Source organism: Solanum verrucosum, unplaced genomic scaffold, assembly GCF_900185275.1.
Source record: "Solanum verrucosum unplaced genomic scaffold, falcon-dt-bn FXZP01000223.1, whole genome shotgun sequence".
Classification (NCBI taxonomy): domain Eukaryota; kingdom Viridiplantae; phylum Streptophyta; class Magnoliopsida; order Solanales; family Solanaceae; genus Solanum; species Solanum verrucosum.
In genome coordinates this window covers 72,329-144,417 of record NW_026020290.1, presented here as the reverse complement: position 1 = coordinate 144,417, position 72,089 = coordinate 72,329, and the positions used below count along the sequence as shown (strand labels likewise).

At 37.5% G+C, this 72,089-nt stretch overlaps 1 protein-coding gene and 1 pseudogene across 3 annotated transcripts; both read left to right on the top strand.

Annotated features, from left to right (window-relative positions):
• Nucleotides 1–19,967: 19,967 nt before the first annotated feature.
• LOC125834476 (uncharacterized) lies at nucleotides 19,968–47,018 on the top strand. 3 transcript variants are annotated; one of them, XM_049513623.1, is made up of 5 exons: nucleotides 19,968–20,335; nucleotides 20,414–20,607; nucleotides 24,713–25,031; nucleotides 30,865–30,960; nucleotides 46,794–47,018. In XM_049513623.1, exons 1-5 carry the CDS (start codon nucleotides 20,240–20,242, stop codon nucleotides 46,827–46,829), a joined length of 741 nt encoding a protein of 246 aa, XP_049369580.1. In that variant the 5' UTR covers nucleotides 19,968–20,239; the 3' UTR covers nucleotides 46,830–47,018. The 3 variants fall into 3 exon arrangements, with proteins under 3 accessions (XP_049369580.1, XP_049369581.1, XP_049369582.1); XM_049513624.1 differs by lacking the exon at nucleotides 46,794–47,018 and adding an exon at nucleotides 43,405–43,593 and having other exon boundaries at nucleotides 19,979–20,335; XM_049513625.1 differs by lacking the exon at nucleotides 30,865–30,960 and having other exon boundaries at nucleotides 19,979–20,335.
• On the top strand, nucleotides 25,436–25,570 carry LOC125834478 (U6atac minor spliceosomal RNA; annotated as a pseudogene).
• Nucleotides 47,019–72,089: the final 25,071 nt, after the last annotated feature.

Here is a 72,089-nt window from a genome sequence, read left to right as displayed (position 1 = left end):
TGGGATTCGACCCCAACTCATTTAGTTGGGTTATATACTGACTAACGGTCATTGCCTCTTAGAACTGGATTAAGTGTCTTTGATAGCGTTATTCGATCATAATGGCGCGCCACTGCCAGGGAGTGGTGTTGGATAGGATTATTTAGTTAAGTTGAATTTTTGTTCTTGTTAGTTATAGTTGAAACTACTTACTTTCAGTTTTGGTTTTGTGTTGCTTGTTTAGAATAAAAGAAAGAAGCATGTCATGTAGCAATGGTAACCAAATGGACCACTCTCCTTGTAAAATAATGATTGTTAGAGATAACATCCTAAGTTTCAAGCAATTGGAGAGTTAGTCAATCCATGAGTTGTGGCTGAGATTTTAGTCACTATAGCTGCAATGCCCAGCTCATGGAATCTCAGATAAAATGCTACTGGACGGCTTCTATAAAGGTCTTTGTCAGGAAAACAGAGGAGTGGTTGACCAAATTTCTCTGGGTGGTCTTACATGACTACCCTGTGCAATAGCAGCCCAGCTCCTTGATTATATAGCCAAGACTAACAAAGAGACTGAGAAGGACCAGATTTTGGCAACACTGCTGACTCAGCTGGATCTCGTGGCCAAAACGTTTATGGAATTAGAAGTACCGGACAAAAAGAAAGATCGGTACATTCCCCCTCACGAGCGTATAAAGCCCAAGGAGTATGAAAGTGGACAAGTGGAAGAGATTCTCTCACTCATTCTCCACAGAGTTGAAGAACACGACAAAGTGTTGAATGAGATAAAAGAAAATCTCTTACTACTGAATTTGCTTCCCATTCCATATCGTTTCAGCTACTCGAGACCCAAATGGGTCATGTTTTGTCTTGTCTCTACCGCACAAATCCAAATTGAGTGAGGAATTGTGTCATGCCACAACGTTAACTAGGGCGCTTCTTGAGAGGCAACCCAAGTGTTTATCGCTTCATTTTCATTTTAGAAATAATCGTGTATTGATTTTTGCAGGTTGAAATTTAGAATGAGTTTGAAAAGTGGAGATTGGCGAGCTGAAAGTCCAGTCGGTGACTCGCCGAAGAGGTCGGCGAGCCTAACTTGGACCGTTGTTGGACTCAAGAAATTCTAGGGGTTGAGTCTGTAAAACTCGGCGAGCCCAGGAGCTAATCGACGTGTCGCCGAATCAATTGGCGATCACGACTTAATCTGCCATTTGGATCCCCACATTAACTGGAGGTCTTGTAAAACTTGGCGAGGTAAGTGCCCACTCGGTGTGTCCCCGAGTGGGTCAGTGAGCAAGACTAATGTCGCCGAATGGGCGAGAACTGGACGGTTTTAAAGGCCAAAAGTTCAAAAGTTCAAAATCTCTCGCATTCCCTCACTTTTCAACTTTCCAAACTCACAACCGCACTTTATTTTCTGTATTTTTTGCATTTCTATCGCTTTTTGGTCATCGATTGTGTGTTCGGAGTTGGATTTCTTTGCCGCCTAGCTTTTCAACTGATTTATTCGGCATTAAAGGTTGGTTTTTCGAACCTCAAACTTGTAATTAGTAATTTTTACTCATTTGCAATTGCTTTTATCTTAGTGTTGTGTACTCGGCCTCTATAATTATGTGTTTGTGCGCCTGTTTTAATGTTAAAAACATTCCTTTATTTCCTTTGTTGTTGATTTCCCAAAACTTTTGTGCTTAAAATTGATCAAAATTGTTGGGTGTTGCTTTGTTGTTGTTGGGTCTAGTTGGGTGAAGTCTAACTAACCTGCATTTGTGCCAAATAATGTGCTTTGCCTGATGATGGAGTGTTTGACATCATTCTTAAGAGCGAAACTCATCAAATGGCCAAATTTGGCAAAATCGGGAGAAGTCTGAGTATCCCGGGGGCATGGGTGTAATGGGTCTAAGCCTAATGGGTGCATGTTTTGATTTTGTTTTCGGGGGCTTCGAGATTGAATTTTGGAAGTTGGGTTGAAAGTAGGCACGTTGGGTCATTTGGTGAGCTTGCCGAACCACTCGGCGGTTCACCGAATCACCCTAGATCGCCTTTAATTTCATGCTAACTTAGAACTTGGGTTCTGTAACTTTCGGCGAGAAGCCTCAGTTCGCCGAGTGAACTCGGGGACTCACCGAAAGTCCTTCTTAATCGCCCTTTCTGCGCCCCTAACCCCTAAAATGCATTGTAACTTTCGACGGGCTAGTCCTTGCTCGCCGAATGCTATCGGTGATTCACCAAAGGGTCCTTCTCATCGCCTACATGGCAATTTTTCTGGAAAATTTTGGGTCAATCCTTTCGGCAAGCCTGATTTGGCTCGCCAAAGTGATTCTGTGACTCATTGACCGGTTTGGTGAGTCTGTCTGCAATCATCTTTCTATAAATTTGCTTGAACTATTCCTAATTCTTTTTTATGTTTTTGCAGATATGGCTAGAACCAACCTAGACATGCCACCCCGTAAAAGAGTACGAAGAATTGTTATAAATGAAAAAGGACCCAACCCTCCTAAAAAGGGAAGAACAGAGCCTCCAAAGGGAGGCAATGGCAAAGGCAAGAGGCCAGCATCTGAGGTTCCATAGCACAACTCCGGCAGCGAGGGAGAGGCCTTTAACTCCCGACATGTATTGCCTGAGCTGGAGGATGACCAACCATTACAATCCCGGAGAGCGGAGTTTCATGCTAGATCTCGTCCAGACCCAGCTAGAGCCCCAACAGCCTCCTCTCCTGCAGATACAGTGCCAGCTCCGGCACCTCCTATGGCTCTAATGCCACCAGTGGTCCCTCCTCCCAAGCTACTCAACAGATTAAAAGTTGATGAGTTGCAGACTATTCTTGAGGAGAAGGTACTATCCACGGATGGCCTTGAGGGCAGATACTCCGCACTGAGGGACACCCTCCATTTTCACCGGTTCGAGCAGTACACCAGGCCCCTACATTCCTACATGGGTCCGAGAGTTTTATACAACATACGAAGAGCTGGTGCCCAAGGGGAAGAAGAAGGCATATGCCTTCACACCGGTGAAGTCGGTTATGGTCCAAGGAATGGAAGTAGGGTGCAGCAGTGAGTACATTTACATTGTACTCAACAGGTCTCTAGGTGCTACATTTGCATATGAGGGCTTGAACCTTTGATTTATGATACGACCCTGAGGTGGATCGAGGCAGGAGCTCCCATTGAGAAGAAGGACCTGAATATAGCCGCTCAGTTTTGGTTCAGATTCATCAGCAGCACCATTTTGCCTTCCCAGAACGAGTCCATCCTCCGGCATCCCAAGGCAGCCGCCTTGGTTCAATCATATCCAGGAAGAGCATTGACCAGGGACTCCTCATAGAGCAGGAGATAGCCATGAGGGCCAAACAGAGCTAGACCTTCCTATAATTCCTGATGCTGATTAAAGAGTTATGCCGGCGTGCTGGAGTTTCTCGTGATGAGACGAGAGATTTTGAGGTCACCCCTAAATCCTCCACTGATATTCGGCGTATAGAGGATGAGTACACTCGAGAGGAGATAGACAGGAGGAGAGCAGCTCTGGTGGACACATCCCCAAAGATTGACATAGAGACGATCCCTGCAGAGGCATCTTTGCCTACTCCGGCCTCCGGGCCTTCAGGTACATCTACTCCCACTTCTTCCTCACAGGCTCCTAGTACGTCTACTTCTTCCCAGCCCATCAAGATTACTCAGGCTATGATCCTGTGGGGCACCTGGCCTATTCGGCTAATGTGAGGGCTACCCGACTAGAGGCATCAGTCTCATGGATTATGAGAGTGGCATCCTTACTGCACTAACCCCCTTCCGGACTTTTATTTATGATTTGACTACGAGGGTCGTGACTTGTGAGCATCGACAGGGGGAGTCTTCTGAGGTGACAGCTTTGAAAGCCGAGGTTGCAGATTTGAGGAAAGACGTGGACTACTTAAACTCCACTGACTTCACTTCATTATTGGAGGCAGCAAATGATGTGGATGCCCAGCCCAGTTCTGATATTCCTCCGTCCACCACCAGAGATGTACATTGGAATGACACAACAACTGATGAGTCGGAGGCAAAGACCGATGAGGAGCAAATAGAGGTGCGGGATGCTGAATTTTATGATTTTCTGCTGACCTTCAGCATATGATGTTTGAGACTGCGCGCCAGACTTCTTTGAGAGATACTACCATGGGTGGGTCCAGTAGAGCCGATTTTCTAAGGTGACTCCGGGCACTAATGCCGAAGACAAGAGCGATGCACCGGGCTTTGATGCCCCGATAGATGGAGCGACTGTGTAGACAGGATTCTTCTTTACCTCCCTCTCTGCCTTCAAATTTATTTTTTGATATTTTTATTGAATTTGAGGACAAAATGCTTTTTGTTTGTGGTGGGGTGAGGTATTCTATACCTACCTCTTTTAATTATGATTTTTCTGTATATATTGGGTCTTGTGCTTTGACACTATTTTTATGGATGTTTGAGCTTCTGGCTCCTTATTTTGAATATAAATGATTTTTGGACCCTTCTGAAAAAATTGTGCCACCTTTTGATTGTGTTTTGAATGTGGCTGTTCTTTTGCAAATTTGAGTATCGGTCTTGATCAATACCGATGACTTGAATAGTGCTCATAATCGAACAAACATGAATGTGCGGCTACGATGAGGCCAAATAAAGTTGCATAGGCAATATGTGAACTCGTTGCATCTCGTTGTGACTAGCCGATTATCAAATTAAGTCTCTTGTGATGAACATTGCACACTAGCAAAAGTGTGGAGTCTTGTTTTACATTGGTGTCAATGCCTTGTGTGATGAGCTTACTGTGAACCATGTGTGATGACACCTAGAATTGCCCCATTGGTCCGTTGACCAAGTGATGTGAGCTATTGAAATGATCTTAGCCAACAATTTTTAAAGAGTGAAACAATTTGACATTATACCTCTTTTGTGGCCTACCTTGTGAGTGTGTGATCTTTGCTTGAACACCCTTTGAGCCTTATCCTTTTCTTGGAAGAAACTTGATGAAATTGTGGCCTTTCTTTATCCCTTCACCTCAAATCCTCATGAGATGTGGTTTGTTTGAATAGCCAACTTAGGCCAAAAGCCTAAGTTGGGGGTGTGGTGAAAAGAGAAGGTAAATCAAGAAATGTGAAGAAATTCCTCTCTACCCATGGTTTTGAAAAAAAAAGAGGGAACCCCTCCATACAAAAAAAAAAAGAGAAGAAGAAGAAAAGAAAAGAAAAAGAATGAAAAAGTTGTGAAATAAAGTTGCAAAAAGAAATGGGGTGTCCAAAGTTTCATAGAAAAGGGATAATGGGGTAATTTTTGAGCATTAATGAAAATGTTGAAGAAAAGGGAAGAAAGTGTTGCTCATACTGCATTTCATGAGAATAGCAGCCACTGAGCCTAAATGACCATACATTTACACTCAGCCCCGTTACACACCTTGAAAAGACCTTTTTGATCTTGAGTGAGTTGAAACAATTGTTGATTGGAAAATAAGGGCAAACATCTGGGTGAAGTCATGCATGTGTTCATCTTTGTCAGTGTTAGAGTTGTATGTGATTCCGAAACTATAAAGTATTGAACCATTGTGTGTGAATATGGAATCAATCTTTGTGTGAGGGCATTTGAGTACCTTTGTTGAGCTTGAACTTGCATCTGAAGCTAGTATTGTGACCTTGATAATCTTTGATAATGGTGAGTCACAACTGCAATCTTTAAGTGCACAATTGAGCCTTGCATAAGTAAGTTGAGTCTTTTTATGTGCATTCATGATTGAGTCTTGTGTAGCACTGTTTGAGGCATCCTTTTTGAACTGCTAAACTTGAATTTTACTTGAGCACAAGCAAAAGTTTAAGTTATGGGTGTTGATGAGTCCTAGATTTAGACTCATTTAGGGCTTTATTTGGATAGATTTAGTGTCCTCAAATGCTTATTTTCTGCCAATAATTAATGTAAAATCCTTGATTTCCAGACATTTGGATTAAGGAACAAAGCAAGGACACTAATTTGCAAAAAGGAACGAAGTAAGCTAAAAAAAGGAAGAAAAGAGAGCCTGGTGATCACCAAGTCCATTTGGCGACTCGCCGAGTGGCCTCTTGACCGCCTAAAGTTGCAGTGTGCCAAGCCCTAAAGGAGAAAATCAAGTTAGCGAGAGAAAGGAGCAGTCGGCAGATCGCCGAGTGGTTTCGCGATCCTGTTAAATCGCCTAAACTTACAGACCTTGAGAATGTTGAAGGCCAAAGTAAGAAGGCGGTGGAATGGGTCAAAGGGCGAATCACCGAGCTGATCAAAGAGGCCGACTTACTGCGCCGAATAGTTCTTCGCAACATATTTTTGGCGACTATAAATACGTTTTCAAACATTAGTTTAGAGCTTTTATCATTATCAAGTATCTTATTTTTGAATTTTGAGAGTTTTGAACTAAGAGACAAGTTTTTTCTTTTCTTTGAAGATTTCCATTTTTGAGAAATTGGAAGTGGGTCTTTGAGATTCTTCAATTTGGACCTTTGTAAAGACGAAATTAATCGCACCTAGTTGATGGAAACTCAATTTGGTAACGATATTTATCTTTTTATGATGTCTAGCTAAAACCCCAATTCTTGGGGTGTGATTATGTGATTATGGGCTAATTTAGCTTGTGGGTATTGCTAATTGTTAGTTTAAATGCTGTTTAGAAATGATTTCAATCAGTAATTGTGGTTCAATTTAAAGAATTGTAGTTGGAAATGCAGTTCTATCTTCATGTTTTTGGCTTGCTCGAGAAAGAGGTTTTAAAACCAAGATTACTGAATTAATGGTCTGTGGGTATTGGGTTGTCATGGGTTCAGCTCGAGAGAGTGAATCCTAAACCCTTTTACATACATTCAGTTCGAGAGAGTGAATGGACTAAAGCGTAGGTTGTTTTTATTTGCATGCTTGTTGGTGTTCGAGAGAAACTGACTTGATTCGGGGTAAATTGTTCAAGAGAAAGTTTATCCCCACTAAAGTCTAGCTTATTCACTGATTTACAGCTATTTTCTAATAGTTGAAATTACCCATTTGTCTACCTTAGCCTATAATCCAATCACATCCCAAGAACCTGTCTCGTTATTGTCATTTTCGTATTATTTGTTGTTGTTGTAGCTGATAGTTAAATCCAAAAACCCCCTTGTTATTTGACATTCATGTTAACCCCCTGATTTACATTATATTGTTAATCGTAAATGTCTATTCCTATAATTTACTTGAGCATATTCATACTTTTCTATTAAATCTTAAACACGTACCACTCATTGTGGGATTCAACCCCAACTCATTTTGTTGGGTTATACACTGACTAACATCGTTGACTCTTAAAACTGGATTAAGTGTCTTTGATAACGTTATTCAATCATCGACCCATGCCCCGTAGGTGGGGGTCGTGGGTCATAGCCTGACTTCCCCCAAGGTTTCAAGCCCCAGCCCTAGACCCACGATTGACCAGTACGGTCCATGGGTCCATCCACGCCCCGTAGGTAAGGATCGTGGATGGGGCTTGTGTTGCTGCCTAGTCTCAGCCAAGGTGGGGGTAGTTTAGGTAATTCCTAATTAAGTTAGTTTAATGTAGGGACATTTTATATTGATTATCTAGACCGATATAAGGGTTTTTAATCTATTAATTAACCCTTACACTTCATAAATCACAACTACCCAAATCATAACCACCTTTACCCCCAAAGTTTTCTCCCAGAAACTCCATTGAAGAAGGTCAAGTTAGAGCTTGAAGAAAGGGGCTTTCTCTCACGATTTTGGTTGGATTTCTTCATCTAAGGTATGGTAGTCTTGATTCATGGAATGCTTTCATCCATGATGCCCTCAAACTTTCAATTTCAAAGAAACAAATTCTCCAAAAACTAGGGTTTTCATTCCAAGTCATGGATTCTTCCTAGAAACGTTTTCAGTGATTTAATTATCATATATTATGAATGAATTGTTGTTTTATGGTGGTTTTAAGATAAAATCTCCCATGAATCCATGAATTCCCCATAACCCTAATTTATGATTATGTGATGTGGGTGAATTGTAGTAAGATGAATACTATGCAATTGTTATTGTAGTAGTTTAATTACTTGAATTATGTTCTTATTCATGCCTAAATTGTATTAATTCTAGGTGTGTTGGTGAATTATGTTTCATGGTCCTTGAAGGGAAAATTATGAAGATTATTGTATAATCATGATGCTTATGTACATGCTTTGTGATTTCAATGAAAGTAATGTGATTATGACTATAGTGCAATTGTGATATTGTTGAAAGGTTATCATCAATTATACACTTGTGAATGATGATGACATGTTGTGAAAGGTTTCTTCAATGTAATGATACACTTTGAATTGGTAGGCTCAGAGCATCCTCTTCTTGTGTAACTAAAGTATCTTGAATTAATGAACTTTGAATCGGTAGGCCAAGTGCCATCCCTTTTATAAATGACTAATGGAGTATTCTTGGCTTTGTCTTGAATCGGTAGACCTAATGGTAGCCCTTTCATGATAAGTCTATGAACTGCTATAATGATGAACCTCGAATCGGTAGACCTAATGGTAGCCCTTCATGAGGATTCAATGAGTTATCCTAATAATGTACCTTGAATCGGTAGACCTAATGATAGCCCTTTCATGTGTGTAATAATGTACCTTGGGTCGGTAGGCTAATGGCATCCCTCTCATGTACAAGAATGTTAAAAAGAGAATGAACTACTCTATGGGAATTTAATCCTTAGCACCGAGTGGATATTGTAGGGTGGAAGCTCTCCCCATGTTAGGCCGGGTATCTATGAACACCTTCCTTATCCCATAACTATGTGCCCACATAGGTTATAGCTAGTGGATCCACCTAAGCTAACTTACCAGTTCTACCTTAGGCAAGTAAACCAACCATTTACGGAGTGGGACAAACACCGGATTCCATGATTTGCTCACATGGTCTATGTCGGTTAGGTCTTATTCCCATCATGTGAGTTATTTTCTATGGTTACTCAAGAGGTGCTATGAAGTGTGGGTGGTAGTATGGGATGCCATCCATGCATTGCATGAGTAGGCTTTGAGAGTGGCTATGGTGTGTTTCTCAAATGTCATAATGTCTAATGAAATGAATGTGCTCATAATGATGCTAATGAGAATGTTGACTTAAAGGCTTATTGTAAAAGTGAATGCTTAACTTGGATTGTTATTATGAGTTGCTTTACTTGTCATGACTTATTAAACATGAATGTTCCTTATCTATGACCATTAATTAAAAATGAGAATGAAGAATGGTAAGTATGTTATGGTGGCCTCAAAGAGGTACTTACTATGTGTGGTATTATGGCATGTCATTCCTACATTGCACAAGTATAACTTAGAGTTACTTAAGATGATGGTCCTACTATGTTATAATGATATACATGATGAATATGATTATGTCTTATGTGTTTATACTAAAAGTGCATGATGATTCTAAAATTTCTTAATTTTAAACCAAAACGTCCTTTTTAGCATGATTTTTGCATGGCTATCATACTTAGTACATATTTGTGCTAACCCATATTTCTTCTACATTTTTAAAAAGTGTAGATTCCGGATCTTAAGGTGATTTCTTTGGATTCAAGCTTGGATTGACTATTCTCCTAGCTTGTGGTGAGTCTTCAAGATTCGAGGACATATGAGAGTATTTAGTAGTTTCTTTCATGTCATTTTATGTTTCGGACTATGTTGAAGGGTTGTGACCCTATTGTTTATTCAAAGTTGTATTAGATGGCCATGTGAGACAAAGTTAGACTTCCGTTGTTTTTAAATAAAGACTTCGATTGTATGAATAAAAGTTTTTAAACTCCGCACCATTTTCTTATGTCTTATGTTATGAATGTTATGAGGCTTGTATGAGGCTCTTTGGAGTCTTGTACGTTGTGTTACGTCCGCGGTGTAGGCTCGGGTCGTAACAAAATGACATTGCCAAAGGTTGTAGGAACTCCTTTAGCTCAAAAGCATGGGTTACATGAAGCTATGAGAAGTCTTGTAGATGCCTCCTTATAGAGAATGATAGTAGGGATTCTTCAGTACTTGACACTCACAAAAATTGATATCACTCATATTGGGAATTTAGCAAGCCAATTTATGCAAATTCCAAACATTTAACATCTTCAAGGAGTAAAAAGGGTTCTCAGATACTTCAAACGTACTCTACACTTTCGACTCAGAATTATTTCACAATCATCATGGAGGTTGTATGGACTTTCATATGCTGATTGGGGAGGTTGTACCACTACTAGGAGATCAACTACATTCTATAATATCTACGTAAGTGCAAATTCTATTTCTTGGACTTCCAAGAAACAAACCACAGTAGCTCGATCGAGTTCTAAACTTGAGAATAAAGCACTAGCCTCCACTGCAGAAGATATAACATGGATCATGTATCTACTTCATGATCTTGGAGTGTTCCTTCGATATGTTCCTACATTGTATTGTGATAACTTGAGTGCCTTGTACATGATGGTTAATCCAGTTATGCATGCTAGAACCAAACATGTTGACATGGACTATCATTTTGTTAGTGAGAAGGTGGTCAGAGGAAAAATTCTTACTCACTTTGTGGGTATAAGGATCAACTAGATGACATTCATACCAAGGCATTGACAAAACAAGTGTTTTCTACATTTTGCAGCAAGCTAGGAGTTATAGTTCCTCCACTCACTAGCTTTAGGGGAGTGTTGAAGATGAAGGAAGTTAATGATTGGAACATGTCCAAGGAAGCTGACTGACATGTTTACTTCTGTAGAGTTAGAGTTACACTAGTACTAGACTACTACATCCTAACTTATGTATGACTAAGATAATGTATCGTGTATGGGGCTGAAGTCGACTAGGATAAGAATTTTTAGTTATAGTAGTAATACTATTCATGTAAATAATATATTTGTATTGTAGTAGGACTCCTAGTGTAGCTAGTATAAGACTCTTCTCCTATATAAGGATCATCTATTTAGCAATTTTTAATCATCAATACAATCCTTGATTTATCTATACTTTACGTGAGATTTATACACACTCTACAATTCGTCCTATTCTTGTGTAGGTCAACTTATTGGGAGTTGACATTTTCCAATTTTTCAAGATCATTTCTACGACACGTTTTATAGTCCGTAGACCTCCTTACGGGCCATAGACTGATCTATATATACTAGCATCAGGTCTGTTTCCTGCAACTTTTCAACCCAAATTTAACATCCAATATTCGAGGTGTTACAGTATCCCCTCAAATCCTAAATCATCTTCCAATTCATCATCACTTGGATTATGATCTATTATAGGATCATATTATGGTACATAGGAAGGAGGAGGTACTGTAGATGGATGAGGCACAATAGAAGGAGGATCATCAAAATGAGTGTTACGGTTGGAAGGAAATGTATAAGAAGGAGGTTGATTATTAGGATTGCAAGCCTAAGCCTCATTCAATTATTCCTCACCTACCTCACTGTCCCTCACATTGGAGACAAACTCCAATTTAAGTGGGGCCTGATAAGATTTTCACCCCATGAGAAACATACACCTCAACTTCATCCCCATTTTTTATCATGTTGAAAATGTCAAATATAACCTTATCACAATTCATAAGGACCAATAACTCATCCCACTTAATAAAAAGGTCACATTCTGGTGTATATCCTAACTCTTTTATGTAGTCCCTCAACTCAAAGTAAGATATTCTATCAACATCTACTTCTAGTAATTTTGTCACCTCTCACAATTCATAAGGACCAATAACCCATCCCACTTAATGAAAAAGTCACATTCGGGTGTAAATCCTAGCTCTTTTATGTAGTCCCTCAACTCAAAGTAAGACATTCTATCAACATCTATTTCTAGGATTTGTGTCACCTACCCCCAATGTATTCAGGTGGGGGACCAGATACAATTTGTCCCCCATGATACCATCTTAAAGTGTCACAACCCAGGGGTACACCGTATACGTAACATGACATACAAGACCCCGAGAGACCTCATATAAGCCACTCAACTTTCATAGTCAAGATAATAGAAAATCGGTAAAAATTTAAAACATTTTCAACAACATCAAAGTTTCATAAAACGAAGCGGAAGTCTTATACAATTGTCTCAAAACCATCTAATACAAATATTATTGGGACACCGCCCATACAACAATATTCAAAACTTAAAATCAAAAGATCATAAGGAAATGGTGGCCAAGTCCTTGTATGCTATGAGAACTCACCAATCTTCAATCTTGCCTCTACTATGATCCTAGCCACAAGGATGAGAGTTGGGAACGCCGGACCCTATATTTTTATAAGACATGTAGGCAAGAGTATGTGTTGGTACACGAATGTACTAAATATGATAGTTTGCATAAAAATCAACATAAACTTAAGAGTTAGACAACATAAGTCATAAGCATAATCAATGCACATAATAGATCATTTCAACATAAAAGGAATACTTATGGAAGTAACCTCAACGCATACTTAGCCAAGACATGGGTAATCCTCCACTAGACTTACTCATCATAGAAGGCAACCATGAGCAATCATCCAAGCTCATCACCTATCATACCATACTTAGCTTATATTTTATAGACATGGGGAATCTCCTTTTGCCTCCTATAAAGGATCATGAGTATTCGCATCTTGCCTTACATAAATGGATCACGGGTATTCTCCTCCATGTCCAACTTATGGGGTCATGGGTACTTTCCTCCATGCCCAACATCATATGACACGGGTACTCGCATCTATGTTGTTACATAAGGATCATGGGTAATTGCCTCCATGTCCAATCATCATTATAAGAACGTGGGGAGTCGCCTCTTGTTCAACATCAAGGAATAAGGGTAGTCGCCTCTTATTCAATTCTAAGGAATATGGGGAATCACCTCATATCCTTCTCATTTAGAGGTCATGGGTGATCGCCTCTAGCATCATCCATTTCTTAGTCTTTTAGCTTAGATTCATTTTAGGTGAGAAATCCTTTCAACCTAGAATCATTCAATATGAGAAAGCCTTACACATTCATACATAAACAATTCATGTGGGAACTATCCCTTCCACAACAATTAAATCAATAATCATCAATTCATAACAAAAGCTTTATACTCAAAGCACTACATCTCATAATCATCATATATGCTTCACTCTCAAAGCAATTAATATGTATCTCATCAATCCTATAAGAATACATCTCAACCCATAAATTCTCTTTTCATGGCATAAAACCCATTTACATCAATTTCATCTTTCTAGACATGGGTTAGGCATGGGTACATGTAAATTCATCCTAAAAACATGTATTCCTATCAATTCATGCATAAACAACCATAACCCAATCATTTGGATCAACATTCATCAATACCCACAACATTAGAAGAAACCTCTAACTCAAATTAGGGAATTTCTACTTTTCAATTAGAGAATCTTATGGGCTTTATGGATGCAAGGATTCCATGGATAAAAGGTCATAATACCATACTAACAAAGCCCATAAATACTTGAGTATTGGAGACTTGACTTTGATCCTAGCTTCAACTCTTTCTTCTTCATCAAGTTCTAGAGAGAAAAATATTTGGAGAGGAAACCCCAATTTCTTTTGGTGAGTTTGAGAGAATGACTTTGAATGGGTGAGTTTTGGGGTTAAAATCACTTATATAAGGGTCCTAGGCTTGGGTAAAACGTCAAAGTATTAATTCACTTAAAACCTGAAAAGACCCAAAAACCCTTGAATTAAAACTGTCGACTCACCTTCACGATGGGCACCACGGCCTGTCAAGGACTTCACGTCCCGTAGTGGTGCCCGTGATCCTTGACCAGTGGCTTGGCTTGCCACCACTTAACCTCTTAACCAGGACCCCTCTCACGGCCCGCAGTGGCCTTCACAAGCCGTCTAGTGGCTCCTGTAGAGGGTATCATTTTTGGACAGTTTCGACTAGCTACTGCCTAGCTCATTACCACGACCCATGGTCCCCACCACGAGCTGTCTTGGTGGTCGTTAGAGGTGAGCACAGCTATGTTAGCTACTGTGAGCTACTATGGGTAGCACCACGACTCGTGGTTCCCTTCACGGGTATTGGTCCTCGTGAAGGTTGCCCAAGCTCACTTCTTTGGCTCATGATATCTCACTTAGCCCCTAGCTGAGACTACTAAATTCCAAGGTGTTACATTTTCTCCCCCTTGGGAACATTCGTCCCTGAATGGAATTCCAGACACCTCTTGAAAGAAAATACGCAATACTAGCAGCCCATCATGCATGCAATCTCATCTAAATGCACAAATTAAGGAGGAAACATCGACTCTAAGCTAAACATACTCAATGCATAACAAGGAAGGTAGGAACTAGACCTAGCAACCAATATGCATGAAATTTCAAAATTTCTCATATTCAAGAAGAAACTACCATCTCCAAGCTAAAAGCATGCTCAACATAATCTCATGGAGCCTATATGCAATTCATACTCAGAAACATAGCTAAAGCATGTTCGACAATTCATCTGATGAAGTTTATAGGCAACTCATCCTCAATGCACAGCAACATCAGGAAAATCAATCATGTAAACTCATTTCTTTCAAAACACAAGTTATTCATGAACACGTATAAAATAAGGAAATCATGGGAATATCTAAAACACATGACACCAAAATAAAGAGTAAACCCTGAGGAACTCATTACCTCAAGCTAGAGTAGGAGTAGGAGGAAAAAGATGGAGGTATCAGGACATCATATCGGCCTCGGCCTCCCAAGTAGCATCCTTAACTAAATGATTCCTCCATAACACTTTCATGGAAGCAACTTCCTTGTTTTTCAATTTCTTAAGTTGCCGGTCTAAAATCTCAACCGGAACTTCCTCATAAGAAAGATTCTCATCAACTGCCAAACCTTCTAAAGGGACTATGATGTCAGATATCTAACACACTTCTTTAACATAGAGACATGGAAAATTGGATGCACCGATGCCAAATCATTAGGCAATTCAAGCTCATAAGCAACATTACCAACACGTCTCAAAATCTTATATGGGCCTACATAACGGGGACTAAGCTTCCCTTTCTTAACAAACCTCATTATACCCTTCAGGGTTGAGATTTTCAAGTTAACCCAATCATGAACATTAAACTCAATATCTCTTCTTCTAACATCGACATATGACTTTTGTCGACTTTGGGTTGTTCTCAACCTCTCTCTAATAAGTCGGACTTTCTCCATAGCCTCATGAACTAACTCGAGTCCTATTAAGGCAACTTCAGCCACCTCAAACCAACCTATAAGAGATCTACACCTCCTACCATAAAGAGCCTCAAATGGAGCCATACCAATACTAGAGTGATATCTATTATTATAAGCAAATTCAATCAATGGCAAGTGATCATCCCAATTTCCCTTGAATTCGATGACACACACTCTCAACATATCTTCCAAAGTTTAGATAGTTCACTCTGCTTACCCATCAATTTGTGGATGAAAAGTCGTGCTAAGATTAACTTTAGTGCCAAGACCTATTTGGAAGGATTTCCAAAACTGAGAAGTAAACTGAGTACCCCAATCGAAGATAATGGACAAGAGCATGGGTACATGTAAATTCATCCTAAAACATGTATTCCTATCAATTCACATAAACAACCATAACCCAATCATTTGGATCAACATTCATCAATACCCACAACATTAGAAGAAAACCCTTACTCAAATTGGGAAATTTCTACTTTTCAATTGGGGAATCTTAGGGGATCCATGTATGCAAGGATTCCATGGATGAAATGTCATCATACCTTACTAACATAGACCACAAATGCTTGACGATTGGAGACTTGACCTTGATCCCAGCTTCAACTCTTTCTTCTTCTTCTTCAAGTTCTAGAGAGAGATATATTTGGAGAGGAAAACCCAATTTCTTTTGGTGAGTTTGAGAGAATGACTTTGAATGGGTGAGTTTTGGGGTTACAATCACTTATATAGGGTCTTAGGCTTGGGTAAAACGACATAGTATTAATTCACTTAAAATCGGAAAAGACCCAAAAACCCCTGAACTAAAACTACCGACTCACCTTCACGATGGGCACCACGGCCTGTCAAGGACTTCATGGCCCGTAGTGGTGCCCGTGGTACTTGACCAGTGGCTTGGCTTGCCACCACTTAACCTATTAATCTCAACTCTTGACCACGACCCCTCCCACATCCCGTAGTGGCCTTCACGAGCCGTCAAGTGGCTTGTGTGAAGGGTCTCATTTTTGGGCAGTTTTGACTAGCTACTGCCTAGCCAACCACGCTCATCACCATGACCCATAGTCCCCACCACGAGCCAACTTGGTGGTTGTTGGAGGTGAGCACAACTTGTTTAGCTACTGTGAGCTACCATGGGCAGCACCACGACTCGTGGCGCCCTTCACCACCCATATGGGTCCTCGTGAAGGTTGCCTAAGCTCACTTCTTTGGCTCATGATATCATATCTCACTTAGCCCCAACTTAGACTACTAGATTTCGAGGTGTTGCATAAAGTTATCAGAATAAAAATCATAGGAAGATTCTTAAAAAAAACATGTAAACAAGAGAAACACAATTCAACCACACATTCAGGAACAAACTCTAACAAATTAATATATTCTAATCGAATAAAGTCCTAACATATGTACACTAAAGATTAATATTACACTACAAATGTACAAATACAAAGCCTACAAATGTATAATAATACTCTACAACAAAATCAATAAAAGTAGTACTAAGTCGATAACACGAAACCTAACAATACCATTACTCTATAACACAACAATTAAGTATATAACCATACAAAATCCTTACACTACCAATTATAATAAGTCGATTCTAACACTTTTTACGCTAAAATAATCCCTAAACGTGTGTTTATTCCAACAAGTCACAAATACATAAAGAAAAATATTCAATCCTTTGTTCAGGTAGTCCTCCAAGATTTTTTTTTTAATGTCTAGCAGATTTCAAATTGAAAAGAAGAGAGAATCTGAAAAATGAAAAAGAAAGAAATCTTCAGTGTTTTTCTTAAGATTCGGGTCGGATTGTCCTAACTTTATTAATATTTAATTTTAATTAAAAATGTGTGACTTCATTGATGAGAAAATGGGTCAAAATGGTCTATTTACAAAGGTATATAATACTTTTGTGGGGGTAATAGGACGCCCACAAAGATAAGGTGTCTTTTGAAAAATTTGGGACAACTTTAGTGGCGACTTTATGTTTTTTCTCTAACTTTAATCCTATTTGAAAACCAAACATGGTATAAATTTAAGAGAAAAGACGTAAAGTCACCACTGAAGTTGTCCCAAATTTTCAAAACGACACCTTAATTATGCGGATGTCCTATTACCTCACAAAAGTAATAAATATTGTTGTAAAGAGACCTTTTTGACCCATTTTCTCACCAACCCAAGAATTCTAATAGGAGAGTGATGCACACCCTCTTTTAATGAATTAATTTAAATATTAATAAAATGCAGACCCAAAACTAAAATATTGGCACATCTTTGCCAGTAAAGGACGTTTTCGCTGCTTTCAATTTATGGGTTTCTTCATAACCTTTTTCAATTGATGATTTCAATTTCTTGGGAGGCGATTTGCCTCCGGATGCTAAAATCAAGCTTTCGCTTTTCGGAATCGTCCATTTTTTCCGCTATTGTTATGAAGAGTTGAGCTTCTTTAAGTTTTGGGGGTTGGGATTTTGCTATTTGTGGCATTTTTTTATAATGAAATAATGCTCCAGACTCACCCATCTCATGGAACGAAATTCTAAAAAAAAAATAGAAGCTTTTAAAAATGAGAAAAGACATATTTTTTCTTTTCTTTGACCACTAAATTTGCACTAAAAGTAAGTTTTCATGTTCGCATCGCATCACACACAACGTCAAATCATTCTCGTCATTACAAATATGATTCAAGATTTGTATTTGACATTATAAGAGTATTTTTCCTCAAAATCTAATCACAAAAGATAACTTGATTTCTCAATTTTTAAAGATATTAAATCTTGACGACTGGAAATTAACAAGAAGATAGAAAGTTAGTATCTTTTTGGGTTGATTTCATTCAAGAGAGAAGATGATTTTTTTTTTAGTTTAAGCCTTCAACCATGGATCTTTTTGAAAGAATTGGGGAAGATGAAGTATTTAAAAAAGAAGTAATTAAATAATAGAGAATGAAATGACACGTGGAGCCTTTTCATTCATTTTTGAAAAAAAAAATTCACATCCACGCGCATCATCTGCGTGAATGTAAACATAGGGAGAAAATGGGTTAAAATGGTCTCTTTACAACGATATTTAATACTTTTATAGTAATAGGATGCCTGCATAGTTAATGTGTCCTTTTGACAATTCGGGACAACTTCAGGTGTCACTCTATGTCTTTCCTCTAAAATTAATACATGAATAACCAAAGTTATTCGGGGTCGTTTGATAGCAGGTTAGAGTTATGATGATATTAATAATATAGGTATTAGTTATGAGTAAGTCTATGTATTATTTTATGCAGATATTAGTTATTCATGTATCAATTACTCCTCCTTCTATCTTGCACAAATTAATAAATAGTGAGTTTCTAAATTGTCAGTCAAACACCGTATTAATTTTCTACATGAATAACTTGGATCCTATTTAGCTACCAAACGATCTCTTTAGTTTTGGACTAATTATAAAAAATAAAAATAAAAAGGAGTTTCGGACTAATCTCATAACCATACTGCACTTTATTGATAATTTTCTTATTTATTTGGCTATTTTGGGGTTCTACTCAAAAAGAAGAAAAAAAGAAATGCTATTGCCAAGTGAGTACATCGTATCATTAAGGGCCCGTTTGGCCATGCGATATGATATCATGATATGAAATCATGATATGGTATCATGATATGGAATCATGAGATGAAATTGAAGGTTTGTTTGGACATGCGATATGAAATTTTTGTGTTGTATATTTTCTCATAAACATAAAAATCCCATAAGTTGTAAAACTATTAAAATAACCCCAATTGTTTATTCAATCTTATCAAATAAACAAAAATTATGAAATCGCATAATAAATGATTACAAAGTTATTTATTCTTCAGTTAAATAATTGTTTCATCTAACTTTAATTTAATTTAAAAAAATTGAACATAAATTGTACTTGATATGTTCATATCTCTCAACTACTCTTACAAATAACCTATAAAGTAGAAAAAAAAACATACATTAGTGAGTAAATATTAACTTAGAAGTTAAATGCACTAAGATAAAAATTAACAAACATCACTAACTTTTAACTATTTACAAGAAAAATCAATAGTTAAATATTATTGAATAACGAAATTTTAAAAAGTTACCACAAGTTTGAGTCAAAAACACTTCTAATAAAATTTAATCAAAAAAATTATAACTAGTCCACTTGACTAAATATTAATAACTAATTGATCAAATTTTCCTAAGTCCTCAATCAATTGGACTTGATATCCTTCAATCATGTGAACGAACATTTTGCAAATACTAAGATTAAGAAAGTGCGGCATCGCCAATGAAAATTGTCTTTTATCAATATTATGCTTAGTCATAAGATTAAGACGTTTTTTTTTATTATGAAAAATAAAAAAAAGTATTACTCCCTTTGTTCTCATTTATATTCACCAAATGAATTTCTACTTTATCATTTATATTTACCAAATTTAAAGTGATAATAAATTTTATATTGGTGAGAATAATAAATTTTAAAAAGTAATGATGTCATTATAAATTTTATTTATATATGAAACAAATGGTTAGTAGATATAAATGTGGGGTTGTTTTAACAAAATATAAACTCATGGATCAATTATTGTATTAAAATATCTCAAATCATGATATGAAATCACATGGTGATTCCATATCATGGTTTTTGGAGAATATGATATCACCTCTCATGATATGAAATCGTGAGATGAAATCAGCATAAAATCGCATGTCCAAACGCTGATTTCATCTCACGACATCATATCGTGATATGATATCGCATGGCCAAACGCCTGCTAAATCAATAGCGCAAAACTAGAGAATTTATTGAAGAAGGAAAGGAAAGGAACACATCCCAGAAATCGGCTTTCCTTGCCCAGGGCTGCCTTAAATGCAGTAGCAAAGGCAAGATTGTTCAAAAAGAGGAAGTGTCGTCGTCGCTTTGTTCCGTTGTTGAGAAGCGAAATCGAACGGTTTTTCGGGCCTTTCAATGTAGAACCCCTCGCGGGCGACGATCATCCTTTCCCCATCTTCTCCTACTGGTTTTTCTTCTCAGTTATAAGTGTCCAGTGGAATTTCTTCTTGTATATGATGCTTTGTTCTGCATTTACGACTCACATACAAACGTGGCTACGTGATTATGACAGGATTCAATCCTTTGCAGTTATTCTCATCTATGTTCAGGTATTTTCTGACTTGTTGTTTTTGGGTAAATAAATTGGTGATTAATTTTATGCCATCTTTCTATTTTGATTCCTCAAGATTGGTTGTGCACTGATTGGATCTCTTGGGGCATTATACAACGGCGTTTCCTTAATCAATTTGGGTATTGGGTTATTCGCATTGGTGGCTATTGAGAGTAGCAGTCAGAGTCTTGGTAGAACATACGCCGTACTTCTCTTCTGTGCAATCTTAGTGGACATTTCTTGGTTCATCCTTTTTGCATCCGAAATCTGGTAAGTTTCATTTCATACTCTTCTCATTTACTCAATTTTTCAGAATGGTAATCTAGAGATCACTGGGAAAGTTTCACTGGGAATATCAAATAGAATAATGAATCTTGAACTGAATGCAGAATTGTATGGAATTTCACTTGAATTTCTTTTGTGGTTAAACATAATTCACTAACAATTATGTGACCATCTGCTTCTGCTTGTTAAATATCTCTAGAAGTTTGATATAAACATTTTTGAAGACCAGAGAAGTGAAACCTTTAAGAATGCAAGGAATGTTTTAGGGGTCCATAGTGTCTTGATAATCATATGATCCATTATTTTGAGATTTTTTTTTTTTTTTTAAAAGAACAACATCTAATTCGACTTTTGAGAATCCATTCTTTAATAAGTTTTATTTCAATAAATTATGTAGTACCTCCTAGTTGATATATGTATTTCCTATCTCATCAAAATAATGTCATCTATCCAAACTTTATTTTGCCTTACGAATTAAGTATTTTCTGAAGATGCAAATTGTTAGAGTTGACTATTTGTGTGGACAGTTGGTCGTTGAATAAGATATTGGACAAGAATGTGCATTAGAAATGGAGTGAGTGGCATATGGTTCAGGTCAAATTGATATGTAAATTGTTATCTCTAGCTTTAATTTATAGTTCCCTTTAAACATAAATTTTTTAGGAATTTATTTGGCATTGAAACCACCATGTTTGAGTAACAAAAAAGACCGTACATTTTTATGTTCTTAGTTATAGTTGTAGATTCACTACAAAGCTTCAGTTCATGCATATGCCAACATGAAATTTAAAATTCATGAGGATCTACAATGAAAAAGTATGATACTAACTAATGTGGAGGAATGGTGAAGTTTTTAAGAGTTCCCACAAGTAAATGCATTGGTGTTTAAGTGAAAGATTGGAGCTATGTAAGAGACAAATAATTGATACCGAAATTAACGATGGACAGAGATGTAAGGCTCTACAGAGATGCTCCAACTGTTACTTGTTCTTTCATTTCTCACACCAGGGTTGAACTTGTGCTTTGGTACCGAAATTAATGGTGGACAATTTTAATTTGGACTGACCTGAAATTTTTGTCTGAAAAAAAGAATATGAAACAGAGCTTTGGTTTAAAGACTATTCAATTCAAGCGCCAAAGAATGATTTAACGGACAAGGAACTGATAGTGGGTGTCGACTAGTGAAAAGAAATGGAAAAGAGTTATAGAGTTCCGAGATTTGTCTAGCTCCCTGAGGATTTATATTGAAGATTATAATTGCCTTACACCATTCAAGGTGGAACATTATTTCAGTAAATTTCTCTCTTGATCGAATGAACTGTAGCTTAGAATGGTTATTCACTATTCAAAAAGGCGATATCTTCTGATCCTAGATAAGAATTTTATCATAAAGAGTGCTTTTGTGCTCAATTTAAAAAAGTCAGTTCCAATTTCAAAAAGAGTGTTTGTGAATACAAAAGGATTACAAAGCACAAACGTTGAATCCCGTGGCTTGGTATTCCTTTTTATGCCAGTAATCTAGAAATTTTATAGATATATTAAAAATTAGACACCAGGAAGGTGATTGGAATGTACAAGGTTGGGCAGTCCCCTATGCAAAACTAATAATGAAGGGGAAACCTCTATACAAAAGATCCTATTCCTGAAGGAGTTAATGAAATCTAATCATTTTCTGTATTTCGTAAACATCCTGGAGTTTACACCAAAAAGTTAGCATTCACAGACACCTATATTTCATTTCATGTACAGTGTTTGCTTTGCCCTCAAAGCACCTAGACTTCTTGTCTCTCCACAGTACCCAAAACACACCAACCGGATATTTCTCCAGATATCTTTTATCTGGTTGTTTCTTCCTTCAATACCCAAATGTAGTAGTAAATCCTTCATTGAGCTTGGCATGACCCATTTTAAACCAAAGAAATTAAGGAACAAATCCCAAAGCTGTCTGGCAACTCAGTAGTGAAAGAATGAGTGGATTCCATTCTCTTCCTGTTTCTTGCAGAGGTAACATCAGTTACATAAAGGCAAAACCCAAAGAGGGATCTACTAACTTGAGCTTCTCAGGGCCAAATAGTCGATTGACAAAGTGGTCAAACATAGTTCTGTGGTGGCACATAGTTCTAGAACTTGGGCTATCTAGAACCCTCATTCGCTTGGTGCTAAATACTACTCCCAAAATATACTATCCATATAACTCGTAAAAATATCTGTTAAGCTTATCTAGAAGCTTATCATGAGTCTTGCTCAAAATCTCTTTCTAAAACATATCTCGCTATGACACTATGCTCAAATCTTGTTTTCTAAAATCATATACTGAAATCTCTTCTAAAACATATATTTCAAATCATGTTCACAACCTAAATCATGAGAAAATTTCTAGAACATGCATATCTTGTAATTTCTCAAAATAGCTTTCATAATAACATAAAGACTCTAAAATCATGTTTTGAAATACAAGGTTCATGAATCATAAACAATAACATGCCAAGAACTAACAAGGATGACAATGGAAAACCTTTTTAAGTATATAAAAGAAGTGCATTTGTCAATAATCCATTATCATGAATAAAAAGTTCAAGAAATCACGCAGTTCTGGTCATGAATATGATGAATTTGAATGTGGATTTGACAACCCTAACTATGGAATCAAGTTCATAAAAACATAGGAGTTTTGGACATGAGGATGAAAAAAATTCCTCATTGAAGTCCTACATGTAATTCAGGTCATAAATATAATGAATTTGAATGTGGGCTTGATAACCCTAATTATGGAATCAAGTTCATAAAAGCTTATGAGTTTTGGACATGAGGATGAAACAAATTCCTCATTGTAGTCCTAATACCTTAGTGACGAAGCTTGATGGAGAATCTTGGAAGATGGACCCTAGCCTTGGTGTTTCTTGAAGTTGTTGAGCGTAGAGATTTAAGAGTGAATAAGAGAGTTTAATAATGAAAAAAAACTAAAAGTCCACACGTTTAAGGCTATTTAGATAATTCCCCAAAGGTTTTAAGATGAAAACACCCTAATAAAGAAAAACAAAAATCGATGAATTTTGGCCCAGCTCTGAGTTGGCTCTGTGTCATGGAGCTGGAAGATGAAATTTTGTTCAAGTGGATAGTGAGGTCCACTTCCCATTCGTGACACGGACTTGGTCGCGAAGTTGGGCTCGATCCATTAGCTAGGTTGGAGAGTCTCTGGTAAATCATGCATAACTTTTTACTTCGAACTTCGATTGACGAATGGTGGGGGGCGTTGGAAAGAAGACTCACAATCCTTTAATTTGATAGATCATGGGTCACCTAACTCTTCATAACCTTAGAGATATGGTTGTTTGAAGTTGACCCTTATCTAAATTCATGCTCTAATTTAGCTAATAGAAATGCTTTGAACTTGGCTTAGTGTTTGAGGTACCTTACGACCCTAAACCACATCCGATACACTTACTACACTTAGTAAAGGACCTTAACATATATGTACAACTTAGAAATCATAGGGTTCGAGTCTATACGCATATGGACGATGGTTTGAACCTTTGCTTAGAAGTTGCGGGTATTACACGAGCTTTTTTTAAATCTAGACGGTCTACTATGCTTTGTAAAGGAGGTTTCTGGTGATGCCTCCTCTTTTACGTTTTAAGGACCAATGTGATCTCCAAATTCATTTCTTTCTTATTTATTATATAACACTATCAAATGCTATTGAAGTAGTATGAGCTCTTGTTTCCCCACATTATTACTTTTCAAGTAATAGGCTAATAAATTGGTGTGCGAGCTAATTATCAATGAACTAATTAACTTTTAGCTTTAGTTCTTTTTACTCCTTTGACCACAAGTAATTCTCAATCCTAAAAATTTGGTTTAGCTCAACTTATTTGTTTACTGTAAGCTGTTCTATTGGTCACTTCATGGATATTTTTAGTTTGACTTAGTAGCATCACCGGCTGCTGCATCACTGTCTAAGATTGCAGGTAGAGCCAGCCTTCACTCATGCATTGTGTTCTCAAACATCCTTGTACAGTAAATTTACCACAGCTCTTGAAATGTTAGAAAAAGTAAAATCTTTCTTCCTGAACTTCAGTTATTCATGCAGGAATATTTCTTCTGGGAATTATGGAACCTTTGTTATCTTCTCGGTGAAACTCACTCTCTCCATGCAAATTATTGGATTTTGTGTGAGATTATCATCTTCACTATTGTGGATTCAAATGTATAAGCTCGGTGTTTCGTATATAGACTGTTCAGTTCCCCGAGAGGCAGATAGTGATATGAGAAACAGTTTTCTCAATCCTGCAACTCCTCTAACTAGACAGCCATCCAATTCTGATGATGCTCTAGGTGGTTCTGTATACGATCCTGCATATTATTCCTCCTTGTTTGAAGATGGTAAAGACGAAACGTATTTTTGCAGGGTATGCAGCTCCACTTTAGCACTTTCCTTCCTCTTTTTCTGTTATCCTTTTATATATAATTGAATTTGTCATGTTTTAGTTCCTTTGGATTGTTTGAGCAAGTGATGTGGACATTGAATATGATCTGTTTTAGAAGTATTTGAACACTCCATGGCATTTCCTTCAACTCATTTGGCTGAAAAAATTTAAAAAGTGTATTGAACATAATGGATGTGGAATCTTATTAAAAGCATGATATAATTGGGATGCTGACATGGGGTGAGTAGACGGGAGGAATCACTGACCTAGATATGCTTGACTAAAGGAAAATAAAGATGAAGTGAAGAAAAATGTTTGCTCATATGCATAATGAGTTCATAGCTAAAGATATATGTTTTGATTTTTTTTTTTTTTTTTTTTTTTTTGTGTTCGTAGAAAGGAGAGATGGTTGGCATCTCCCCCGACAGGGACGGGAACAGCCTTCGGGCTTTACCTGTTATCAGATATATGTTTTGATTTTTATCCTCTTACCTTTTTCATCAAAAAATATATGGTTTTGTTTTGGGGCTATTTAATAATGGGTACATAATGCTAATAATAATCTTCATTTCCTGAATCGTCATTGAATATTTTAGTTTGATTTGACATAATTAGCTCGATGACGATAATTGCATGTATGGCTTTTATATAGAATGGAGGAAGAGGTCAACTTTACTTTTTGTTTTTCTCGAAGTATTACTATAACATACTGCGCAAATATTTGGAATTGAATGTTGCTAAATGATTGGATAATTGTTGTTATCAAACTTATAAAGGTTATTTGAATATAAGTTAAATGTGTTCGATGAGCAAAACTTTTCAACCTCGGAAAATGGGTATAATTTTGGGGCATTATACAAAAATAACAACATTTTATTAAAAGAAATCATTCTAAATGTTTGCAAGAGGAGGTTATGAATTGCCGAACTGGGATATACACTTCATTGTCAAACATTTAGGACCTATCTTGGCATGCCTTTGGGAGCTAAGAGTAAATCCTTGAGCATTTGGAACTCTGTGGTTGAAATATGTTAAAATAAGTTGGTATTGGAGAAGTGAATACTTATCCTTGGGTTGTAGAGTCACATTGATCAATAGTGTTCTTGAGGCCATGCCAACCTATATGATGCCCCTCTTTCCTATGCCTAGGAAAATCATTAAAAAGCTAGATCCTATGAGAAGAAATTTTCTATGGCAAGGTAATGGAGAAAGGGAAAAGAAATTTCATTTGGTTAAGTGGGATGCTATTATAACCAAACAAAAAACAAGGAGGTTTGACAATTAAGAATTTGAAAGCCCACAAGAAGAGCCCTCTATTAAAGTGGCTTTGGAGACTAGCAACAGATGATCAGGAAGGATATCAAGTGCTTGATCAGAATATCTATGCCAATATAATTCATGACACCAATCTTAATTCAAACTCTTCAAATTTTAGAGATATCTGGATATTGATATTTAGTTCTCCAATTCTTTTCTTAAATAGAACTTCATATGTTGCTTCCATTCTTGTCAATTGTTTGAGAAGAGTTTCATATATTGCTTTTATTCCCAAGAAAACAGGGTCTCTGAACTCAAGAGATTTCAGATCTATAAATTATAAAATCATTGCTAAGCTCCTAGAAGAGAGGCTGAAGAGGGAGGTGAGCGAGTTGCTAAACAAGCATCTATTATTCTTCATTGAACGGAGACAAATCATGGATACTGCACTTAATAGCCAATGACATTTTGGACTCTAGGCTCAAAGGTGAAGATCCAGGTACTAAGCATTAAGTAGATGTTGAGAAGACTTATGACCACTTCAACTAGGAGTTCCTTTTCAATATTCTTAAACAAATGGGTTTTATTGAGAGGTGGTTGAAGTAGGTTGTATTTTGCATCAAGACTGTTAGGTTCTCGAGCCATGAGAATGGAGAATCCTTAGTAAAGAACGCTTCCCCCAAAATAGCCCTACGTGACACAAATCTGTTTTAATAGTGTCAAGAAGGTATTAGCCACCAACAACCTTATTTTCCGTAAACATACCATTGGGCAATGGTTCCTCTCCTTCCAATGGAACCACAAACAAAAAATCAGTCCCACCAGCTCGACTAAGAGTTCTGAATCAAAAAAGTAAATTGCACCTTACTTATGATGAAGGAAGCAAGTTGCTAAACAAGCATCTAATTCCTTCATTAAAGGGAGACAAATCATGTATACTGCACTAATAGCCAATGAAATTTTGGATTCTAGGCTCAAAGGTGAAGTTCGAGGTACTAGGCATAAAGTAGATGTTGAGAAGGCTTATGACCATGTCAACTAGGAGTCCTTTGCAATATTCTTAATCAAATGGGTTTTGGTGAGAGGTGGTTGAAGAAGATTGTATTTTGCATCCAGATTGTTAGGTTCTTGAGCCATGAGAATGGAGAATCCTTGGTAAAGGGCCCTTCCCCCAAATGGCCCCTATGTGATACGAATCCGTTTTGATAGTCTCGAGAAGGTATATGCCCCGGTGACCATACTTTCGTAAAGTACCATTGGGTGGTCGCTCCTCTCTTTCCTATGGAACCTGAATAAAAAAAATCTATCTCTCCAGCTTAACTAAGAGTTCTGAATAAAAAAAGTAAATAAATTACTTGCCCCGGTGACCATACTTTCGTAAAGTACCATTGGGTGGTGGCTCCTCTCTTTCCTATGAAACCTGAATAAAAAAAATCTATCTCTCCAGCTTGACTAAGAGTTCTGAATCAAAAAGGTAAATAAATTGCACTTTACTTAAGACGAAGGAAGCAAGTGCCGAACCCCCCGCCCCACCTACTTTCTTAAGGGTTCAAAGTACTAGTCATTAAGACTACTATGAATTGAAAGTAAGGAAGCCTTTTCTTGACTTAGTAAGGTCTCATACAAGGAGATCCTCTTTCACCTTTCCTCTCCATGCTAACCATGGAGGGTTTCAACAATATGATGAGAGTGGCTAGTGCTGAAAGGGTTCAAGTTAGGCAACAATTGAGGACAGGAGATGCACATGCCATCTGCTTTATTCAGATTGTACTGTTATTTCTATGAAGCTAAGGCAGAACAACTTAGCTTTATGAGAATGAAAACTAAGTCCTTTTCTTGACTTAGTAAGGTCTCATACAGGGAAATCCTCTTTCACCTTTCCTCTCCATGCTAACCATGGAGGGTTTCAAGTGGCTAAAAGGGTTCAAGTTAGGCAATAATTAAGGACAGGAGATGAATATATTCCATCTGCTTTATGCAGATGCTACTGTTATTTTCTATGAAGCTAATGCAAAACAACTTATCTTTATGAGAATGATTTTGGTGATCTTTGAGGGTACTTCTTCTCTGTGTGTAAATTGGAGGAAGAACAGTATATTTCCTATCAAAGTAGTATCACATATGCAGAGTCTGGCTATCATATTGGGATGTAGAATAGACCAATTCCCGGTAGTGTATCTAGGCATGCCTTTAGGCAACCAACAGAAAGAGTTGGAAATTTGTGATTTGAATAGTAGAAAAAACGGAAAAGAAGCTATTAAAGTGGAAAACTCAATACCTTTCTCTAGGAGGAAGAATTATTCTGATAAATTCAATTTTCGATCCACTACCAATTTATGTAATGTCATTATTCCCCATTCCCTCCAAGGTGGAGAAGAGGTTGGATAAGTTGAGGAGAAATTTTGTGGATGGAAAATAAAGAGGGCAAAGGAATACATTTGGCTAACTGGCACACTACTTAGTTGAGCAGGCATTCTGGTGGTCTTGGAATCAGGAATTTGAAGGTGCAAAACGATTGCTTGCTGATGAAGTGGCTCTGCAGATTTTCCAGGGAGGATCATGCATTGTGGAAGGAAGTGATTTATCGCAAATATGGGCAGAATTACCAATGGTGTACTAACACAGTATCTAGCATTTATGGTATTGCAGTGTTGAGAACAATTGGGAATATTTGGTCCAACCTTGCTAGGAGCTTACATTATGAAGTGGGGAATGACACCAAGATCCTTCTATGGAAAGAGAACTGGATTGGACATGAGACCTTAATGAACTCATATCCTGATCTAATCACTTTTTAAAACAATCCTGATGCAACAATAGTTGACATATGATCTCCGCAAGGATGAAACATCTCCTTTAGAAGACAAATGAATGATTGGAAAGTGGAGAGAGTGGTTGAGATGCTGCAAGAATTAAGTGGATTTAATGGCATCACTTCAGAGCCTGATACAATAAGGTGGAAGCATGACAATGAAGACAGAGTTTCAGTGAATAGCTGTACAGGAAGAAAGAGATAAAGCAATCAAGTTGTAAGACAAGCCCATGGAAAGTGGAAACAGGTCTAGAAAAACATGGCTACAACCAAGGGTGAAGTGTTTTACTCGATTGATAGTTAGAAAAGCATGTCTTACCCAGGAAAAATTACAAAGGAGAGATTTCCACATAGCATCTAGGTGCATCCTGTGCAATGTGGCTGAGGAAACTAACAACCATTTGTTCCTACATTGCAAAGTTACTTCACAGATTTGGGCATTATTTCATAGCCTCACAGAAACTAAGTGGATACTGCTAGAACATACAACAAACAGATCTTAGCTGCTGGATCAGGAGAGTAGGAAGCAAAAGTCAAAAGCAGTGGTGGAAAATAATTCCACCTAGTATATGGTGGACAAACTGGAGAGAGAGAAACAATATATGTTTTGAAGATAGTTTCAGTTCCATTCAAAAGATTAAATGGAACTGTATCATAATCTTTCATTTTTGGTGTAAAGAAGAAAGCGTAGAGTAAGTTGAACAGTTAGTAGATCTTTTAGGATCCTTGTAAGTGCCTTAGTTATTGTTTTGGTTCACAATATTTTGGAGGTCTCCAACATGACCTTGATGTTGAGGAATACATTACTACTAATTTCAAAAACATAATGCCAATTATTTCTTAAAAATGGAGAGCTGAAAAGTGAACATCTTCAACATTTGTAGATGTTTTAAACTCTTGGAGAGTTTGAATTAAGATTTAAATGTTTCAGTATTGAGATCAACACAGAATTATTGTCTAACAACATAATTATTGTCAGGTTCAACAAGCATGTTTAGATGTAATTGTATTGATGGAATTTGGTACTCAAATCTTGTATCCATGTTTGTTTAAGTCTTCATAATTTTTGTTGTGCAATATTGAAATTATAGTATAAGAGTAATAAAATTTTCAAGTTGAAATCTTGGCTCAAATTAAATTTGATTGAGGTTTATTGGATAAGTAAGAGTTGATGGAAAGTGACACGTGAATAGAGTGGACGCGGATATGGAAGATTGCTGTACTGCCAGATATTTAATGTTTTATGTAGCTGATGTTGCTAATAAGATAGATCTCAAAGTTCATATTTTTTCCACTAAAAAAAAAAACCTTAAAAGAAGAAATAAAAGGTTGCTTTGAAAAATATTTTTATTATTGAGGCGCTATTAAATGTCTTTCTTAAAAGTCGTGCAAAAACCTTAAAAGACAATATTAAATTAGTAGTTCAAAAGTTAATTTGATGTGGAAACACCTTGACTTAAACTTGAATTATTAAATGATAGATATATTATAAGACATCCTAAAATAGAAAGCGTGTTACGTAAGTTTGGAGAAAGAGGAGTATTTCTGAAGCTTGTAAAAGCAGAATAATACATCTCTGTAAATGTGGCAGGTGTTTGTTAAAAAATGCATCCCTACTGTGGTATTTACTCTGAGATTGAGTGCATAATTTCCTGTATTTTGAGGTTTAGCTGAGTCATGATTAACTATATGATACTTTTTATGTTATATTTGATGGTCATTATATTCTCTTCCTGTTGTTTTTAGGGTAGTCAAAATAATGGCTTTGTGATTGGATCACCTTCTATGGCGAAAACAATTCAATTTAAGCCATCAATGAGCAGATCTATCCGCATCACCGACGTGAGTTGTCCTTAATATGTTTGACATTCTCATGTTAGCTCCTCATAATGCGTAGTTTTATACTTTATATGCTCTAAATGTTGTTAAAGATTGCAATGCCCTCCTCTGTATTAGTTGCTACAGTTAACAATTGCTCAACGACACTTTTGAATCATGAAGAGCACTTTGAGTCTCTGGGACCTTACCGTGATGGTAAAGTTTAGTCCCATATATAGATGTCTCCCCTTGAATTTTTTATCATTGGAATCTGATAATTGTATCTTGGAAGTTCTTCCTGGGTCTCATAATCAGACTAATTTTTTTAGCGCCAATTGTGAACAACTTTAAAGTGTTAGTACTAAGCAAGAGACAGTCCTTTTGTGATTTCAGTCCTGTATCTGTAATAGATGAGCAAGGTCTGAATAATCAGGAATCATGTCTGCTATCTCACTACAGAGTATACTCTTCCTCATCTTTCATTATTCATCTTTTATGTCCGTCCTGGGACATAGATATTCTAGATACCCCCTTCTATTATGAATCGCCAAAGTCTTCCTACTTCTCCATTGTTACAATCAGATCCGAAAAATAGCCGGCAAGAGAGATGGAAAGAGTGGATCGATCTCCTGCTTCCCGAATGCCTTGACATACTAAAGACTGGAATGAACCATGAAATTGATAAGGGCTCAAAGAACCGTGCAATAAGGTCACCCATAACACGGCTCTCCCACTTGAGTTATCTTAGCCCCAGGCCATGCTATTCAATAATATTGGAAAAATGGCAGTGTAAGGTAACAACTAGTATGGAAAGCTGGTCGCCTTTGGAAGCCTTCGCCGGTAACCAAAGTGTATCGTTCCCGCAACCACTTTGGTACTTTGTTTATAGCTTTTTTAAGTTATGCAATAGAAGGGGGGGCTTGCGCTTGAATTGAAGTAGCCCCTTTATGGAAGGACCTATGTAGAAGCTCATTCCGGAAAAAGGAAATCTCTGACACAGATTTAGGCTTCTCCGATTGAGAAAACCCCGACAATTACTTTTATAGTAGTTGCGAGCCTAAGATCAAAGGCAGTTCCAAAAAGGAGGACAGGACCCTACCCTATTCTCGAACCCTTTGCCGAGCTCTACCCTGCCCGCATTTCCTTGTGTTTTGAAGAGGAAAAAAAAATCTCTCTACCTGCTGCCAACAGTCTTTCTTCGGAGCAACCCGACTGTGCCTTACATGTGCTCTACAGGCTGCACGTAATCTTTCTTCCCAACGAGCCCTTTTTTTATTTGGAAGACGGGCATTGTGTTCGGTTCGAAAGGCATGGTTTTCAGTATGTCTCCAGATAGGGCCCCCACTAGTCCGGCTAGCTAGTGAGCGGTTCTTTCGGGCGGGAAGCAGGCCGGACCCTACGGGTGGGCATCTCCCGCAACGCAAGCACCATTGTTCGACACCACCCGAGAAGCAAAAGATTCGTTAGTCCAGGCTGAAAATACATGCATAGATAGTGGTTTAATGCCAAGATTGTCACTATCATCAATATCGTCACTATCATCAATATCGATCTCATCAAGAAGAAAACCTTTAGACTTGTTATCCAGGAACTTGTTCAGAAATACCGTAATGAAAGGAACATAGGAGTTTGTCGCTAGGTATTTGACCAAATAGGATCGTCCAGTTCCTATAGAACCTATCACTAAAATACCCCTAGAGGGGGATAAGGCTAAGCGGAGTGAAAAGGGTTTTCCAGGAGATGGAAAATGAAAACTATTTTCCCCACACGAAGTTTGTGAATAAGTGATTGTCTGATAATGAGCAAGGAATATTCTTCTTTTTGACCATAAAATCCGAACTAAATAATTTCGGCCTCGCCTGATCATTGGTTACGGAGCGGTTAGAAGTACCTTGACTTACTTTCTTTCTCTTGTTTTTTTGTTTTATTTGACTTGATAGTAGACTTAGAGTTTCTAGGGCATGTTGATGCTTGCTTCCTTGATATTTCTCTTTCCTTTTGCTGCCTTTTTTATTTTATTTTTATATCTAACCTCATTAATTATTTTTATCTACCAGTTAAAAGTAACCACCCAATCCCAGCAGTTTTCACCTTTGGTTCTGTCCCCCATGCCAACCTCGTTCCACTCTCCTTGCCGATTTTATTTCAAGTACACAACTACATTAGGATTGGTTCTGTATCCTCGCAGTCCATGTTTCTCCATCTAAATCTGTCAGTCCAACATTATAATTAGTTTCTCTAGTACTGAAATCGCATAAAAATCTTTTACAATATTAAAAAAACTTCTAGTAAATATTGGACCTAATGGGTAGATCCACAATGCGGTATGAGGAACCCAATAGCATTTGTCTAGACCTTGCATATGTGTTAAGAATTCTACTACATATTCGTAAAAAGTTTTTGGCCAAAATCTTTCTTAAAGTATACTCTAAATTTAGACTATATCCTTAAAATATCATTTTTAGCAGAAAAAACCCTTCTTTTTTTTGATGAAGTGAGATTTCATCAAGGCATCCAGTAGATGCAATGATACAAAAGGGGGGATCTGTCAGCTCAGTAAGAACAGAAAAAACCTATCGAGCTAAGGAGCTGACAAAATCCAGGTAGTGATCTAAGTTATTTACAGGGGAAAAGTTGGCCCAACTAAAAAGGTTAACCAAACAACTAGCCTTAAGCTTACAATTTGGAGTTAAAACTCCATCGAAATATCTCCTGTTTCTTTCATTCCAAATAACCCAAAAAATACAATCTGGGGTCATGATCCAGATTTTCCTGATGGATTTTCTAACTTCCATAGAGCTCCAACTAGTGTAGGCATCTCTGATATTGAAGGGCATGGACCAACTTATACCAAAAAGCGCTAGGAACATGTGCCAAAAGTGTGTTGCAAAAAGGGCAGTGAAGCATAAGGTGGTTGATGCTTTCTGAAGTTGACTGACACATGTAACACCTATTGACCAGTTGAAATTTTGAGTGAGGCATGCTTCTTGTAAGGCTGTCCAAGTAAAACACGAGACTTTAGGGGGGATTTTTAGTCTTCCAGACTAACTTCCAGGGCCATAGATCAATCATCATCTTATTGGAGCTCTATTTTTGATATCCTGCCTTGACTTTGTATATAAACCTTTCTTGTTGAAGTTCCATTTTAACTTATCACTGCTCTGAATGTTAATGTTGCTGTTCTCTAAGCTTTTGAGCAGATTCAATAACTCTTCAAATTCCCAATCTTGCAAATTTCTTCTTAGGTTCAGGTTCCAAGAATTGCCATCCCTATACTGAGCAATACAATAATTAGGATGTCTGGCAATGTTAAATATATTTGGGAAGGCTTCTTTCAAAGTGTAGTCTCCTGTCCATTTGTCTAACCAGAATCTGATATGGTTCCCATTCCCTGCCTCAAAGTGAGTTTGTTTGAGAAAAGCATCCCACAAGGTATTAATGGCCTTCCGTAATCCAGTTCTGTAGGGAAGTGTGAATTGTTTTGTACACCATTGGGTGTTGCTGCCATGCTTAGCCACAATTACCTTTTTCCAGAGACCAGCATCCTCCTCCTGAGTGAACCTCGAATGCCACTTCATAAGCATAAACTTGCTATGAATAGCAAGATCTTTGATACCAAGGCGACCAAGATGTTTGGAAAGAGTGTCTTTTTGCCACATCACAAGGTGTAACTTGTGAGATTCACTGTTTCCTTCGCACAAAAAGTCTCCTGATGTTGTTTAGACGCTTCAAGACTTTGTCGGGGATTTGAAAGAGATACATAAAATATGTTGGGATGCTATCCAAGACACTGCTTATTAGAGTCAATCTTCCTCCTAGAGAAAGATACTGCTTTTGCCATGTAGCCAGTCTTTTCTCAAATTTCTCAATAACCCCATTCCATATTTCAGTTGCTTTGTGTTTTACCTCCAAAGGTAGTCCCAAATAAGTTGTTGGGAAATTGCCAATAGTGTACCCCATAATATCGGCCAGCTCTACCAAATTTGGCACCACATTAACAGGATAAATAACACTCTTCAACATGTTAATATGAAGGCCCGATGATGCTTCAAAAATCATGATGGTGAGGTTAAGGTAAAGAGCTTGTGATATTTTCAGCACCACAAAAAATGAGTGTCATCTGCAAATAATAGGTTTGAGAAGGACACCTGAGTCTCACTGTTGGTTCCAACCTTGAAACCCTCCAACCATTGTCTCTGTTTGGCTTTCTCGAGCATGCAACTGAGACCCTCCATAGCAAGGATGAAGAGAAATGGAGAGAGAAGATCCCCTTGTCTGATCCCTCTTGTGGGAGAAAAGAATCCCACAGGACCACTATTAAGAAGGATGGAATATTTCACAGTAGGCATGCTGTATCTTATCCATCTGATCCATTTTTCCCCGAACCCCATCTTTCTGAGAATTGAGATTAGGAATGCCCAATTTATTTTGTCAAAAAGCTTTTTCTACATCAAGCTTAAAAAGGAGGCCCGCTGCTAGTCCAAAATTTCATTAGCAATGAGTGTAGCATATGTGATTTGCCTGCCTTTAATAAAAGCATTTTGATATTTTGACACCAGCTTTCCAATCACCTTTTTAAGTCTTTCAGCCAGCACCTTAGGTGTGAGTTTATAGAAGCTACCTATTAGACTAATGGGTCTGTAGTTGGTTAGCGCCATAGCTCGTTTTCTTTTTAGTATAAGGGCAATGAAAGCTGCATTAAAAGACTTCACCATATGACAATTGTGATGGAAGTGATTGAGAGCTCCAAGTACGTTATTCTTAATTGTATCCCAATTCTTATGATAAAAGGCCACGGTAAAGCCATCCGGTCCAGGGTCTTTATCGGGGGCACAAGATGTGACTGCACTTAGCACTTCTTCCTCACCAAAGTTGCTTCCAAACCATCTTTTTCTTCAGTTGTTAGGCGTCCCATCCCTTCAAAGGACGTTGTAGGTCTCTAGTTTTCTTCCTCTGTATAGAGGCTCTGATAGAAGCTGAGTATTTCTTCCTTTATGAGCTCTTTATCTTCTATTATCTCTTCCTCCACTAGTAGTTTGTCTATTCTGTTGTATCTTCTGTTGGCATTTGCAACCCTTTGGAAGAATTTAGTATTCCTATCACCCTCTTTCAACCACAAACATCTGGACTTTTGTCTCCACGAGGCCTCCTCTGCTTTGGCCGACCTCTGAATTTCCAGTTTGAGATTCAAAATCTGATATGTTTTTTCTTGAGTCTTTATTCTGCCTTCGGTTGCCTGCTTCAAGTATTAGAAGTTCATCCAACACTTTGCTTGCCCTGACTTCCACTTTGCCATATTCCTCTTTATTCCATTTGTTGATATCCGTTTTCAAGTGTTTCAGTTTTTGAGCTAGTATGTAATCTGGGGAACCATTAACATTATAGCTCTGCCGCCATTCTTTGACTTTGTCAATGAAACCATCATCTTGCAACCACATATTCTAAAATTGAAGTATGACGGGTTAACATACCAGTCACCACTCTCCAATACTATGGGTCTATGATCAGAAGTTACTTTTGGGATGGCAAGTTGATTCACCGAAGTTGTCACTTCATTGGGTAGAAATCAGAAATCTATCTATTCTGGAGGCTTGAGTTGAATGCTCACCCCTGTACCAAGTGTGGTGAGCACCCTGAAGAGGTAAACCTTTCATGTTCGAATCTACAGACATTTAAGTCTCCTCCAACTACCCAGTGATCAATCCATAACCCTCTAATATCAGCTAATTCATCCCAAAAATATGTTCTTTCCCAATTTGAATGTGGCCCATATACACCAGTAAAGCACCATCTGAGATCTCCCTGTAACCCTTCAAACATTGCAGTGATGGAGTATGTGCCTCTCAAAAAATCTATACGATTCCATTGCCTCTTTTCCCAGAATATTATGATACCCCCGCTACTTCCATATGATTTTAATTCCATCCAGTTGACCTATCTAGATCCCCAAATCTGTGTTGCTATAACCGTAGACCATCCTTCAATTTTTGTTTCTTGTAGACATAAAACATCTGGCTTCCACTTCTTGACCAACGATATAATGGTCTTTTTTTTTTAATTGTCATTAAGCCCCCACACATCTAACTTATTATTTTCACTTTCATTCGGACAGTGCTTTGAGTTTCCTACCCTTCATGATTCTTTCTCCCTCATTATGGACCCCTTTGTCATAGTTGACTGAGGAAATCAAAATTTTCACCTCACCATCCCCCTTTTTCTTGGAATTTTTTGCATCTTTCTTTTTTTCCCTTTGTTGCTGAAGTTGTAATTTTCTCTTCTGCCCCATATGTAAAATCATCTCCAGGATCTCATGCTCAAACCCATTTACATTCACCCCAAAGGCCTTGCATGCTTTAGCCATAACAATCTTTGTCCACTGTGTCATCTTAATTTCAACAGGGTTATCCAGCAACTGCTGATATTGAGAGCTTTCTTCATGTCAGAGGAGAGAGAGAAAATCCCTATTCGAGGAAATAGAGTAATCAGAATCTGAGGCAGTTACTTTGTTTTATTCTGGTAATAAAGAGGGATTTATGGGGAGGGATATGTTCTGAAAGTTCTCTGCTTCATCGTCAGCTTCTCTGTATGTTTCCCCTGCTACTCCATGCTCTGCGTGTGATTCAGAATTCAATTCTGAGAACTGGTTAGGCTTCAGGGTGTCTTTAATTGGAGGCATTCTAGCATTATTGACTGGCCCAATAACTCTCCAAATCTTGTGTTGTTTGGCTGGCCCTCTGCTCCCCTCTTCTTTAGGTCCGATCTGCATATATTAAAGGTCCCTTCTCCTTATTTTCGTCCTGATCCACCATTTTAAAAAAGTTTGGCTTCTGTTGACCCACGTGGTTGTTCACGTGTTGCTTTCTAGGGTTGGGGGAAGCAGGTGCAGCTATAGGTATAGCTACAGGAGTCCTAGAAGTGGAGCATTCCGTGGACGGCTGGGTAAAGACCCCTCTTGCTTGACTTTACCCGCGACGACATCGGAATCGGAGATAATGGAGATTTCAAATTTCCACTCCTTAACTGCTAAATCCACCTTCCTTGGAAATTCCATGTCGGAGTGAACACAGATGCGAGCCCAATAAAGTTGATTCCTGTTCTGTGTGTCTTCATCAATGTCTACATATCCCCCGCACTGATTTCCTATTTTCCTGAAATTTTCAGTTGTCCAAGCATGCAAGGGGTTCCCAAACACCTTCACCCATCTCTGACCCGCATCTCTGTGTGTTACTTCAGATTCAGCAGCCGCTAACCACCAATTGAGAGTTAGCCTCCTTCCGTTCCAAAACCAATCACCATTTTTGACTCGTATAGCTTCCTGCTTGGGGTGTAGCTTGAAGAGAAATTTGTTGTGATTTATGGGAGTGACTCTACGCCCTGCACTGATTTGCCATCTGTTGTTTTTGAATTATCTCCTGATTAGGGCAGATATTAAAAGAGTCGTTGAACGTCCCAATTAGACACTTCGCAAGGAAATTTTCCTTTTCTATTGACTGGGACTGTGAAGATTTCTCAGAGTTGGTTGGCCAATTAGTAATTTTTGCTGCTTGAAAATATGATTTTGCCTTTGAATCTGCAAGCTGAAATCGTGGATTTACAGCCTTCCCCAGAATATTTTTGATCTTCCCTGCAATATCTTCCCACCCCCAGTTGTAGTCATTCTCCGGGATAATCACTGATGTTCTTTTCTCCCCAAGCAAATTTTCTATTCTTACGTACCAGCCATAGATGTTGAAATTTTCGATTACAGTCGCATTGGATCTTTCTCGCCCACCTTCTGCATCGATTTCCCCTTCCCTGCGAAGCTTCAAGGAGAGCTTCACACCCAACGCTGATTTGCTTCATCGATTCTAATACTGCCAGTAGCCTCCTCCCACGTTCAATCAGAGTGAACCATCGATCACAATCTTCACTAATGCTTAATAACTCAAAAGATTTGTCACCTGCAATAAAAAGAATCTGTCCCATATCTAGAAAAGAGAGAAGTCATCGGAGAAAGTTGACGGCAAACTTTAGGAGAGAGAAGATTGAGTGGATAAGTTTTGGCACATTTCCCATGTAAGAGCACATTTTGAAACCTGTAATTTTTAAATATCCTTCAAGTATTTAAAAGTAAACAACTTTCATCCTTCTGTTAAAATTTGTCAAAAAATTAATAGAACCCACAAAAATCAAGTCACCCCATTGTCTTTATTATTTTGAGATATGCCAAAAATGTTATCGTGAATATTTGTCTTATGATTAGTAGTTCTTTCCATTCATTTTTAGTGATTTAATATTAAAATTTTTATCAATTGAAACGTGGTTCTCATTTGAATCTGCTAGAAGTGGTGTTTGCTGAAGACTTCCACTTCTAGTAATGGAGAATGAAACTTGAATGTGAGACATAATCAGAATTTTGATCACCTCAATATCAGACTGTCCCAAAAAATTATTGATTTAACTACAATTTAACTTTGTAAAAGGTAAAAGATAATTAAGCTCTAGCTTTTTTCCGTCGACAAATCAGAACAAGAGCAGTTCATGTAACCTCGCATCTTCCAAACCTTTTTGTTTCAAGAAGTAATGGTATTTGAGATTATTTATATTCTTTTTTCGGAAGCTTTTTATAGCAGGTAATGAAATTATGTAAGAAAACTTTTGTTGATAGTCATGTAATCTACATATGTTTTTGTAGGATTTCCTTAGTTTTTTGACAATATCTAACTCAAAGATGAGAGTTGTTAACTTTCGAATATTTGGAGGATATTTTTTTGCCAAGAAAGATATTTTAAGAATGTACTTTAAGTTTGGAGTATAGTTTAAGGATGTTTTTGACAAAAAACTCTATTTGTAAATATGACTGTGCATCCAGTTATTATTGTATATTTATGTGTGGTCGTTCTAGGAATCAACAAACTTTAAATTCTGAATTTGTCTATGATTAAACATATTAACCTAACACTTAATAGATGTCTAAATCTGAATAGTTGAAACCTCATATGAGTAAGTGAATTGAGTTTTATTTTGTTTGTTTTATAATTTGACCACTTAGGGTTTGATTAGGTGTGAAACATTCATGTCTTTAACAAAGTCTTAGTACTATTAATAAACTATTCAAAGATTTTTGTGAAGATGATTTTTCACTACCATTTTGTCCACAACTACTATCAGTTGTTCACCACTACCACCCCTACTGCCAACCACCATTATCAACCACCCCACTACCATCATCATAACAATCTCTACTATCACAACTATCACCACTTCCACAGCTAACCACCACCACTACCACTAACATTGACAACCACCATTACCATTGTCGTAGCCATTACCAGTCCCGATGTAATCATCATCACCAACCACCTTCACTGTCACAACCACCATCATTGCCTCTACCACCACCATCCACATTCCTCGGTCACTACCACCAGCCACCTCCACCTCCACCGTTACAACTTACAACCACCACTACTGCTAACAATCACCGCTGCCCTTCCTACCATACAACAACCACTGCCACCACCTTACAACCTAATAAATTTTGGACCACCGTACAACCTAATAATAATAATTTGTCGATAGTAGTATTTTAATTATCTTGTTTAAATTTCAATTTTTTAATAAATAAGTTATGAACATTCAAATTTAAGAAAACAAATCGTCTATATCATTTATCTAAAATACAACATCTGAATATATATATATATATTCAGACATCTTAGTGTATCTTTTTTTCTAAAAATGTCCCTTCAACTTTGTCCTAACTAATTGATATCAGCTAAAATAATCTATAGGTGATATTAATTAGTTGGAATTATATAACACGGTCCTTGAGAATTTATGTAACCTATCCCAAGTTCCCAACTTGCTTTGGATTGAAAGTAGTTGAGATTGGGTGGTTAATTTTAGGTGGTGGATAAAAATGATTAATGCTCTTTTAAATAATTAATATTATATAGACATTTTCCTCTTTTGTTTGTACTAGTCATCGAACGCATGTGTTGCATGTATATCTCATGCTAAATAGTATAACTACTTAAAAGTTCAAGAATTTGAACTAAATTTTTTATATGTTATTTGAACATGTGAAAAAAACTACATTTCATTTTTTAGAACTATTTGTACATACATTAATTTCTATGTTTTAAGGAACAAACATGTTATATATATATATATATATATATATATATATGGAAAACATGTTAGTATGTTCTTGTTTTAGGTTCTCATTTTGACTTCTTGATTAGCTGCGTACATTGAGCAAATATAGTTATATGTTTTTTCATAGTTAATTGAAAAAAGTTTTTATGTTTTTCTACAGGAAAACTAAAATTAAAACATAAAAATATATTGAATTTGCGAAATCTATATAATCACATGTTATTTTCTCCATCATAAATGAAAAAAACAGTAAGAGAAAGTACCTACGTGATTTTACTTTGTATATATACATAGTTTTTTCATAGTTGATTGAAAAACGTTTTTATGTTTTTCTACAGGAAAACTAAAACTGAAACATAAAAAATATATTGAATTTGCGAAATCTATATAATCACATGTTATTTTTCTCTATCATAAATGAAAAAAGCAGTAAGAGAGTACCTACCTGATTTTACTTGGTATATATACATATATCAAATATAAAAAAACGAGCATGTTATTTTGAAGCAGCCAAGAATATGTTCACATGACACTAACATTTAAAATTCTTCTAAGAGAATTTAAAGAAGAAAATGTTGGAAAATGTCAAGATTTTAACCAATTCATGTTCTATGGTAAATGCTTTCATATTCATGACAAAATTTAATTGGTTGAATGAAAACAAAAAAAGAAAAAACATAAATGATATCTTTGCAATAATTTATGAATCATAATCATAATTTTAAGAAAGTTGTATAGATTTTCTATATTCGATTAAAAGCTTGAACTCAAAAGTGAAAAGTTAAATTACTTAAATGCCCTTCCAAATAAATAAATACCCTATTTATTAAAAATATTAATGGAAGAAAAAAATTATTTGTTGTGTCTTTTCAATAGTTTAACTTGTCCTTCAAATTTATAACGTTGACAACTTTAAGTATTCTTTAACTAAATCCTACTTTAAAGAAAAAAAACATGTCGCTTCTTATAGCTTCGCTAATATAGTCCAGACCAAGAAGAGAATGAAGAAGATAGGATAGAATATCTTAGATTTTGTCCCCCGTACTTGTTCCATGCATATACTACTAAGCCTGATTTCTTGTGAGGAACAACAAGCCTTTCCCTTTTGGGTTACTCGAGATGAGAGAAAGGCAGTGTTGATCCCCTTTAGTATGTTAATATTCTGATACCTACATATTCTGAGCATCAAAATAGTGAGAAATTTAACCCTCAGGGGTTGGCCTGCTGGCAATTGACTTGAGCCTTGGGGTTTGCTCCCTTTCAAGGTCTCAAGTTCGAAACCCACTGGGTGCAAACAATTTCTGAGGGCCATCGGACTGGGTAAAACCTGAATTAACCGTGGTGCACTTGCGGGAAACTCCTTGCCGAGGGCCTGTGCACCCCCGGGATTAGTCGGGGCTCAAAGAGACTCGGACACCCGGTGCAAATCAAAAAAAAAAAAATAGTGAGAAATTTCAATTCTTAGCAAGTTCAAAATTCCATGAAAAACCAAAAAAGCTGAAGGAAACCAATTGCTGATGATGAACTTTAAATCTTTGCTCATGAAGAAGCTTGGAGTTAACAAGCCTTAGGATTTTGTGCATGGAGAGTTACATGGCAAGGATAGAGGACTAATATATAATTAAACCACTCATAAAATTTGGTAGAACAGTGCGATGGGTCGCTTTGTCATCCTCCTTTTTCAATAGGGGGTTTTATATCTTTTTCATTGAGTTTATATTTAGAATACTATACATTCTTTTTCCTCAACAAGTAGACATAGTTTTCTTAGAATTGAGAGAGAGATTATACAACCTTGTATCTTGAAGTACTGCTGAAGTATAATACTCCTTCTGTCCCATTTTATATGAGTAAGTTTGACTGGACATGGAGTTAAGAAAGAAAGAATGACTTTTGAAACTTGTGATCTAAAATAAGTGATAGATGGTTGTGTGATAGGGTGAAATAGGTATTTTAAATTTAAATTGTTACTTAATCACGTGTCATTCTTTTTGGGACTGACTAAAAAAGGGAAGTCATAAATTGGGGCAGAGATAGTACTCAAATTTCTTCCCATTATAGTTGAGTATTAGAATAATTAAACCACACATGAAGTTCGGGGGAAATTGTGGGATGGCACAAGAATTTATTCATTCTCCTTTCTCTAGTGGGTATCTATGTTCTTATTGAGTTTATATTTAGAATACTATACATTCTTTTGCCTCAACAAGTTGTAAGCAATGGAGTTCTTGTCTATTTAGAGAAAGTGGGATTACAAAGAGATTATAAAACCTTGATTAATCTTGAAGTACTACTAAAGTATACTGCTCAATTTCCTTCTCATTATAGGTGATCACTTACATATAGCTGGACGATAAGCACAAAGAAAGGATAAGGAAGTTGAAAATAAAACCTGAAATGTCATATAGCATGAAAGGTTTGGGTTGAAGAATTGATTGAACAACAGATTGGCCTATCAGTGAACTTACCACAAAATCACAATTACTTCTCTTGTTGTTGACAACAGAGATAGAAATCTGAAGGTTAATATCAGATGTGAATTTCAGATTAGCATAAATATTCAAATCATCTGCTTATTTGTCAATTGAGTGTTCCCTTTCCTATTGGATTAATTAGGTTTACAGCTTTCATTATACAAAATGTTTTTGATGAATGAATAAGTTTAATGAAGAAGTACAGTGTATTGGTCAAGTGATCATTAATGCTAAATTCTTGCCACCAAATATTGTTTCATGGTAAGTGTCACCAAAATTGTAAGGAATAAGACATGCTAAAATACATTGAATACTTTTATGTATTCTTTATGCAATTTGTATCTTAAGATGTATCAAATACTTAACATAAATGACCAAGTCATTATAAGGTTCAAACAATATGTATATCAACCTCATTCACTGTCAGGGAGTAGTGGGACTATAAAAAATGCATAGTAATGATTCGAAAAATGACTTATTCAATTGACAATATTCATGATAGTTGTAAAAACCATGATCCCACCGCAACCATCCTGATTATCACAGTGCAGTTGTAACGGATAAGAGAATTAACATACACCAAGAATAACATTTATAAGGAAGTATTAGGTACGTTTCATCTATGTTGCTCGGACTTTTCAAAAAAATTGTTGCACCTGTGTCGGATCTTTCAAACATGCACTATTTTTCTAGATTATCCGACATGCACCAGTCAATATTTTTGAAGAGTCCGAGCAACAACGTTACCTTACATGTATGACTTCATAATTTTGGATGATACCTAATCATTTTGACCTCGACAACAAGTTACCATATGAGGATCCACATTGATCAATCATAGAAATTTGTGCTTCATTCTGTCATATATATTTATTTATTCAAAGCTTTGTTTCAATAATATTGATATTATTATATCAAATAGTTACCATTTGGCATTCACGTGCAACACATGTCAAGAACTTGTTGAGGCAAAAGACTGTATAGTATTCTAAATATAAACTCAATAAGAACATAGATACCCACTAGAGAAAGGAGGATGAATCAATTCTTGTGCCATCCCACAATTTCCCCCGAACTTCATGTGTGGTTTAATTATTCTAATACTCAACTATAATGTGAAGAAATTTGAGTACTATCTCTGCCCCAATTTATGACTTACTTCTCTTTTTTAGTCAGTCCCAAAAAGAATGACACATTTCTATATTAACCCTTCGGGGTGGCCCACTGGTTTGGGCTTGGGACTTCCATGTTGGAGTCTCAAATTCGAAACCCCTTGCCAGCGAAAGCAAGGGGTTTGCCTTCTGGGTTGAGCTCGTCGCATCGGGTTTGCCTAGTACGGGTTATCTCTCCTATGTGGTTTGCGAGCTATTGCATAGGAGCGGAGGTTTTACCTTGTGTGCATCCAAAAGGTAGCGGCTACGGGTTTCCCTTGTCATAAAAAAAAAAAAAAAACTAGTTATACATTAAATGCATGAATTGACAAATAAATGAACTTTATGCCAATCTTCCCATTTAAAATATAGAGAAACTAAGAACTAACCTACCATCTTCCTCATCATTATCTTATGTACTATCTTTACATCTATAAAAATTGTGATTACAAAAAACTACAAGAATGAATCAATTAATGAAAATTTAAAAAATCAACTTTCCAAAGAAACCAACCATAGCTCATGAATCCTGTGCTAGCGTTACTAATGGAGATACTGGTCCTCTTATGTTATCCCGTGAAAGTTGAAGGTAAGTTGAGTTTGGTGATTATTCAATTCTGACATCTACATACTTCTCCGTCTTCTATTTCCTTTTAGTTACCACAAATTTTTCTTTAAGGGAAAAGAAAGTAGAGGAAAAAAAAAAGGAAAATGGATAGGAAGGCCAGATTTTTTTAAAAAAACAACCTTGAGGGAAATGGAAACCGTTTGTTGCCTTGATATAGTGTTTCTTGATGTTCTTTGGAATTCCTTTTAACATGTATATATTTATTAATTTAAATTAACCTATATTTAATTTAACAAACAGGTTACTGTTTGAAATGTCGTACCAAGTTAAGAAAATGAAAAGATAAATGGTAGCAATTGTGGAAGTTAGTGTTACACAATGATGTATTAATTTAAAGCAATTAATTTTGTGTAATATTTTATGCCCCATATACATTGATTTATTTGGAAAAAGTTAATATAAGGGAAGATGAAAGATAGAAACAATTAATAATAACTAAATAATTTATAATGATATAACTAAAGAGCACAAGAGGATGTGAATAATGTTTGCGATAATTAGTATTAAATAAGAGAATTTATAATGCCATAATTAAATAATTAAAGTACCAATAGCGGGGTTTCTAATTAATTCATCATTTACATAAATAAAATAGGACTTTTAATTAATTCGATAGTTAATTAAACAACCTCTTTGCCTTCACGAGGTAGTGGTAAGGTTTGCATACATTCTACTCTCCCTAGACCTCAGTTATGGGATTTCACTAGATATGTAGTTGTTGTTGTTGTTGTTGTTGTATTTAGATAGTTAATTGGATTTTAATTGTGTAGAGGTAAAATGGTAATCCAACCGTGCACTTCGTAATTTCCAACTTTTAGTAATATATATATATATTCACTGGGTATGTAGTAGTTGTTGTATTTAGATAGTTAATTAGATTTTAATTTAATGTAGGGGTAAAATGGAAATCCAAGCACTTTGTAATTTCCACTTTTAATAATTTATATATATATATATATATATATGCATAAGTTTTAGCTTTCTTGTTTGTAGAAAAAAGCGGACTTGGAATTATCTTTCATTTCGAAGGCATAACATGATCTTGTAGCACTTACCAACAAGGCCCTATCAATTACTATTACTCCGAAGAAATCCATCATAGAAACAAACTAATAGAATTCTCATATCTACTTGCCGCCCCTTTCCTTTCTTTTGAATTCTCTCCCTATTTCTATCTTTAGCCCCGGAGTGACCTTGACCCTGACATTGCTCCTTTAACTATGGTGCTACTTGATGCATGCTTTTGATTTAACACTATTTCTGCTTCTGATGAACTTCATTCCGCTGTTAAAATAGTAGAATAGGTAGCTAGCTGCCTTATTGATCTGTTTCAATTCAGATTGGCAGTGGAGGTATTGCTGCCAAATTGTCTACTTGGGTGCTACGTAGAATATTCTAATTACATAATATTTAAAATCTGAGCATAGATTATTTCCGAGTTCATTTATGAAGTTTCATTTGCAGGATGACGGTGCTGCAAGTAGTCCCCAGCATGTCTGAAGTTGGTTGTTTTACAATGAGCACTTTGGGAACGTCCATTCTCCATTTTTTATCTGGAGATGTAGTTTTTTTCACTCAATTCAGCAGGTTTGTGTATGGTAGTGAGCTCTGTACAGTAACCGAATGGTAGTATTCTTTTCCAAGATAATACAAATGATAAACCTTGTGTTTAGTCTTGTAAAGATAATCGTTTAAGTTGCCATATTCTGGCAATGAAATTTTAATCTTTCAAGTAAACCTTGTTGAAGATGTCCAATATGAGATTCACGAATTGAAGATAGGTTGTGAAGTCTATCGCATTGGTAATTGGTTCTATTTCTTCCCTTGCATCTTCCTCACATTAGCATTAGGCTTTGATTGATGTAACTCGATATGTCATTGGTAATGATGTCTAGGAAGTCTTTCATTAACATGTTTCATCTATTGTTTGGCAGGTATTGTCGTTGTAGCATTTCATGATTTATTTGTATATCCACTTACAAATTGAACAGAAAAAGATGACCTTTTCAGGCCTCTTTATGTGTAAGAATAAAGATCTGATATAAAGTTAAAAAATAAGTTTGTTAAAGGCTATATAGACTAAATCTCCCATTTCCTTTCACTAAATGGAAAAAAACACACTTGAATCATTTTCACATTATATATAGGTCAAATCTTACAATAACATTTTGAATACCCTTAGAAATAATATTAGTGGCAAGGGTGTGCACAAAGCATACACAACTCTTAGGTTTGATTCCTCGAGTCCACATTTTGTTTTTAATTTTGTAGCATTGCCTTAAAACTATAAAAAAAAAAAAAAAAAAAAGACTGTTGACGTGGAGAGAGCAGCAGCTCAGGGTCAATCGTTTGACTCCCCATGTCCTCATTTCTGGGATTTGCCTATTTTTGCTTTAAACTAAACTCTATTTCGTTTTAAAAAAATTATTTTAATTAAAAATAACATATTTGTTTTCATTCCTTTTATGATTAGGTCTAATAAAGGACCTTTTTTGGTCAAATTTAAAGAGATTGATTTCTTTACTTCAATTTTAATACCCTTTTCCTTGTGGATTAGCGTTTTCCTATTTTATTCCTTTTACCCATATTATATGACCATATTGTTGAGTATAAAAATCTCAATAATTCTCTCCACTTTCCTTCCTTTTCTCTTATTTTACGACAAAACAAATATAGTTTTGTAAATATTTTAGCTTGAAGTTCCATGGACTTGATGAATTATTTTAGTAGTGTACCAAAAATAAGTTCGACGTCTCTAAGTCAACCTATTATAAAAGAAACAGGAGACTAATAAGAGATACTATCACGTTCTTATAAGAAACAAAAACTTGATTTAAATGCTCTAGAACTTGATCTAAGCCAAAAGAACTCTAATTTTAAAATCATGATATGCTGAAATAAGAAGGGTATATCTTCAAATTGGTCCTTATCGACCTAAGGTTCATGAATTTCCTCAATCTATATTTTTGAAACAATGCGTCATAATTCTAAATGGTTTGAAGAATATGATTAGTAGGAGTATAATGAGAATGTAGATGCGGTATATTGCTTGCCTTGTTAATGTATTTTGAAGAATAACATTTAGGAATTAACATATAAAAGATAATCTTAACCAACATATTGGTGGGTAGAATAGCATTCATAATCAAGAGAAAAGATATTGTGATGATTAAATACAACAACAATCCATTTGTGTTGCATTTGACAAACAATCTGATCAAATTAAGCATGAATATTGGACACACTTAAATGCTTCAATAGATGTGGTAAGACTTGTCTTGAATCATGGTTGTTACTCTACGATCATGATGAAAGTGAATCATCATTGAATGAAGGTAATTTTATTGACTTTCATTCATGGTATAAAGATAGGTGTGAAAAGGTTAAATCTTTTGTGGTGGAAAATGCTCTAAGAAATAATAAAACAACTTTTCCAGAAAATTATGATCACATATAATATAGAAACATTAAAGGTTATATGTAACACCTCGGACATCGAGAAAGGGCTAGAAAGCACAAACGGGAAAGTGCACAAACCAAAAATGAACAATGGGCCCTTCACGGAACCCTAGATGGGCCGTTTAGGGGTCCACAACCCATTAAGGGCATAGTGAGACCATTCAGGATTACCCTTAGGCATGAGTTACCTAGACGGTTCCTTAGACGGCCCGTGGTTACTTGGACGGTTCGTACAAGTCACCTAGACAGTGAGGTTGCACCCTACGGTCACTATGAAGGACCACGGATGCCTAGACGGTCCATGAAGCTTCACATGGCCCGTGAAGTTGTCTGTGAAAGGGACTTATCATGTTTTGAGTTTTGGGTCAAATTCAAACGATCATATTTTTTAGCACAAAATGAATTATATGACCCATGATCTAAAAATTAAAGGTCTTTGAGTCCTCTTTCCAATGCCACCAAGTTTGCCTAATTTCAAGCCCAGAGTAAAAAGTTGTGCTCGTTTTAATGAAGCCCTGTTGGGTAGGGGAACATCACAACACACTAGAAGGGCCATGATGCCTTAAACGACTGGTGAAGCCCATCTTGATAATAACCTCGTCTGTTTTAAGTGAGGGTCGTGTTGGTCTTTTCCCCTATGTGTTTGGTACTTAAACTACGTCGTTTTACTTTGTTTAAGCCTAGTTAATTAGTCAGAAACTACCTAAAACATTCATTCTCCTAAAAATCATCAGACATAGAAAGAAAAGAAAAGAAAGAGGCGACATGTTTCTCTCAAGAATATGCAGAGCTCTCCTTCAAGTTCAGCCTCGAAATCTAAAGGATTTTGATATACCGTACGTTTATGGCATTTTTGATGCATTTCACTTAGAGTTTGTGTGTGTCTTGGGCTAGTTTGTTATTAGAAATAATATTTTTGTGTAATTCTTGCAGGAAATAGGCTTGGAGGCAGTTTGATTGAGAGAAGAGCTGAAAAGTGCAGAAGAAGCCACTTACGGAGCCAACCACATACCGTAGGTCCTTTGACGGGCTGTAGGTGGACGATCGTAGGTCGTGGTCAAAGAGCTAATTTTCACTACTCAAACCATAGAGTGACAGGACGGACCATAGTACAATCCACGGACTGTAGGTGGAACTATTGTCTGAAGGCCCTGAAATATTGCCCAAGTGTTGATGCATAGAGGGAGACCACAGACTGTAGGTTGACCCATGGTCTGCAGGTCGTGTCGTTGATTGAAACTGCGTCTGAGCTGTTATTTCCTTATTTTGTTTCCTAGTTGGTTTAGGATTTGTTTTCTATAAATATTAGTTGTAATTTTCATTTTTGGGGGTTAGACATTATTGTAGACTTTTGCTTTTGGTCTTTTGGAATTATTTTGCAAACATTGAGCAATTTAATTTCCAGAAGTCGGTTTATGCAATTTGACTTTGAATTTTAATTTAAGATTTCAGTTTTCATCAATTCTAATTGTAAGTTCATGATTTCTTTTAACCTAATTATGAATTGTGAATTCTCAAGCATGAGTAGCTAAATCCACAACTAGGGTTGTGGAAATCATAAACAATTAACAAAGTATGAATAATAATTAAAGTAATTCTTGAATAGATGTATTGTTAATCCTTTCGTTTAGAATGCTTTTTAACGGTGGCCAACGTTAGAACTCGCCTCGTTCCTACTTGCCTTACCAAGGGGGGAATGAATGAGAAAAGGATTAAACAACATAGATTTAGTTAAGGATTTGCTGCTATCTACTAGTCCGACTTTAATAAATCGAAGTGAAGGTGAAAACTAAACTAAATTGACACGATGACTAATCTGGGGTGAAGGTAAGGGTTAGTAAAGCACACACTCGTAGATTTACCAAGTCACGAATGAAAGTTCCTGCTAAGATTACCAAACACGTAGGAATACATAACTTTTCGGCCTTGCATGTCAAACACTAGGATAAGATTACTATTATTAGGATTATTGCGTTAAGAGCTTGTGGAGAACACATATACCCTAGTTTCCATCTTATAATGACAACTCAAATTGTGAATCTTGTTTACTTGTTACTTAATCATTCAAATTAACAATCTATGACTTATTTACAACATTCACCCTGTTTACTTTTCTCGGAAATAGTTTGACTAAACGGAGATAATTGTGAGTTAAGTTTAAGTCTGAACCATATTCCTCATGGGATCGACCCCAACCTACAAGTTGGGTTCTTTATTTGGCAACGACCCCTAATACTTCTTTAGGGAGGTGTAATTTGGGCATATCAAATTTTTGGCGTCGTTTCAATGGAATACAACTTATAGATTAAACTAACTATATTGTTGAACGTTAGTCAAGTATTTCCTGATTTTATGTTTTTATTTTCTACAGGTTTCAACTCTAGTGTATGCCAAGTACACGGAGTCGAGGTGAACACTTGACCCCCTACGATCCTAAATTGAGAGTTTTTTTGAGGAAAATGAAAAATCAACGGGTACACAATAATCCAATCGGAGAGGGTCAAGGAGATGGAGCTGAGTTTCAACCTCCTGGAGTTGTTAATGTGCCTGCTCTGATTCAAGGTGGTCATATAATAGGAGATGCAGAAAGGGTGCAAAATCCGCCAGCACCGAGGTTTCGTGATCACTGCAGGGTTGACTATGATGCGGTTGGATCAGATGGACCTATTGTTCTCCCTCCTCTACCTACAAAACATACATTTGTGGTACCCAACAACCTTATACAGGCACAGCGAGAGGGTTGTTTGCTGGGTTGGCTTTGGAATATCCATACGCTCATATGACTAAATTGTCCAGTATCTGTAAGAGTTGTGTAGGACAACCAGAGTTGGATATGGATGTCATAGGCTTGAGAGTATTTCCACTATCGCTGACCGATGATGCTGCTGTGTAGTTTTCTAAGCTGCCATATAATTTGATCTATACATGGGACCAATTATATAAGGTGTTCATAGCAAGGTATTTTCCGGTGTCCAAGAAATTAAATCATAAGGATAAACTGAATAACTTCACAACATTACCTGGAGAATCGGTAAGCAGTTCTTGGGATAGGTTCACTGGGTTCATGAGGAGTATTCTGAATCACCGCATAGATGATGAGTTATTGAAGAAGTACTTCTATAGAGGACAAGATGACAATGGAAGAGTTGTATTAGATACTATTACTAGAGGATCATATGGTGAGTGCACTTTTGAGGAGATCGCTGAAAAACTCGAGAGGATTTCCCAAAACAATAGAGACTGGAGCACTATAAAGGCAAATACTGGCAGGAGCACGTTCGTTGTCCAAACTGCACCAAATCAATCTAATGATGACATTCATGAAAAGATGGCTCAAATGAGGACATAACTTGGCATGGTACTGAAACATGTGACTGGAAATGCAGAAAAGGTGAATGCGGTATATTATCTGACTAGACCTCCACCACCGCCAGTTCAAGAGTACTACTATGAGGAGGATGCAAATTTGGTTAATGATCAGATGGGGGGTTTCAGAACCAACGCCCAAGGTTCCAACTTGGATAATTGGCACCAAGGTCGGAACTATGGAAACTACAATCGTGAGGGAAACTATGTCCGGATGGAAATTACAATCGTGATAACAATTACAAACAGAACAATTATGGTAACAAGAATGATAAGTTTGGACCCTACGTTCCCCTGGTAATAAAGAGGCTAGTAATAATCTGACTCACATTGAGGATATTATGCAAAAGATGATGAAGAGGTTTGATGTGACATATGAGAATGTGAAAGAGATGCGTAATGATTTGTCTGGAATCAGTCAAAAAGTTGATTTCCATGCAGTGTCAATCAAGAAACTCGAACAACAATTTAGTCAATTGTCTACTATAGTGAACCTACACCAGCGTGACACACTTCCTATCAGCACCATCCAAAATCCAAAAAATGATGGGTATTGTATGGCAATCACTACTTGAGGAGGAAAACAAACTATTGATCCCCCCATGCCATCTAAGGTTTAAAGAGTGATAGCAAAGGATGTTGATGAGGTTGAGGTTACTGGAGATTTGAAAGTTGATACAGAGAATGAAGCTTAGGTGACCCAAAAAGTTGTTCCCATGCCTAGACCTCCACCTCTATTCCCACAGAGATTGGTGAAAAATACTGAAGAGGGAAAATACCGCAGGTTCATATCTATGTTGAAGCAACTGTCCATCAATATCCCGTTGATAGAAGCTTTGGAACAAATGCCTGGGTATGCTAAATTCATGAAAGACTTGGTGACCAAAAAGAGGGCTATCAATTTTGAGAATGATTAGAGGCTGCAACATTGTAGTGCTATTGCTCCTAGGTCACTTATGCATAAGAAAGAAGATCCTGGAGCTTTCACTATTCCTTGTACCATTGGGATTCTACACTTTGTGAAAGCTTTGTGTGATTTGGGGGCAAGCATTAATTTGATGCCTTTGTCCATTTATAAGAAACTGGGCTTAAGAGCTCCAAAGCTGACTGCGATGTGTTTACTTATGGTCGATAGAACTGTGAAGAGGCCCATTGGAGTTCTCCAAGTGTCCTTGTGAAAGTAGAGTCATTCATCTTTCCAGCGGACTTTGTGATACTCGATTGTGAGGTAGATTTTGAGGTTCCATTTCTTAGGGAGTCATTCATCTTTCCATCGATTGGTGTCAATTTTGAACTGAATCATCTTGGAGCATTGTAAAGACTTCGAGACTTTCACCTAGCTGATGGCTAATCTAGTTAGTATTGTTTTTTTAATATTTTTATGATGTTTAGCTAAAACTCAATTCTTGGTGTGTGATCATGTGACTATGGGCTGAATTAGCTTATGGGTATTGTTATTTACTAGTTTATATTCTTAATTGAAGTGGGTTTAATTGATTGCTGTGTTTTAATCTATGAATTGTAGTTACAAATGCAATTCTAACTTAGAATTCTGAGCTTGCTTGAGAAAGTGGTTTTAAAATCAAAGTTTTCTATTGATGATTGTAGTTATTGGGTTGATGTGGGTATCTCAAAAGAGTAAATCCTAAAATTGATTCTACCTATCTAGCTCGAGAGAGTAGATGAATTAAGGTTTTGGGGTGTTCTTATTGATAAGCTTGTTGATGTTCGAAAGAAATCACTTGAATTGGGGTAGTTGTTCGAGAGGAAACTATTACACCTATAGTCTAGCCTACCCACTGATATTTTGCAATTTGTTAGTAATTTCAATTACCCGTATAGTGAAATTAGCCTATAATCGGTCACATCGAGAGAACTCCTCTCTATATTGTTAATTCCTCTATTTTTATTGTGTTTTAGCTGATAACTGACAATCCAAACCCCCATCTGACATTTGTTGTTGACCCGTTAGACTTATTTATATGTTTTCGATAACTTATATTCCTATAACCGATTAGACCACATTTGTAACTTCATAACTAAATTTGAACACGTACAACTCCCTGTGGGTTCGACCCCAACTCTTCATTGGGTTTTATACTAGTTAACAATAGTCTACACCTAGAATCGAATGAGGTATATTGAGCTTTAATCAAAATGGTGCCGCTGCCGAGGAGTGGTGTTGTTTAAAATTCTATTATTGAAGTTGAATTGTGATCTTTTTGTGTTATAGTTGAATCGACTCACTTTGTTAGTTGTTTTTATGTTTGAACAGACAAAGAAATGAGCGTGAACGACAATAATGGTAGCCAGATTGGCCACCAAAATGATATTGGGAACTTTAATGACGTTAATGACCCTATCCAATTGGGTGGTGTTGGGGCCATACGTCTACCACCGGCTGAAGGAACACTGTTTTTCATGTCAATATCACAATGCTTCAGCTCTTACAAATGAAATGATTGTTTGGAGGGTTGGCTTATGAGGATCCCCATGAGCATTTTCAGAATTTTGTCGACGTTTGTGGGCCGTTCTCATTAAAGAATATATCTCAAGAATCGGTTCATCTTCAATTATTTCCATTTTCTTTAATGGGAGAGGCCACCAAGTGGCTAGCTGATCTCCCAACGAATTCCATTACTACTTGGGATGAGTTTACCGTAGCTTTCTATGTGAGGTACTTTCCCCCATCAAAGATGATGACGTTAAGGGATAATATTTAAGGTTTCAAACGCTTGGAAGGTGAACTAATCCACGAGACGTGGCTGAGGTTTCAAAAGTTGTTACTTCAATGCCCAACTCACGGGCTCCCCAACAACGTCTTGTTTCACTACTTTTATAAGAGTCCTGACTCGGTGAACAAAGGAAATGCTGATCAGCTCGTTCCTAGAGGTATAATGCAACAACCTTATGAGGTCGCATTTCAACTCTTTGATGGCATGACCAATATCAATAGAGCATGGTACAGTCGCGAGGACCAAGTGTCTCCTCTCACCTTTAGAATGACAAAAGAACAGACCGAGAAGGATCAAGAGAGAGATCGAAACATGGAAAAAATGATGAGCCAACTGGACTTATTATTGAAAATGTGATGGGTAGTGGGTTGAAGAGTGTGAATGTTGTGGGTATTGGGGGATCAAACGATGATGAGGCACATTTTGAGGCATTGTACAATGAGGAAGTGAATTTCCTTGCAAATCAAGGAGGAGGTTTCGTTCAAACTATCCAAGGATGGGTGGAAATCTGGGTTGGAATAGAGATGATGGATGGAGAGATCGTGACTGAGAATGGAGTGATCGTAGCACCATTTGGAAGGAAAGAGAGGGTGATAAGGATAGATACATCCCACCTCATGAGCGTCAAAAGCCTAAGGACCAAAGGGCTGACTCGGATGTCCATACGGAAGACATGCTTTCACATATTCTCAATAAGGTAAAAGGGTTAGACAAAGTTTTGAAAGAAAAGAAAGAGGACATCTCTACACTTAATTAGACTATCACCTCACATTCAGTGCCAATCAAACAATTGGAAACGCAAATGGGTCAAATTTTGTCTCATTTGAACCTAAGGCCAAAAGGGGCCTTGGCCAACCCGAAGAATGATCCTTGAAAGCATATCCACGTCGTGCCACGACATGAAATGAGGAACTTCTTGGGAGGCAACCCAAAGTTTATTGCTTTTATTTCTATTGTTTGAATAATGGGTGTTGAATGTGCAGGTTGAAAAATTGAAGTTTTGGAAAAAGGCAACTCTGGTCGGCGAGCTCGACTTGGACCGCCGTTAGAACCACCTGGCTTGCTAGAGGTTCTATAAAACTCGGCGGGATGAAGTTCCACTTGGCGCATCGCCAAGTGGGTCGGCGAGCTCGACTTACCTCGCCGACTGGCGCGCAAACTAAAGAGTTTTTAAAGGGCCAAACCGTTTTAAATTCAAAAATCCTTCACTCTCTCACCTTTTCAACTCCCATACTCTCACCCCGATATTATATTGTTCGTACTTTAGTATTTTTTTTTTCTCATTTCGCTTGGGATCATTGCTCAGGATTGACTTTGGAATTTCTTTGCCGCCTAGCTTTACAAAAGCTTTGGCATAAAAGGTTGGTTTTCCGAACCCTAAACTTAATAGTTGGTTGAAATTAAATGCTTGTGATAAATTGTTGTTGAATATTACTGGGTACTGTAGTTTGATCATCGTATGATTGTTGGATTGCCCGTATTTAAATGAATGAGTGCTTAAATGATCGTAAATGGTTGATTCCCATGCCAATAGTTGATTAAATTGTTGGGTTGAATTGAATGTGTGTTGGGTCTAGTGGGGGTGAAGTCTGAGTAACCCCGTATTGTGCTAATTGTCTAAATTTTCTCGATGATAGAGTGGTTGACGTAATTCTTAAGGGCAAAAGACGTCAATTGGCCTATTTTGGCCAAATCAGGGGAAGTTTGAGTACCCCGAGGGCATGGGTTTTATGGGTCTAGTGTTAATTTCGTGTTTTTGGTGTTTAATTTTGTTATTGTGGGCTGCGGGTTTAATTTTGAAGAGACGGGTGAAAAACTGGAACGAAGGGCCTGGCGAGATTGGTCGAGCTCGCCGAATGGTTCGGTGGTTCGCCTAAGTCCCCCTAGATCTCCTTTTATTTCTTTATTTTGTGGATTTGAGTGCTGTAACTTTCAGTGATATGTCTGTGCTCGCCGAAAGTATCTCTTGATCGCCCTTCTGCGCCCCTTTTCCCTAAAATTAATGTGTAACTTTCGGCGAGCTACTTCTAGTTGCTGAAAGGTGTCAGTGATCCGCCGAAAGGCCCTGGACATCACCGACCAACTTAGAATTTTGGCAATTTTTGCACTTTAACTTTTAGCGAGCCCGACCTGCCTCGCCAAAGTGGTTTGGTGACTCGCCGACCGGTTCGGCGAGTCTTCCTACAGTTTACTTTTCTGAATTTTTTCTTAACGTTATCTAACGTTTCCCACCTTTTCTTGCAAGAATAGCTAGACCCAAGGTTACTGGTAGGGACATGCCACCCCGAAAGTAGGCACACAAAGTTGTGATAAATGAGGAGGTAGATGCTTCCAAGGAAAAGGTTACCAAGCTACCTCTAAAGGTAGGTAAAGGCAAGGGCAAGGCACCCGTAGTTGTGCCACTTGCAGAGGCTAGCTCAGACAGTGAGGGGGTCTACGAGACACCCCTCACTACCTCCAACATTGAGGGGGACTCACAAAGCGATTCTCAGGCTTCCATCTCTAAGCCTGAGGATGACCAATTACTTGAGGCCAGGAGAGCGGAGCCACGCTCCAAGTCGATAACGATCCGTCTAGGATCCCAGTGCCTCCGACGCCTACCCCCTCAACTTCAACTCTAGTGCTTCCTCCAATACAATCTTTGGTGCAGGCACCACCTATTCAAGGTCCTTCCCCCCGGTCACTTAACCGACAAAAGGCCTCGGATTGAGGACCATATTAAAGGAAGGGAGACTATCTACCAACGGTGTGGTGGACAGACATCCAGAGGTGTGGAACACTCTCAAATTCGACAAATTTAAGGTTTTCACCAAACCCCGTGGCCCATATATTCCTTCTTGGGTCCGGGAGTTCTATTCAGCCTACGGTGACTTAATGCCAAAGGGAAAGAAGAAGGCGAGTGCCTTCACACCGGTAGACTTCGTGGTGGTTCAAGGCAAAAAGGTCAAATGCAGAAGCTCTGACATAAATGTTGTACTTGGGTGCTCTTTCGACTTTATGCATTACTCACAGAGCCTGATCAAGACAAATACTCTAGATGATTTAAAAGGTTGGATAGCACCCCTTCTCTCTGACATCACCTTGAGGTGGATTGAGGCAGGTGTACCCATTGAGAAGAAGGACCTGAACATTGCCGCCACATATTGGTTCAGATTCATTAGTAGCATCGTTATACCGTCTCAGATGAGTCCATCATCCGGCACCTGAAGGCAACTTGTCTTGGTTTAATTATTGCTAGGAAAAGACTGAATTTTGGGTGATTGTTGAGCAGGAGATGGTCATGAAGGCCAAGCAGCCACAAACCTCACTCCTATTTCCAGTGTTGATCACCGAGTTGTGCAGACGGGCTCATGTTCTGATAGATGTGAAAAAGTATGTCGAGGTGACACCTACCTCCTCAACTGACATCCGGCGTATTGAGGCAGAGTACCTGCGAGATGAGGCTGACAGGAGGAGGGCAGCACCGGTGGACACATCCTTAGAGGTCGATGTTGAGATGTTTCCTATAGAGGCATGCCTACTCAGGCCAATCAACCCTCAGGTACTTTTGTCCCTTCTATTTCTTATGCCCATGGCTCTTCTACTGCTCCCCCTCCCACTCTTCTGCTACTGCTGCATCTAGGCCCCCTATCGCCCAGGCCATGTTATACAAGATGGGCTATCTGGATCATTTAGCTGATGTACGTGCCTCATTGGTTGAGGTTGCTGTGCTTGGGCTGATAGAGCGGGCAATTACTGATGTTTTATCCCCAATCAGGGAAGAGTTGAGAGAGCACCGAGTATTGATCGAGGGCCACAAGTTGGCATTGGATGCCCTTACAGTCAGAGTTGAAGCCTGTGAGCAGAGTCAGGGTGCTGTTGATGTTGTAACGGCATTGAAGGCCGTTATTACTGGGTTAATGAAGGATGTGGACCAGCTGAAGTACACTAATTTGTCTATGCTGATTGTCACGGTGGAGATTCCCAACATGGCGAGTGTTGATATTTCGGCTAGTTCTGAGATTCCTCCGGCTACTACCGGCAATGAGGTTAGAGTTGATGACGCTGAGGGTGAGTTCGAGGCGGAGACAGATGAGGAGCATCTCAGTGTAAGAGATGAGACTGTGTACGAGGACTTAGCCGACTTGGAGGGTTCCATGTTTGAGACAGCTAGCCAGGCATCACTCTGGGATACTTCCATGGTTGGCTCTGTGGAGCCAAGGATGTTGAGATATCAAGCACTAATGTCCAGACAGCGAGTAGCCGACATGCAGACTTCACCCTTGGCCTTGCCTGGCAGGATTATTTTCTTTGCCTCCTTTTTTGTTCATTTTTAGACTATTTTTGTTTTATTTGCATTTGAGGACAACTGCGTATTTTGTTGGTGGGGTGAGGTTTTTCCATAGCTACCTCTTTTGGGTTGATTTTTGAATATTGGATTGATTTTTATTGTGTTTTTGTGAATATTGGAGCTTATTGGTTTATATATATATATATATATATGTATTGTTTTATTTGCATTTGAGGACAACTGCGTATTTTGTTGGTGGGGTGATATTTTTCCATACCTACCTCTTTTGGGTTGATTTTTGAATATTGGATTGATTTTTGTTGTGTTTTTGTGAATATTGGAGCTTATTGGTTTATATATATATATCTTGGTTGTTGATGAATTGTGGCCCATTGTTTTGATATGAAAATGGTTTTGAACCAAGTTTAATTTTTTTTTTGCCACCTCTTTTGTGTGTGATTGTGGTTGTTCTTGTACAAATTTGAGTGTCGGTTTTGGTCAATACCGATGACTTGAATAGTGCTCTTAATTGAACAAAATGAATGTGCGTCTACGATGAGGCAAACGAAGTTACATAGGCAATATGTGAACTTTGAGCATCTCGTTGTGACTAGCCGATTGTCGATGAAGTCTCTTGTGATGAAAATTGCATGCTAGCTAGAAAGTCTAGAGTCTTGTTTGATAATTGTATCAATGCCTTGTGTGGTGAGGTTGTCTTGAACATTGTGCTTGATGACACCTAGAATTTGCCTCGTTGGTTCGATTGATTGAGTGAAGCAAGCAATTGAAATGATCTTAGGCAAAACTTTTGAAGAGTGAACCAATTTGACAATACACTTCTTTTGGCCAACCTTGTGAGAAGTGTGAACCTTGCTTGGCACCTTTTGAGCCTATCCTTTTCTCAGAAGAGACTTGAACAACTCTGACCTTTTTATCCCATCACCTATAACCTTTATCACGTTTTGGTTCATTTGAATAGCCAACTTCGGATTTTGGGGGTGTGGTGAAAAAGAATGAAAGTCAAGAAGTGTGAAAAATTTCCCCTTTGATAGATTGTTTTGAAAATAGATGGAACCCCTCCATGTAAAAAAAATGAGGGGTATCTGGTGAACCATGTCTAGTTGAATAATGGGGTCGATTATATGCTTGCATGAGAAAAAGAAGGAGAAAGTGATTTTCAGGCCATACTTCATTAAGGTAGAAGCCACTAAGCCTAAATGACCATACCTTGACAGTAATGCCCCGAAAACTAGTAAGTTGAACTAGAGAGTTCTAGAGCCTTTCGTAAGACTTTTGGAGTGTGGTATTGGGATTAAAAGTCGTAAAAATGATTCACGTACTTAGAATAGGGGTTAAAGGGTTAGGGTGTCAAGGTACGACCCCCAAGGACAACCCAAGGAGTCCTTGAGGAGGCCCTTAAAACAGCCCAAAAGCTGTCAAAAACAGCTTGGTCCACGGATGGGCACCCACGAGTCGTGGGTGGACCCACGTCCCATAGGTGGAGATCATGGGTTGAGGCTTGACCTCCCCTGATCTCCCTAGTTCCAGTAAGGAACCATGAGCTAACCAGTACGGCCCGTCAACCCACCCATGGTCCGTGGCTGGGGGTTCCGTAGGTCCAAGCAGTTTTTAAAGTTTTAATTTTAGTTAGGGGTTTAGGGAATTAATTAAGTCATTAGTTAAGGGTTAGGGAGGTCGGTTAATGAGTTATTAAACCACCTATAAATACCTAATAAGACCGGAAACTAACTCAATTAATTCCTTCATCTAAGAACCCAATTCCTCTCAAGAAAATTCTCTCTCTATAAGCAAAGAAGAAGAGGAAGAAGAGAAGGAACCTAGGTCAAAATTCACCATTGAAGCAAGATTTCTTTAGGGCTTTGGATCTAGGTATGTTTAGATTAGTAATCTATGGGTTCTTCCACCCATAGAGTTCCCTAGGTTTCCCCAATTTGTGAAGAAGAACCCTAATCTAAGCTAGGGTTATTTCCAATGTGTGGGTTTTAGTTGTGTATGATTCCAATTGGTTGGATAATACTTATTTATGGTTAATTTATTGTTGATTCATGATATTATGATGAATTCCATGGTTAACCCTAGAAATCAAAGTATTTGGGTTTATGCCTTGTGAAGAGAAATTGACGATTCTTGATAGATCTTCTAGAATTGTTATCATGTATAGAACTTTCTCAAGAATATGAATATGAAAGTATGAATTAACACTATATTTATGAATGTATGATAGATCATGAATTGTATTGATTGAATTTGGGACTTTAGGATGAATTATGCTTAGAATTGCCTATGACTAAGGCTTGTGACTAATATGTCTTGTGATATAGTCTAGTATGATGATTGTGGAGTAAAGCTTGATAGTAGGGCTTGAAGTCATAATTTTGATCACTAGTGCTTATAGAGAAAGTCTAATATGATAAAATAACTTGCATGAATTTGGTATACAAAATAAATAGTGTTGTGGTGGAAGGCTTTTACCCACATGACCTACCTATAGCTATATGAATGCATGTATGTAGAATGTGAAATGTCTTCTCACATATAATAGTTCTAATTGAAAGGTTAATCACCTAAAATGAATCAAAGCATGTTAGAATATAATAGCTTGAAGTTGTGACTTATGATCCCTTCATGTATAGCTTGTCTATGTAGCATGAGTTAGTAGTTCTCATGGTAGCTTGGGATTGAGGAATTATACTCTGCTAAGCTTAGCTTGAATTAGCATTGGTAGGATGCTTTTCATGGTAGCTTGAATTAGTATAGGCATGGTAGCCTAGGATTGAGGATCTATACTCTCCTAAGGGTAGCTTGGACTAGCATTATTAGAATGCCTCCATGGTAGCATGACTTGGTTAGGCCAAGACCACTTCATGGTAGCTTAGGATAGAGGATTTATACTTTCCTAAGGATAGCTTAGGATTGAGACACCATACCCTCCGAAGGGTAGCTTAGGATTGAGGATTCATACTCTCCTAAGGGTAGCATGCATTATATTGAATGTTTGCTTGGTAGCTAGGTTGTGGTACATGTACTCTTCCTTGTATAGCTTGGTTTGCATGATAGTGTGTTTTACCATTGTATTTAGGTCTAACCTAGTAGAGTGTTATTCTTTGATAGTCTAGAATGATAAATAGTAAGCATTGAGTAAGCTAACCTAAAGAAGTACTTAGTGTGAATGGTAGTATAGGATGTTATTCATACATGACACAAGTATGACTTGAAGCTACTTATGAAGTGTCCTCTTATGTGATGTATGATTAGCTTGGATTGTTGCAATAGTTGCCTTCCATTATATGATTGACTTAAGATGATAGTTCCTTGTCTATCTGAAGTAGGTCAATAGTGACCCCTATGAATAGTAGGCATGACTAGAGTGACTTCAAAGATATGCTTAGTGTGGGTGGTATTATGGGATGCCATTCATGCATTGCACAAGTGTGCCTTCAGGTTACTTAGGAGTATAGTGCTCTTATGACATGAAAACCTAGGTCTTGACTATGAATGTCGACTATGCCCAAGAACGACCAAAAAGAGGTACTTAGCTTGGGTAGTATTATGGGATGCTATTCTTGCCTTGCACAAGTATGGTTTGAGGTGGCCTGTTAAGTAGTTCTCTTGTAATATGAAAGACTAAAGGTTGAAGTATGTAAATATGAACGTCTAAGTAAAGACAGGAACATAATGTATCTCCTATGCTAATTTACTATGTGTTATGTTGTCTTATGATTATATGATGCTTTTGTTGGATATTATGCTATGATTATGTTATTATCTCTCCTTCTTATGTCTTATGTTGACTAACCATTTTGAGATGCTCTTATGATGTTGTGCTAGCTATCATACTTGGTACATTTTGTACTACACATACTTTGCCTACATTCTAATCAAATGTGGGGTTGTAGAGATTGAGTTCCTTTGAAGGCTAGGTTTCTAAAGTGCAAGAAGAGTTGAAGAATTGGTGAGTCCTCATAGCTTCGAGGACATAACCATTATTTCCATTTATGTCATTTCTTTATGTTTTAGAATTTTATATGGGCTGCTCCCCAAGACTTTTATTAAAGAGTTTAATAGATGGTTTGAGACAAAGATATAGTAAAGACTTCTGTTTGCTTTATAAAAATGTTTTCGACTGTATGGTTTTAAAGAAGTTTTAAATTTTCCATACTTTTCTATTATCTTATGTTATGATTATCTAAGGGCTTGTATGAGATCCCTTTCGGGGTGAAGTACGCCATGTTAAACCTAGGGTACACCCTTGGGTCGTGACAAACTTGTTAATCAGAGCATAATGTTTAGAATAGTTCTAGGATTGTCTCAAACCATGTCTATTAGAGTCTTGTTCATAAATGTGAAGTGTTCCATATTTATGAATATGAGGCTATTGGATGTTTAGGAAATCTCACTTCTTCATTCTCTTAGTCGTGCCATAGAGTTTGGCTTTATTAGGCCCTCGTTCTAATCCGTGCCTTATGGTTTTTCAGGGTATGGCTAATACAAGGGCTAATGCTAGGAGGGATGAGGAAGACAATGGAGAAAAAGAGGTTCCTCTTCAAGTTCCAATCCAAGCTCCTCAAGCTCCAAATGACCCTCCAATTGAGAATGTCACTCTTGCGGAGTTTAGGGCTTCTTGCAATTGTTGGCTCAAGCCTTGACGGTGCAAGCCAATAGAGAGGTGGTAGCTCTGGCAAACCCAATAAGGGGGATAGGTACTTCTAGGGTAAGGGAGTTTTTGAGGATGAACCCTCCGGAGTTTAGTGGCTCTAAGGTGGAAGAGGATCCAAATGGGTTCATAGAAGAGGTTTATAAGACACTTCCTATCATGGAGGTAACTTCGATAGAGAAAGTGGAGTTAGTTGCTTATCAATTAAAAGATGTTGCCCAAATATGGTATGAGCAATGGAAAGATGCTTGGCCGGTAGTAGCGGGTCCTATAGAGTGGGAAGCATTTAAGTCGGCTTTCCGTGATAGGTTCTTTCCTTGGGAGTTGAGGGAGGCTAAGTTGGAAGTGTTCATCAATCTTAAGCATGGTAACATGAGTGTTAAGGAGTATGCCTTAAAATTTACTCTTTTGACTAAGTATGCTCCATCTTTGGTAGAAAATCCAAGGGATATGATGAATAGGTTTATGATGGGGTGTCCGATATAGAAGAAGAAAAATGCCGTACAGAAATGCTTGTTGATGATATGGATATCTCACGTCTCATAAAATTTTCCCAACAAATGGAAGAATCAAAACTCAAGAAGGAGAAAGCTAGGGAGAAAAAGAGGTCTAGGATGGATGGTGATAAGTCCTTTCATGATGGGTTCGATGGACATGGTCGCACTAGAAATCGACAAAAGTTTTCCGGACAAGGCTTTCCTAATGCTCCTGAGCATAAGGATGAAAGGGTTTCTACCTCTAGGCCACAAGGGATAAGTAATGAGTCCCTATGTCCCACTTGTTCTAGGTGTGGTAAGAGGCATGAGGGTAGGTGTTTGGCCGGTATAGAAGGTTGCTTTAGTTGTGCTGAGAGTGGCCACATGAAGAAAGATTGCCCAAAGACAAAGGCTACAAGAAGATAGGGTAAGCAAGTTGCCACTATTCGTGAGGATGTGGAGCCTCAAAAGAAGAATAGGTTTTATGCTCTCCAATCTAGAGAAGATCAAGAGTGATCTCCTCATCTCCCTTTCGGTATGTGTTTTTATGCTTTAGTAAATTTCTGGATTTCTTGTCTTTTGTGACTTGTTATGTTGGACTTGAAGTTGTCTCTAGTATGAATGATGTTTAGAACAGCTTGTGTAGTCTTACTCCTAATGGGGAGATAGTGTGCCTATCTAATAAGGTTATTGTGTTGTTATGTGTTGCCATGTTTTCCTTTTATGGTTGTTCATGAAAATGCTTAGGTCTTGTTAGAAATGACTTATATGCATTGTATTCCTCATATTGTAGTGCATTTGAGTATATTTGCATATAGACTTCATGAGATGATTATATGAGCATGCCGTAGTTTTGGAGTTGAAAAGATTTCTCTTTGAATAAATGACTTTTGTGAGTAAATTGCATTTAGGCTCCATGAATGTGTGTTGAGCATGTTTTAGCTAGGAGATGTTAGTTCCTCCTTGAAAATGAGCAGATATAGAATTTCATGCATTTTGGGTTAGTAGAAGTAGTTCCTACTCCCTTGTATTGCATTGAATGTGTTTAGCTTGGAATTGAAGTTTTCTTCCTTGGTTTTGTGCATTTAGATGTATTGCATGCATGATGGGATGCTAGTCTATAGTTGTGAATTTAAGAAGTGTTTAGAATCATCATTCGAGGACGAATGATCCCAAGGGGGAGATATTATAATGCCCCAGAAACTAGTAAGTTGAACTGGAGAGTTCTAGAGCCTTTCGTAAGAGTTTTGAAGTGTGGTATGAGGATTAAAAGTGGTAAAAATGATTCATGTACTTAGAATAGGGGTTTAAGGGTTAGGGTGTCAAGGTACGATCACCCGGGTCCTTGAGGAGGACCACCCAAGGGGTCCTTGAGGAGGACCCTTAAAACAGCCCAAAAGCTGTCAAAAACAGCTTAGTCCACAGATGGGCACCACGAGCCATGGGTGGACCCACGCCCCGTAGGTGGGGGTCGTGGGTCGAGGCTTGAACTACCCTGATCTCCCTAGTTCATGTAAGGAACCACGAGCCAACCAGTACGGCCCATCAACCCACCCACGGTCCGTGGGTGGGGGTTCCATAGGTCCAAGCAATTTTTAAGATTTTAGTTTTAGTTAGGGGTTTAGGGAATTAATTAAGTAATTAGTTAAGGGAGGTCGGTTAATGAGTTATTAAACCACATAGAAATACCTAATAAGACCCTAAACTAACTCAATTAATTCATTCATCTAAGAACCCACTTCCTCTCTAGAAAATTCTCTCTCTAGAAGCAAATAAGAAGAAGAAAAAAAGGAACCTATGTCGAAATTCACTATTGAAGCAAGCTTTCTTTAGGGTTTTGGATCAAGGTTTGTTTAGCTTATTCATATATGGGTTCTTCCACCAATAGAGTCCCCTAGGTTTCCCCTAATTTGTGAAAAAGAACCCCAATCTAAGCTAGGGTTACTTCCAATGTGTGGGTTTTAGTTGGGTATGATTCCAATTGGTTGGCTAATATTTATTTATGGTTAATTTAGTGTTGATTCATGATATTATGATGAATTGATGTGAACTCCATGGTTAACCATATAAATCAAAGTATGTGGGTTTATGCCTTGTGAAGAGAAATTGATGATTCTTGATAGATTTTCTAGAATTGTTATCATATATAGAACTTGTTCAAGAATATGAATATGAAAGCAAGAATTGATACTAGATTTATGAATGTATGATATATTATGAGTTGTAGTGATTGAATTTAGGACTTTATGATGAATTATGCTTAGAATTGCCTATGACTAAGGCTTGTGATCTAGTCTAGTATGATGATTGTGGAGTAAAGCTTGATAGTAGGGCTTGAAGTCATAATGTTGATCACTAGGGCTTATAGAGTAAGTCTAATAAGATAAGATAACTTGCATGAATTTGGTATACAAAATAGATAGTGTTTTGGTGGAAGGCTTTTACCCACATGACCTACATAGAACTATTTCAAAGTATGTATATAAAATATGAAAGGTCTTCTCACATAGAATGGTTCTAATAGAAAGGTTAATCACCTAAAATGAATTCAAAGCATATTAGAATAGAATGGCTTGAAGTTGTGACATATGATCCCTTCATGTATAGCTTGTCTAGGTAGCATGAGTTAGTAGTTCTCATGGTAGCTTGGGATTGAGGAATTATACTCTCCTAAGGTTAGCTTGAATTAGCATTGGTAGGATGCTTTTCATGGTAGCTTGAATTAGCATAGGAATGGTAGCCTAGGATTGAGGATCTATACTCTCCTAATGGTAGCTTGGACTAGCATTATTAGAATGCCTCCACGGTAGCATGACTTGGTTAGTCCAAAAACACTTCATGGTAGCTTAGGATAGAGGATTTATACACTCCTAAGGATAGCTTAGGATTGAGACACCATACCCTCCGAAGGGTAGCTTAGGATTGAGGATTCATACTCTACTAAGGGTAGCATGGATTATATTAAATGATTGAATGGTAGCTAGGTTGTGGTACTTGTACTCTTCTTTGTATAGTTTGGTTTCCATGATATTGTGTCTTACCATGGTAGTTAGGTCTAACCTAGTAGAATGCTATTCTTTGATAGTGTAGAATGATAAATAGTAAGCATTGAATAAGCTAGCCTAAAGAAGTACTTAGTGTGAATGGTAGTATGGGATGCTACTCATACATGGCACAAGTATGACTTGAAGATACTTATGAAGGTCCTCTTATGTGATGTATGCTTAGCTTGGATTGTTGCTATAGTTGCCTTCTATGATATGATTGACTTAAGATGGTAGTTCCTTGTCTATATTAAGTAGGTCAATAGTGACCCCTATGAATAGTAAACATGACTAGAGTGACTTCAAAGATATACTTAGCGTGGGTGGTATTATAGGATACCATTCATGCATTGCACAAGTGTGCCTTGAGATTACTTAGGAATATAGTGCCTTTATGACATGAAACCTAGGTCTTGACTATGAATATGTACTATGCCCATGAATGACCAAAAAGAGGTACTTCGCTTGGATAGTATTATGGGATGCTATTCTTGCCTTGCACAAGTATGTTTTGAGGTGGCTTGTGAAGTAGTTCTCTCGTAATATGAAATACTAAAGGTCTCAGTATGTAAATATGAAAGTCTAAGTAAAGACCATGCCATGAACATGATGTATCTCCTATGCTCATTTACTATGTGTTATGTTGTCATATGATTATATGATGCTTATGTTGGAGATTATGCTATGAATATGTTATTATCTCTTATTCTTATGTCTTATGTTGACTAACCATTTTGAGATGCTCTTATGATGTTGTGCTAGCTATCATACTTGGTACATTTTGTACTAACACACACTTTGCCTACATTTTAATCAAATGTAGGGTTGCGGAGATTGAGTTCCTTTGAAGGCTAGGTTTCTAAGGTGCAAGAAGAGTTGAAGAATTGGTGAGTTCTCATAGCTTCGAGGACATAACCATTATTTCCCTTTATTTCATTTCTTTATGTTTTAGACTTTTATATGGGTTGTGTCCTAAGACTTTTATTCAAGAGTTTAATATATGGTTTGAGACAAAGATACAGTAAAGACTTCTGCTTGATTTATGAAAATGCTTTCGATTGTATGATTTTAAAGAAGTTTTAAATTTTCCATACTTTCTATTATCTTCTGTTATGATTATGCTAAGAGCTTGTATGAGACCCCTTCGGGGTCAAGTACACCATGTTAGACCTAGGGTATGCCTTTGGGTCGTGACATTGACATTCATCCCCGTTACAAGCCTTAAAAAGACCTTTCTGATCTTGAGTGAGCTGAAATGAATGTTGATTGGAATATAAGGGCAAGCCTATGGGTGGAGTCATGCATGTGTTCATCTTTGTGAGTGTGAGAGTTGTATGTGATTCCGGGACCTTTAATTGTTGAGAAAGTGTGAATATGGAATCATCTTCGGTGTTAGGGCTTTTGAATACCTTTGTTGAGCTTGAACTTACATTTGAAGCAAGCATTGTGAGCTTGAGTACACTTGATAATGGCGAGTCACTATTTGAAACTCAGAGTACACAATTGATCGTTGTATGTATAGTTTGAACCTTGTTGTGTGCATTTATGTTTACTCTTATGTAGCACTGTTTGTAGACATCCTTGTTGAACTGATTGATCTTAAGTTTTACTTGAGGACAAGCAAAAGTTTAAGTTGGAGGTGTTAATGAGTCCGAGATTTTGACTCACTTAGGTCTTTATTTTGATAGTATAAGTGTCAAATTCCTAATTTATGCTCTAAACTGATGTTAAAGTGTTGATTTGCAGATAACAAGGCTATGGAGCAAGGCAAGGACACTACTAGGCAAAAAAGAACTAACAAGCTAAAGAAGTGAAGACAAGTGATCCCGGTGATCTCCAAGACCACTTGGCGAACCGCTGAGTTGCTCTTTAGCTCACCCAAAGTTCCAGCATGCCATCCTTGTGGAAGAACCAATTTGGCGACAGGAATGGGCAGTCGGTGAATCGCCGAACGAATCCGCGATGGCAACCTTGATCACCCAAAGTTACAGGACCTGAGTACTGATGGCCAAGGCAAATTGGCGATGGAAGGGAGCGAAGGGCAGATCGCCAACCTGGTTGGTGAGGCACGACTTACTTCGCCCAATGACATTTGAGGCCAAAAATTGGGCAACTATAAATTGAAATTTTAAATGCAGAGTGAGAAGTTCTGATCCATAAGTTTGAGAGTTAGAGTTTTCTTTGAGTTTTTCATTTCCTATTGAAGACTTTGAGGATTTCTAAGATTAATTTTGAGGATTTGTAATTGGGTTTTTGAACTAAATCATCTTGGAGCAATGTAAGGACTTTGAGACTTTCACCCAGCTGATGGCTAATCTAGTTGGTAGTGGTTTTTATGTTTTATGATGTTTAGCTAAAACCCCAATTCTTGGGGTGTGATCATGTGATTATGGGCTGAATTAGCTTATGGGTATTGTTATTTACTTATTTAAATTCTTAATTGAAGTGGGTTTAATTGATAGTTGTGTTTTAATCTATGAATTGTAGTTGCACATGCAATTCTAACTTAGAATTCTGAGCTTGCTTGAGAAAGAGGCTTTAGAATCAAAGCTTTCGATTGATGATCGTAGTTATTGGGTTGATGTGGGTTTATCTCGAAAGAGTAAATCCTAAATTCAATTCTACCTATCTAGCTCGATAGAGTAGATGAATTAAGGGTTTGGGTTGTTCTTATTGATAAGCTTGTTGATGTTCGAAAGAAATCATTTGAATCATGGTAGTTGTTCGAGACGAAACTGTTACACCTATAGTCAAGCCTACCCACTAATATTTTGAAATTCGTTAGTAATTTCAATTACCCGTATAATGAAATTAGCCTATAATCGATCACATTCCGAGAGTTCCTCCTTATAAATTGTTAATTCCTCTATTTTTTATTGTGTTTTAGCTGATAATTGATAATCCAAACCCCATTTGACAATCATTGTCAACCCCTTAGACTTGTGTATATGTTTTCGATAACTTATATTCCTATAATCAATTAGACCATGTTTGTAACTTCATAACTGAAAACATACCGCTCCATGTATGTACTGCTCCGTGTGGGTTTGTGTCACGACCCGGGATCACCCTCTAGTCGTAACCGGCGTACTTGACCTCGAAGAGGTCATACAAGCCTCTTAGCATTCATTCATCGCATAGACACTAAAACCATAAGGAATTAAAAACTTTCTTTACCAAGAAAACATTTCATTAAAAAAAAAAACAATAGCAAGCGGAAGACTTTCTAGACTTTATACATGATGTCTCAAAACCATCTAATACTTTAGAGTACAAAATTCGGGACCAATCCCATACACAACTTAAACAATACTAAAAAGACATAAAAGAACATATGGGGTATTGTCCTCGAATATATGAGGACTCACCAAGTCTTCATCTTCAACACTTAGAAACTTATCAAATAGCCATGACATGTCACCATCTCCAAATCCCTACACTTTAGTCAAAAAAGGAAAGAAAGGGGTTAGCACAATTAAGTACTAAGTATGGAAGCCATGCAAAAACGTGCTAAAAGGGACGTTTATTGGAGAAACATGCTTTTATGCCATTTGGTAAAACTTCATGAAAAAAATACAAGTATAAGAGTCACAATATCCAACCATAACCAACATACAAGTCATTAACCACTTTAGCACATACTCCACACATAACCCATTCCTTCACCTTAAACCATCCACCTCAAGTAACCTTTGGACAACACTTTGTGCAATGTATGGATAGCGTCCCATACCATCATCCACACTAAAGCATCATCCTAAGGCCACCAAATGTGAACTCACCACTTATCATGCTTCATATCACAAGCCATCATGCACAACTAGTACCAATGTACAACACATGAACATAATTGACAAGTAAGCCTTTTCATCATTTCTTGACCTCTATCTTAAGTTACCCAAAGCCACACTTAAGTGAAACATGAAGTGACCGCCCATACAATCTCTTCATATACACCTAAGTGTTACCATAGATAAGGAAATTTACCATTACAATATAACATACTAAGTCAATGTTCACATATAAAACCATAGCCAACCGTATACATACTCAACATATATTCATATACAACCCATGCTTAACTTTAAAAGAACACATGCCATTTCATTACCATTGGACCTCTACCTAATATAACCTTAAGACACACTTGAGTAAGACAAGAAGTGACCGCCCATACAACCTCTTCAAGCACACTTAAGTGTTCCTCAAGATTACCTTAGATAAGGACATTTTCTTTACAACATAACATCAATAGACCAACATTCTTTAAGAAACCATTTTTGGAGACATTCAAGCACATAAGGGGACTTTCACATAATAGTCGTTAGACTTAGGGAACTCACTTTAGTATCTTCAAAGCCTACTCGTGCCATGTGTAGATAGCATCCCATACTACTACCTACACGTTGTAGAACCTATCCAATAACTAGAGTGCGCATCCCACATGATGGGAATAGGCATAACCGACATAGACCATACTAGCTAGGTATGGAATCCGGAGTCTATCCTACTCCGTGGAGGTTGTTCTACTTGCCAAAGGTAGAACTAGTAAGCAACCCATGTAGGCACATGGTTTAGGGGATGTCCAAGAAAGTTCATTGTGCCTAATCTCATACTCAACTAGGCCACCTTCCTAACCACATCCACTCGGTGCTAGCCTTGTTTCCCATAGAGTATTCAATCACATATGTACTTAGAGAAGGTTCCTTTTCTAGTTCAACCAACTCATAGTACC

Coding starts and splice junctions, on each gene's coding strand:
- LOC125834476 (XM_049513623.1), top strand. CDS start 20,240: ATGATGCTTTGTTCTGCATTTACGACTCACATACAAACGTGGCTACGT. Junction 20,336..20,413: donor TTATTCTCATCTATGTTCAG/GTATTTTCTGAC, acceptor TGATTCCTCAAG/ATTGGTTGTGCACTGATTGG. Junction 20,608..24,712: donor CTTTTTGCATCCGAAATCTG/GTAAGTTTCATT, acceptor TTATTCATGCAG/GAATATTTCTTCTGGGAATT.